This window comes from Numida meleagris, chromosome 4 (genome assembly GCF_002078875.1).
Source record: "Numida meleagris isolate 19003 breed g44 Domestic line chromosome 4, NumMel1.0, whole genome shotgun sequence".
NCBI classification, from domain to species: Eukaryota; Metazoa; Chordata; class Aves; order Galliformes; family Numididae; genus Numida; species Numida meleagris.
In genome coordinates, this window is record NC_034412.1 from 76,831,481 (window position 1) to 76,903,569 (window position 72,089).

Genomic DNA, 72,089 nt, shown 5'->3' on the forward strand with positions numbered 1-72,089 from the left:
GAACCTTAACTAGAACTGATGAAGTTTTCTGACACTTCTGTGCAAACGTGAGTTGATCCTTTAGCTTGGAGAAAAATTCTGGGAATCGGTGCTCCCTATTTTTTTATGTTTGCGTCACTTAATTTTTTTCTCATTGCTGAGCCTTGCAACAAAGGGGCCAATTACTACTGATTCTGCTGAGTTTTCTGAGATACAAATGCATATGCCAGTTCTTAGAGAAAGGGATTAATACCACATCATCCTGTGTAGCTCACAGAATAACCTAGCATGTGGAGAAAGCCTGGGATGCTACTGACTGGTAAGGTAGTAAGAATATTCACACAAAAAATGCACTAGGTGACCAGTTATTCTCTGCCCTCTTTTCGGCAAGTAAGTATAAATAAGCTTTTTTCACCATCATGGTTTTCTGCGGTTGCATGACAACTGTGATTTCGTTACTTCAGAAAGGGGAAAAACATGTTTGTTTCCCACAAGTGTGCATATCAACCTACTTACTTGAAGTTTTTTTCCATTACAGCAGAAGTCTGTGGAATTTATACGCAGGGCTTTGTAACAGACCCATTTTCTAAAGCTATTTTTTACTACTAGCTGTACTCATTATTGCCTGTTTTTTACAGTGTATATAAAACAACCTATTTTTCATCAAGTCATTGTCACTTCTAAAGCACCCAATGTAGTAAAGCATAACTGCTATATTTCTTTTGGACTTAGAGTTTCATCAGTTCTACCTCTGGTACAAGCCAAATTGCATTTAAAGGACTTGTTTCCTGGGATATGGTTTAAAAAGAGTGGATCATTCTTTTGAAAGGCTTTGATCACTGCAGTCATATTGTTGCACCTTTTATCTTGCTGGTACATTGATTTTAGCCAAAGATTGCCTTTCATGAAACTCTGAACTTTAAAAGCACCTCAGTTTCAAGAAAAAAAATATTCTGTGAAACATCTGAAGGCTCTGTTTTGATCTTTTTATGTGCATATTACTTCTGACTTATTTTCAGTGGAACAGTTTTACAATGTGTGTACTTCTAAATTGTGAATTACCAACAGCATGGAAAAAAATTGAGAATTCTATTTAAGTGTATGAAAACATTCACATAATTCTGCCTTTCAGCTGCATTCCTCATTTATTGGACAAAAAACTGCCTTGCTGACATTATATATGTTGAAACATAGGATAGAAGATATTCATATAGATCACATGATTTTAAATTTTTTCATGTTTACGGGGCTTTGGTATTTTCTAGAAGTCTTTTCACTGGACTGCATAAAACACCGTACATCTTAAAACGTGCTGGAAGAGATGCAAGGAAACCTGTCTTCCCTGGAAAGCAGGGCAAAGATTTGAAGAGTGTGCTGCAGCCATCATTACTGCATTACACTGCATTACTTCTGTTATACCTGGAGTATTTACTAAATAGACTGTCAGGGTTTTATGATTTTTGGTTATTGGTATTCACATCATAACATCATGTAGTGCACTGGGAGTTAAAGAGTTAATCCCTATCATACTTGGATAAGATGCTATAAAAATGTGTGACTCCATGTGTAGTTGAATCAATGATTTTTTTCACCACTACCTGTCAACATTACTTGGGACTGAACTCCGAGTAGCAGTTGAGGCAAGTCTTCTCCCTTTTAACTGGGAAATAATTTTTGAAGTGAGGGAAAACTTGCTAAAGAAGTACTTGCTCCTCTCATGTCTTCTTTGCCTCTGAGTATTTTTGTTTGCCTGCTATATTTAAGATCAGGCTCAGCTGGTTTTTGTTAGATATTCCAGATTTTGCTATTGTTTTCCTGGGGCTTGCAGATTTTTCTACATTCTTTATTCATTTTATATTCATATTTACAGGTTTGTTTTCTGTTATTAATATTTGTAATGAATGTTCTTATTTCTGAAAAACTGAAGTGTAGATTACATTGTAAGATTATTAGTTAGGAATTAGCTGTTTAATAAATTAAAGCCTTTTACGCCCTCTGAAAGTTCTTGAACACAATCTCTGAGAAGCTCATGTTAAACAACTTTATGATTTTGCCTGATAATTGTAACATCTTACATTTTCTCTTAGTTGAGATGCATTGTTTTTTTCCTATAGAAAACTGCCCTTAAGCAAGTTGAACTTAGCCTAAGGATTAAGCCGATGTTCCAAGCCAGTCTTGTAAGCACTTTAAGTCATATAGACAATAGAGATATACAAATTTCTACCAGAAAATGCTTGTACCATATTTCTTAGAACCCTATTTTAAGATGTGTGAAACAGCATTCCTGAAGATGCTTTAAAGCAATTGCAGGTGAATTTCTTCAGAACAGCAACAGCTATGCTTGCATTTGGTTTGTGTGCTCTTACCCACTTTCAGTTTGAAGAGTTAAGTTCTTCATTTCCAGAGAATTTTATGAAACAAGTGTTTCTGTTAGAGTTGTTTATTATTATACTATTTGTTATAGGAAGTAGTTAATATGCAATGGTAACTATCAGAATGAAATGTCACACAATTAATTTTTCCTCCCAGTAATTCAAAAAGTCACTGTGCAGATCAGCAAGAGTATTAAAAGATGTTTTAAAGTATTTTAAATAAGAGGTTAAATAATGAAATTCTGTGCTGTAGACGTTCTTGGACTGAACCTTCATTCAAAGTGCTGATGCCAGACTTGGAGAATGATGTGAGTCGTACAGGTTTAATGAAGAACAGGTGAAATTTTCATACCTATATGTTGTTAATGCCCATAGTTACTAGTAGTGAAATGTAATGACTCATTCTAATCAGTTCTTCACTAGTTCCTTGAGTAGTACATCTGAATATGTTAAATTTTGTTGTTTGCAGATGTCTCAGTATTTCTAGTTACTAGACACAAAATGATAAGGCAGGGAGGAACTAAAAAGACTAAAGCGCATTTATAGCATTGCTCAGTGTAATGCGTGTGACTAAGATAATGCTGAAGTGCTGTGCAGTCTGACTGCCATCAGCCTCACAGCCTGATTCACCCAGACAGTGGCATTTTCACCTTGATAAAATATTTGTAAGTCTTCTTATAGCGTACTGAAGATTTATAGGCCAGATATTTCCAGCAAGAAATCTTCTAAGTCAGACCACAGAAACCACTTTCAGAGATTAAGCTTCCCATACTCTTAACACACCTATTAGATTCTGTCCTGCTGCTGCTAAAAGCCTGAAGGAACCTGAACCTGATGGACAGCTGAGTGATGCCAAGATCCCCAGCTGCTGAGAATAACTATTGTGATTGTTAGGGCTGCCCCCTTATGCAGCTGATCTAGTGATGAACTTCCCTGAGTAGTTGGACAGGGTGGGTAGAAGCACTGTGTCATGGAGCTTACCTGTTCTTCTGCCCTGTCTGCCCATCCACTCGACACTAACCTGCAGATAGTTCCTTAATCTTTCTACTTTTAGAACACAGAGGGTCCTTCAAAGGACTCATTTGCAGCTGCAAGGGAAAACATGAGGATTAGGATGTGGATTCTTAAAGAGCTTTCTGAGATTTTATTGATAGCGCATTCCTGGAATATCTTTGAAAATACAGTTACTGCATTCTCTTCATGCATAACTACATAATCAGTTTCTAAAATAAGGGTAATTTGGGAAGGAGGGGGATCCTCAGAGGTTTTCCCCGAATTTCCTGGAAGTGTTAAGGATTTTATTAAAAAAAATAATCTTTAACAGTTGCTAAAACACTATGTTGTTCATATTTAGGCTTTTTGAAGACATTAACGTTCTTCGATGCAAAGGCTGTCTTTTAATTGAATGTGTGCACAGTATTTACTGGAAGAAATTCTTTGCGCACAAAGGAACTGCATGTTTCAGCATTTCTTGCTTGAGCAAGCCAGCACTGTTTGGCTGTTGAGACAGTCACACTACTTTATTTGAACTCAGGTGCTGAATAAATGAAACATCTGTTGTGTTTCTAGGCAAGTCTTAAACCCAATGAAGTAAACAAGGCTGAAGCCCAGTAAGAAAATTTCCTAAGTGGGAGAAGTCCCACTACACTGAAATGTTAACAGCCTGAAGAGTTAAAATAGGGAATTTATTTGATATTTACAATAAATGGGTGCCAGTAAAAACAAGACAAAAAGCAGTACTTTGACTGACTGAAGCAGACCTCTGTCAGATTTTGTCAGACTGAAAAAATGACAAGATGTCACTGTGATCATAAATAGGCTCATAGATACTGAGATCAGCACCTGCTGTTTTGAAATACTCAGATTACGAAAATGAATGAATTAGCTTGGTTATATGGAGATATATAATCAGCTGCTTTGCTGACAGATCAGTATAATAATGTGAAACTGCTAGAGTAAATTCATGTGAATGTCACTGAAGTTCCTCAGAAGGTTACACATTCTAGTCTGAAGACTGTAGCTGGTAGAACAAGTCCAAGTTTGTGCATGGTATACATCTAAGTGACAGTTTCAGCTCTGTTCACAAGTAGCGAGGAGGGGATCAACCCTCACTGTGCATACAACTGAGAGGTGTACTGGGACTAGAATAGACAGCTGATCCATACGAGCCATATAAAGATTTAGTAAGGACCTCTTTGCTTGAGTAGAAAAGAGGAAAAAATGTTTGGAAGGTTACAGGAACTTAGTTATATTTTCCATCTTTTAATATTGCTGTTATTTGTCAGTAAACAGACTGTTCAAAGTGAATGTCATCTTATTTTGAGAGAATTTCTTAACACAATAGTGGGGTGGTAAATGTGTAGTTTTTAGCAGGATATGAAGGCTTTTAAAAGCTTCTGGAGAAAATCCGAAGTGCTGAAAGTTATGAAATGCAAGTTAGTGTAGGTGGCCTTTAAGAACACAGTATGACTTTAAGGCAAAAATATTTAAAACATCAGTGGCATTTTTATTCTGAAAACTTTGTCTGCTACTTTATGCTTATGCAGGCATATTTACTTACAAAAAAACTCCCAACAGACTTGAGCAACTACCTCCTTATGCTACTGGAAAAAAAGAAGGGAGGTGTAAGAACAAGCTAAATAAAAATAATAATAATAGAAGTTTAAGAACTGTGGTTGTTAGGATCCTTACTGAATTTTTGCTGCGTAGTATAGGGCCTTCCAAATCAATTTCAGCTTTCTATCAAGCCTTCTTGAAAAATAATATGGTATCTAAAATAAACAGCTATAGTCTGACTCCCCAGTCTATTTTGCTGCATTAAAATTAGAAATAATAATAAAAAAAAAAGAACGAAGAACCCCTGAATTCATTGTTTCTTTTTCCACATACCAGAGTTGTAAAAACTTCTTAATAAAAGTATTAAAATGTATTCTGACATTTCTGAAAGCATAGTGTGGAATGTGTGGATATTTACTAGCTGGAAGTGAACTCTAGGAATACAAAATACTTAGGTAGTTCAAGTTCCCTACCAGAAGTAACATTTCTGAAAATGAATTGGAAGCTTATATTTCAAATTAAAACATCCACTTCTTTCCCATACAACAAGCTGCCTCACTAAACAGATGCCACCTCAGAACACTCAGCATTTATTTTTACAGAGCTACTTTGGTATTTCTTCTGTTTCTGTGTTCATTCAGGAGAACTGCCATGGAGATTATAAGAAATAAAATAAACATGCTCAGGTTATGGTTTTTAAAAGATCATGAATAGTCTGGTTCCTGCCTTGATTTATTCCATATTTATTGCATACTTAAAGATGCAAAAATTCATGCATTACCACCTCTCATTGTACAAAGGCAAACTAAAAGCAGCCAAGAAAAATCTGGAAAAACCTGGAATTGATTGATAAGAGCCAGCCTCACACTGAAACTACAAAACTACTTTTCATAAAAAGCTCTTCATATCTGTCTTGGAAAGGCAAAGGATATTAACATTTTAACTTGATCAAATCACTAACATTTGTTGTATTATATTATGTCATTACAAATGGCATATAAAGCTTGTGTGTTACTTAACCTTTTCTTGAGGATTGGCGTGTTGCTAGAAACTTCAATACTACTTTTAGCTCAAGATCAACCTACTAAACTGGAATGGACAATGTCCAGGGAATGATGTGGGATGGTAATGTAGATGTGGGATGATGTAGAATGTTGGCCCTTCTTTCCCTAATATCATCACACATTAGGTGAGAAAAGGATGGAGAAACTGAGACCCCATTGACATGTGTTTGTTGGCTTAGATGAATAGAAACTTGATCTGCCATGAGAGGATATTTTAGTAAAATGGGTGTTCAAGAAAGCAGAGTTGGATTTTTTTTCAGTCAAAGGGTTGATAAAAATTCTAAATAAGTAAGAAAAATTAAATTATTTACAGAACGCAAGGTGTTAAGTGGTAGTAAATTAACAGAGATAAGATGTGTTTTAAAATACTGAAAAGTAGGGAACGTTTCCTTGAAACAATTAAATGTCACATAAAATGACGTCTTAACTGAAGTTTTAGAACTTTTTAAATATTGATTTTTCTCTTTATTATTTAGATGCAGTATTTACTGGATTCTATATATTGAGCTATTAATGTTCTAAGAAAAATTGATTTTTTTTCCCCTTTTACCCTTGTCCTGTGTTATTGAAGATCTGAGTGTAGTGAGACTTGATAAGCGTTTGGAAATCCCTTGAGTATTCAAGAGTTTAGTAAATTATGCTGATGTAGGATTTCATTTAGAGTGTTGTCATTTGGAGGTCTCAAAAGGCTGGCACGTGTCTGAGATTTTACCCAGCTGTGCATGCAGATAGTACTACATATGTAGTTTTGTGTGGGAGAGAAGGTCAATGGAAGAGGCTTGTTTCTCTGTAAATGACCAGTAAACAAATTATATCTGAACTGAGAAACAGTAAATGGAAAAAATATTTGAAAGAACAGGTACACTAGAGGTGAGGAGAGAACATGAGGATTAGAGAAAGAGATATAAGTATACGAATGTTTAAAAATGTTAAAAAAACAAACAAACATGTTCAAATACTTTCATGGGGAAAACCAAAACATTTACTCACTTCCTGTTTTTCTTTCTGAAAACTTTTTCTCTGGTTATTGATGATTGCATAGAATAGCACTTTTTTTCCCCTAGTTACAACAGTTAAGGTAATGGAAAGGGTTAAAAAAAATTATCAATATCTCAATTCATTTAAAAGCTAAATTTTTTTTCCAGTGAATAATGCAACAGATATATCATTTGAATAACTTGTTTTTCAGTGAAACTTCAGATTCTGGAGATCAATGTAACCCCTTTTATCTTCAATAATAATAATCGTCATCATCCTGAAACATTTAATACATAAGCTGTAAAACTGATTTTCAGAACTGTTGAGTTTTTTCAGCTTCAATTGAGTTTCTCTAGTGCTTATCACAAAATTTGATAGCATACGGGTGGAAAAGGAGTAATGACAAAGAGAAATACCTTAGAAATCCTAGAGATAGATCCCAAAACAGAATAATAATGTTATTTTGTGGGTTTTTTTAATATTATTCTACTGCAACTCTCAAGTCAATTTCTTTCAGTTTTTCATTGCTATTCAGAATCTACAAGGAGGGAGAAGGAATGTTTCGGATATATTTTAGCATGGAATTCAAAATGAGAGGAGAAGGGGAGATAAATTTTTATTTGATACTGCTGGTTTCATGAAAAAAAAAAGTAAGTCTGAAATGAAGTGTAATTTTATGAGTGACAACTACCTGGTGCTGTCCTGTCTGACAAGGCAAAAGTTGTAGAGAAAGAGGTGTGAACAGAGAAGACTGAAACATAAGGACATGTAAATGCCACAGAGAATATGTATCATGCTTTCCATTGAGGGAAATTAAAAGGTTAACAACAATCCCTCTTTACCAAAGCAATATACTTTCAAATTTTTAAGTGTTTTCTCAGTAAAGGGAATACAATGTCTGGGGAAACATGGGGGGAAAAATAAAAACCTCTGACATCTGTTACTTTTTTTCGCTCATGAAGTAAGCCCAGAAAGATGAAAAGGGTTTGACAATGATTGCTGGATGTGCTATGCTGTGGCTCAACCTCAGGGGCACAATAAACTTAGAACAAGCGCTTAGAAACAGATCAAAGATCCAATGAATTATTTTGCATTTTTAACCTTTGACCAAAACACCATATCCTGAATATTGTTGCTGTTAATTGGAGAGCTTAAAAGATAAGTAGCATACAGGGACAACCATTGCCATAGGAAAATAAAACTGTGTGATTAATTATGGCATATTCCCTTGTCTATTCAATATGTTTATGTAAAACTTTTTTATTCTTTCAGCAATAATATTAGAACTTTTCCCCTAATGAGTAATATTTAAATTCATACATATGCAAATAAAAGGTGAGAATGTGCATAAATGTCAATGTGAGGTATATTATCCACCTAAAAAGAAATTAAACAAAGCTCCTCCCTTAGCTTGCAATGGGGGTTGTTCAGTTATATTTCTCACAGCATAGTGACAAAAGAAAAATTTATTTCTAATTCTGGTTCCATTGTTGAAGTGATCAACACTTACACAACTCCATTTTCAATTCAGACATTGGTCTATGACACAATGATACTGTTCTAAAGTTCATGGAGAAGTCGAGTTATTCTTTTCGGTCTATCTTGGATAGTAAGATGGCTCTGGATTGAGTTGGGAATCTGTTAAATCTTGACAAGCAACTGATGACCTGCAGTAAATTGTTCATGGAAGATTATCATTTGTAAACAAAGGCTAGTTCCTGCAATTACACTGAATGCACAATGTACTTGTATGAATAAACACAAACTATTTGAATTCTGTTTATTCAGTTGATGACTGTTTTGTTGTTTGGTAGTGTTTTGATGACCAGTTAAAAAATCACATAAAGTTAACTCTAGTGGTATAACGAAGTTATTAAATCAGGTAGAAAAACGTGATGGAATTGCAGATCCGTCAACTGAAACCAAAATTTGTATCAGTTTAATGTATTCCAGCTACTGAGCACTACTGGATAGTGGGTGCGTATATTTGCACGCAAATTCTTTTCCCCTAAACAATAATTGTAAGCCACGTTCATAAGAACGTAAGAGAAAGTAAAGCGTAGTTATGATGGACAGTCGGCTGAATATGAGCCAGCAGTGTGCCCAGGTGGCCAAGAAGGCCAGTGGCATCCTGGCTTATATCAGGAATGGTGTGGTGAGCAGGATTAGGCAAGTAATCCTGCCCCTGTACTCGGCTCTGGTGAGGCCCCACCTCGAGTACTGCGTTCAGTTTTGGGCGCCTCAGTACAGAAAGGACGTGGAGGTGCTGGAGCAGGTCCAAAGAAGGGCAACAAGGCTGGTGAAGAGCTTGGAGAATATGCCCTACGAGGAGCGACTGAAGGAACTGGGCCTGTTTAGTCTGGGGAAGAGGAGGCTGAGAGGAGACCTCATTGCTCTCTTCAAATACCTGAAAGGTGATTGCAGTGAGAGCGGGGTTGGTCTCTTCTCCCTGGTGGCAGGCGACAGGACAAGGGGAAAAGGCCTCAGGTTGCACCAGGGGAGGTTTAGGTTGGATATCAGGAAAAACTTCTTTACAGAAAGGGCTGTTAAGCACTGGAACAGGCTCCCCAGAGAGATGGTTGAGTCACCATCCCTGAATGTGTTTAAAAACCGTTTGGATGTGGTGCTCAGGGACATGATTGAGCGGTGGGTTGTTAGAGTTAGGGTAGTACGGTTAGGTTGCGCTTGGACTTTCATGATCTTGAGGGTCTTTTACAACCTGTGCAATTCTATGACTCTATCTACAGAAATTTTCAAATTACTCTAATTTTTGCTTCAAAGTGAAATATACAGAGGTACAAGAAGTTTCCTTTTAAATTTAGTTGCGTTTTCTTTCCTATTTTTCATACAAAAAACCACTTGTCTCACCTTGCTATATGCTCCATGGTTTTAGATACAGAAGAAATTCTAGTCAGATCCTTTTAAACATCAGAATACTTTTATCTGTATGTTTTTCTTTGCCCAACATTTTCATCTTCACTTTAGAGGATGATGAACATTTACACCTGCTAGTTTAATCCGTAAGTTCAATTATAAAAAATTTAGAACTTATAGTCATGACTTGGAACTTGGAAATTGTACTGTGTAACAAAAGAAGACCAATACTCAGAGTGACCTTTATTCATTGTCTGTTGTTTGTCACTTGAGCCCTACGTTATTTTGGTCTTGTTTTTAATAAAAATGTCTTGCTTACCACATTTAGTAGCAATTACAAGAATTACATGGAGTATATTCCTTTTTGTAAAATGAAGTCAAAGAAAGGTGGCAATTTCATTAAAATGTAAATATGTCAAATGAAACATAGATAACAGAGTGTTAATGATTTAACTAACAGGATGAAAACTTCTTAGAAGCAAAGATCATATGTGAGAAGGTCCAGTAATAATAATCTGAGTACTAGTAACAACTTATTTCAGTGGAGAAATACTGTCCTCGGTGAAAAATTCTTTTCATCCAGTCATGAACCTGAATAATAAATAGTTTCAGATTAGTGGATGCATTCAGGGGAAAATAAAAGGCTGAATAAAATTGAAAGAAAGCTATCAACTGTATCACAATTTCAGGTTAGGCAATTAAGATTTACTTCAACAGTTTTTCTAAATAAAGCTTTGATATGTTTCATGAAAGAGAACTGCAATTTACTATGGCGTTTGTCTATTTAAATGTTTTTGAGAGGGATAACTATTCTCAGTAAAAAAAGTAGGCACTTGTACTTTGTATAGCTCTTATATTTGTCATATAATCTTTAATGGTATCTAGGAAATGCATTTTTTTTTCTGTTATTCCAATAGGATTACTGTTTATCTCAGAGTTGAATTTAGCTCTATGCTTCAAGTAATGGCTAAATCTACAAAAGGTATTAGGCCTCAAACAACAGTTTAAGGCATATTGATTTAAAATGTAGGTCCTCTAAACATTTGTGCATCTGCCTTTTAATTCTAGAGTCACCTACAATACACACAGGAAAAGATTTTAAATTTTTCACTGTAAAGTTAAATCGTCTGTCCCTGGACATCTTTCAAACTGCTTTGTCATTCACAGTGCATAACGGTCTGGTTCTGCAACAGCAGTTATCCATGGTTGTTGCTGCTATCTGTAAACGCTTCTACTCCACTTCAGTTTTAGACACACGAAACAGCTTTTAACAAATGTTTTCTCATTATTTTTTTCAGTGTTGAGATCGACTGACTTGGGTGATGCTAGGATGGATAAGAAGGAGCTCATGTGCACCAGCTGAATCAGTTTTATTCAGTGTGGCTGAACTAAAGCAGAAAGCTATAGTTATAACTTTCCTTAAAGCTTGTTTGCAGCCAGAAAATTGCATATCTAAAGCTTTTGTATTATTTGCCACTACAGCTCCAGTGAACAGAAACAAGCAGGGCATTTCATTAGCGTTTAAGAGAAACTCACATCTCAGGTTTCCAAAACATTACAGTTGCCTAGAAAGTAACATTTATGCAGATTTGAGTTTCTTTTAGAAACTCTGAGTCACTATTTTGTACAACTGAAGAGGAGCAGTCTTCCTAGCGTCATGACACTGGCTTATCTATTGTGCTATACCACCATTTTCTGTAGCCAAAGCTGATCCACAAATGAATCCATCTCAGTTGTAGGTTTGATTTACAAGAAGAGCAGACTTGACATATTATCTTAGAGGAAATACAGTTGTGTTGGTCCTGCCTTGGGCAGGAAGATGGATTAGAAACGTCTTCTTGAGTTCCCTTCCTTCTCATTATTGCATGTGCTTGTATTCTGGGTACTGTAACGGTGTTGGACTGGACCTTAGGAAAGCCATAGGTGAAGGAGGAGTATTTTTTTCCATAGAAATTAAATTGATGATATATGGGAGTTTCAGTTCCTGTGCTTGAAGAACCTGTGTCTTTCCTCTTACTCTAAAGGACCATATGCTAAACATTATCTATCATGCATTCTGAACATTTAATTTTATCTTGATGGATTGCTTTTAAAAAGCAGAACAGTCTAGATAGAGGGTGGATTAAATCTGCAGGTTCCTTCTTCATTTTTCAGAATCCATTAATAATATCAGATCATGTATATATCATAGAGAATTCTTCCTGCTTGAGAAACGAATGGATTTCTGGTGGTTCTGAGTAAACCTGTGGATCAACACATTTCATTAAAAGTAAATGGATATATTGGGCATGTCGGCCTAAGGTTTGACATCCACTAACTAGCAGTTTGAAGCAGACTGAACCTGTGTATATGTGGTATGTGACAGCAGGCTTTCTGTAGTGTCTCTTCAGCTACTTTAGCAATACTAATATCTTGAAGCCTACTATATCTGGATGAGACAGAATTCCTACTGTACAGGAAAAGCACATAATTTGTGCATTAGATGTACATTTCCCTTTTTGCGCTTGTGAGGAATGATCATTACTAGTGCAATGGCAAGTAAAAATTCTTTTTACTGTGCCAGTGGTGAAAGCCATTCCTAGTAAATCTAACTCTCAAGATTTAAATTCAATCAAATTTCATGAAAATATAATTGAGCCTAACCAACGTTCAAACTGTCGTGTCCCACACATAAGGGGAGGGAAGAAGTGACTAGATTCTTGAATATTTTACTCAAAATACTTTATTTGGCTTTGGAGTATCATAGTTACACAGCATACACAAACATGAGCAGACACTGAGATTATTGAAGAAATAATAATTTGCAGTTATACAAGTATTCTTAAACTATATCAATTGCCACACACCAAGATTAGATTAAAATAAGAATATGTCCTCTGATATTATATAGCTACCACATACCTTGATTGTTGGCTCATGGTTATTATTAGATTTTAGTAGTAACTGCTGGTAGATGTTGGTTCTTCTAGTGATGATGGCTTAACAGTAGTCATAACACTTATTAAAGAAAACTTAAAAAAAATTATGTCAGACCTGAATAGAAAGAAATAGTTTTTAATTAACATTAATGCTTTACTACACTTATATTAGTTCACCAAAACTGTCATAGTCTTGGGGTTTTTAAAGACTGATCATTTCTAACACGATTGTATTTTATAAGAGTGTTATTCCAATTCTTCGTCTCTCAGTGTGTGGAGATTATTTAATAAATTTCAGTCAAATCATGGAAAGAGCAAAACTTTCTGACACTTCTGAAATATTTCTTTTCTCCAATCTCTTGATTATAACAATTTCTCCAAGGTAATTGCTCTCAAATTCATTTTCTAATCCTGCAGTTTTCAGTTGTTGGCTAAAGACTGAATTAGGAACAAGAGCCTAGATCCTCAGAGGATTCTCTGAGGGCCTGGACTTAACGCTCCGGCATTGCATAAGCAACTGCACCAGGCATGTTTTTGACCTTAGATTAATTGCAAAAGGTGGTTTGTCATAAGAACTCTGTATGAAATGTAAGTTAATGTCAACCGGCATATTAACAGGTTAATTTATTCATTAGAATAATCATTGCAAAACAAACACAGCACTCATTAGTAAAATCCAAGTATGTGTCAGACTGGAAGCGCACTGCCTCTGTGTCCCTTCAGTATATATAGACATGCAATGCTACAAGTCTGCCAGAAGAAAAAAGGAGCAAATGGGGAAAAAAAGATGAAACAAACCAGCTGAATGTCACTATGCTATTAGTAAAAATGTTCCCACTGATCAGTCTGGGGAACCATTTCATTCAGTATTTTTAGGCAGACACAGAGATACGGAGTTCTACTTAAATTTCTGGCTAGTAAACTTGGAGAATGGAGTAGATAAAAGGGTCAAAATATGCATAGTAGGCAGAAATAAATGATCTTGAGAGGAGCAGTAGCTGAGAGGGATGTGGTTTACTAGTAAAAAGCACAAACCGTGTGCTTGGGGAGCAGACGAATGTTTCCTAACCTTTGGGCAAAATGATTTAGTTTAAGTTAAACAACAATTCTTTGTTAGCAGCTCATGTAGACTGAGATGGATTACAGCAGAACAGTTTTGACAGAATATATTATGTAGAAGTTACCAATGGGGAAAGATAGCAACTAGCAGCTGGAGACTGTCAGAGGGGCCCAAAACTGTTCACTAGTACAGAGACACCCAGAAGAAGATGCATGTCCTTAGCCTTGGGACTATGAGATAAAGGTATCACTGGTAGCTTAGGCGATGTGGAGTTCCCAAACATAAGAATGGCTGATGCCTGAGTGCACCCTTGCACTGGTGTTGAATATGCCCCAACTATACTTTTTGTAAGAGGAATTACAGTATAAACTTTAATAGAAGAAAACTTTTTGGTCAGTTAATTTGATCCATAGAATTCACTTCAGAAATCCTTTCTTTCACCCCCAGCTTTGATTGAAACTGCAAAATAGAAATTCCAGTTTATAAAAGACACTCTGATGCTTTTCTTTCTATAAATATTTCACTGTTCTTCACTACTGAGTTGAAGATAAATGTGAAAATAGTTCTAACTTCTGGATAAACAAACTGAATTTCTGTCAGCTATAACATTATTATGTCGAGTGAGAGCTAGGCAGATTTTTGTTTTACTGGGAAAGAATACACTTGAATAAAATAGAAAGGAAGATGATGCTGTCCTATGCTTTTAAGAAATGAAACTAAGAGGTGTGGTAAAACATAGTTAGGTTATTTCTGATAAATAAGTTCAGACAAAAAATGCCACTGCTGAAAAATTTTGGAAGGAATTAATAAGGCAATTCTGTAGAATGGGAATTCTGTAGCATGCTCACTGTCCGAAAATCAAAGATTCCTCTTTTGCCTGTGTGAAATAGAACTGGTCAAGGCTGATCTAGCATCCAAGACAGTTCCTCGCTTTGCCTCCCTATAGATATTTCATCAAAAAAGAATCAAGGGTAAGAATTTGCTGAATTCCAAGCTTCATCATCTGACTTTATAAAGCTTTACATGAGTTTTATTTAAAAGATTATATTATAGTTACTCAAATGAAGATCAGAAACATAACAGATATGTTTAAACTGGTTAATATTGCCGTAGATATGTTGGACAGATACTTAATTCTTGATCATGAAAAGTGATAACACAGGTTTTGGTGAAATCACTATTCCATATTGTCCATGGAAATCACTAACGCTTGTATCCAAAATCTTCCAACCACAATGAATATTGCAAAGTTGTGAATAAAGCCATTTTTAAAGTTTTTTAAACAGTGTCTGTCACGTATATTGAGTGCTGCATAAAAATCTACTAAATAACAGTATTGCTGAGCCCTTTTTTTTTTTTTTGTTTTACAGATCTTTCCACGGTCAATTATTAATGTTTCATGACTGAGGAAAGATCCAGTGACGAAACTTAATTTTAAGTAGTTTCTAATCATGTAAAGAGTTCCATAATCTATTCAGATTCATTTTCCAGGGTGTTGCTTCTCAGTGTATCTATTGCTCCATAAGCCTGTTTAAAACACTGATATGCTTAATACCTATTTGCAGTACCTAAGAAGTAATCTAGTGCATTCAAACTCAATGCATGCTAATTTCCTCAAGACTCTTGAACACTTTATAGTGCTAATTATGTCTATTACTGTCATTTACTTTGAAATGATATGTATGCTTCCTTCTGAAAAAGAAATCCCCAATTTTGCTTAGTAATGAAGAAAGTTCTATTTCAGTAAGCCTTTCTGATCTAATGACTCTGATTTCATTTAGAAATAATAGGTTTACTTGTACAAAGAATGGTGACACATATGTTTAATGCAGATAACAGGCTGCTTATCACATTTTTTTCTAACTAGACATTTTTGCATTATAGGATTAATGTAGAGAATGTTGGGACACTGTACAAGAAATGAGTATTTCACAAGTAAGATGATTTAATAAAAGCAAGTTTACATTTTTTTATAACATTTCTTCAATGCTAGTAATTTTAACAAAGCATTAAGAATAACACTAAAAGGTAGTCATCCCCACTGTAACAATTGTGGGAAATCTTTGACTCTAGTAATGATTTCACCTGATACATTGCACGTTTACTTATCCTTGTATGTGCCACTAGGATTTTTTCTCATTCTTTTCATGAACATGAATCCCAATTCATTTATCAAATCCCAAACATTTATCAAAAAGCAGTGACTCACTTATTGTGTGGCACGGTCCCCATTGTGAAACGACTTCAGAAAAACTGAATTACTAGCAAAACAATTCTACCCTTCCTTTGTCTGGAAACCAGGCAAAATGACTATGGGGCTGCGTAGGTTGCTCTGAAAGTAATACCACCTTTTTATTTTAAAACTACAAAAGATACAAATTGCAAAATAACACTATCTGATAGAGCAAATTCTCAGCTACAAAACTATTTTTTCAACATTTTCACCGTCATTGGCTATGAACATCTACCAGCAATGAAGAAGCGCCTGCACAATGTGCTAATCAAAATCTGCACCAGACACAATTGCTGTAATCACTGCTGAAGTGCACCATCCACCACATCACTGTGTGAGCACACAGTTTGGTCTCCATAAATGTTCAGTAAATGTTGGTGAATGTGCAATTTTTTTCCACATGGAGGAATTCAGTTACACACATTTTCTTCATAGACGCTTCCATGTCAGACATTAGAGATTCCTTCTGCTGCTATCTGTCCCTCCGCAAGAAAATGTAACAGAATTTTGGCAGGGAGGTTCAGCCTCTTCTGCTATACCACCAACATCTGCTTCTGACATTGTGGACTAACATGATAAAACAGGAAGCATTACTTTTGGAGCAGTCCTCATATATACGTGAAGTTTTTTTGTGCACTGAATATAAAGCATACTTTTTTTACAGTTCTGTCCTTCTACTGATATCATGGCTAAAGATGTCTCTACTACTAACCAGGATGAAACATTTAAAGCTTGAGGAGAAATCAGTTAAAAAAAGTTCAAAAGGCCAAGTGATAAGACAAGGCTTTAAACTAAAAGACGGGAGATTTAGGTTAGATACAAGGAAGAAATTCTTAAGGGATGGTGAGACCCTGGAACAGCTTGCTCAGAGAAGCTGTGAATGCCATGTCTGAAAATGTTCAAGGCCAGACTGGATCGGGCCCTGGGCAACCTTCTCTAGTGAGAAATGTCCATGCTCATGACAAAGGAGTTGGAACTGGATGATCTTTAAAGGTTCCTTTCAACCCAAACCATTTTATGATTCAATGATTGATATAATCCTAATAATTTTCTAGGCCCAAATTATTGTAGAGTAGGAAAGATGGAGGGAAGACTTGATCTTTCCAGAATGTTAACAATTGCATGAATGAGACAGGGGTAAATTGCTTCTCATGTAAGTTTTGGATAAGATTAGAAAGGTTTATAAGGAGTACAGGAATTTTAACAGAAAAAAATATTAACTGCTTGACTGTGAGACACTGAAGAGAAACCAAGTTTAGCAGGATAAGCATAATCCTAAAAGTTGCATCACAGTAAAACAGAGATTTAAGAAAGTATGGTGGAGGGGTTTGGAATATATTTTCTTCTTTGGTTTGTTTTGTTTCAGTTTTTTCAGACTTTCTTAAGGGGCTTTTAAAAAGTTATAGATACTAGTGCATGTTCATATTTTAAAGGAAAAAAAAATCTAAGGAATATGATACTGAGTAAGAGAAAGAGCAATACAAAGAAATCTGGGGGGTAAACCAGGAAAAAAAATAAAAGGAGGAGGAAGTTTTATTTACGGCAAAATGGAAAAAATAATGAGAAATCTAATCAGTTTATCTGAGAATGCAAGAAACAACTATATCCTAGAAGAGGAAAAGTTTAGAGAAATCAAAGAAAGCAAGTAGTGATGTATACAACTTATCAAGACTCAATAAGACTTGAAGCTATGGCTGGGTATTTGATGTACCCTGGCGTTCATTTGTTACAATATAATAACAAGAAAACTGTCTTCCTGCCCTATGTTATCTGATAACATTCACAGTCTGAACCATTTGCCTACAGACTGCTACCTACACATGTATCTCAAAATAGCCTGATCTCTAGCTCAGTGACAGATGATATTATGATGTTATAAACATAGGGTACTATAATATAATATTATTATATTATAAGCATAAAAGGATTCCAAACCTAAAGAAATTTTGAATTATTGAAGGTGTTTTATAAACAAGGAGAAGCATAATCTGATAATTAATTGAACTCATCTTGTTTTAATAAGGTACTATGGCTCCTGTTAGTTGCCATAGTTAGTTAGTTGCACTCAAATTGATAAAGAACTAGCAGTCTGTCAAAATGTAATCTAAGTTTATATGGATAGATTCTGAAGAATTGCCTTGAATAACACCAGATTAGAATAATGAATTGTTTCTATGTTTCAGCTGTATTAGATATAACATGATTATAAATGGCGGTCTAATTCACATCGTAATGGTTTTGTTGAGCTGTTTTGTGGACTGGCAAAGAAAATAGTTGCTGTTTTGGCTCCAGTACAGAATGCCAAATCCAGTATTACTGCTAAATTGTGATGTACTTAAGCCTACTTAGCTTATACCATAGTATACTATGGTATATGCTATACTATACTATACATACTATAGCCTTAGTGAAGTCAAGGTGAGTCTTCATGAGATAAAGTATTTCTCACGATGAATAAGGTCATCACAGTTAACTGCTTATCTACATACCACTAAAAAAATAATTCACTTATTTTTAGAAGGTAAGAAGATCACATCAACCTTGACGAATGTGACATTTGCACTGAAGAAAATGACAATAATTGGACATCCTCTTCTGCTGCAAAGATGTTCCTTTTAGTATTATTTACTTTTTATGCACAGACAAAACAATTTGAAACAGCTGATTTTACTGAGAGCAACTGAAACAGAAATAGAAAAAAAATACCTTAGCATAACATAATTCTTCGGTCCAATAATCATCAGAAAAAGAGAAGAGAGTCCAAAGTGCTAAATAAATCAATAAACGAAATATACAGGAAAGGAACCATATAAAAGAAAATAACTTTTCAACAGAGAGGGATTAAATGCTTTAATTAAAAAATACTGGAGTTATTATTTCCAACAGCCTACATTTTACCTACCAATTGGAAACCCAGCAGGATGTGAAAAAATAGTTTTCTGTCTATTAAAAGCAGTCTGTGGAAGCATCAGGAAAAAATGCAGAGAATGCACATTTTTGGATCAGCATAATGACATCCACCGCATCCCTGTAGGGGCACTAGAAAGAGATGTTTAAGTTGTGTACCAATTTCATTTTGCTGATAACACTTTTCATCAGAAAAGATGAAACAAATGTGACTTTCAAAATATAATCATGAGGGACAAGGACACTGGAAAACAGTAACCACTTTAAATGTCTCAGGAACTTGCACTGTAAATGTGAGCGTTATCAACTTGAAGGCAGACCGGCATACTTCAAGGCAAACTGCCCAGATTATTTTAGCTCTTGAAGTAGGAAGGACACATAGTACTTTAAATGTATTATACAGGTTACAAAAGAGAAGCATATTCTCAGCATCACATAAATATGAAATAGCCTGAGGTGAAAAAAAGCTGCAGCCAAAGGCCTTTAACTGGATGTTAAGTAACTCTCTAATAAGGAAGGCATCATAGCAAATATGCAGCATTTCACTAAAGGTATAATGTTGTATTTGTAGTGTGCCTAGAAGAAGAATTTAATAGACAGAATAATGTTATGAGAGTAACCAATACTGGACACAAGAAATTACATCTAACTACTTGCTAAATTACAGGCTACAGCTTTACAATTGAAAGATGCAAGTGGATTTGCCAGAATGCTGGCTGAAGTCAGAGACTAATTATGAAGGTCTTACTCATAAAACCTAAAAATATTCAGTAAGTCAGAAAACCTGAATGTTAAAAATTGACACTGAAACAAAGGCTAACAATAACCTTTTAATATCTTGCTGAAGTATCAACATAATACATCAATTTATAAGAAGGTCTAAAAAAAGAAGTGTTTTATCTTCTGGATATGTAGCTAAATGGAAAAAAAAAGACAACTGATTATTCAATTGGGAATAAATGCTTTTATTGAAGCAATTACATTAGTAGTTGGATTACATTCAGCAAAATAAATCAGAGTAAATCCTGGTCAAATGTGTGTCTACATCTACCTCTTCACCAAAGTCTTCACCCGTTTTTTGACAAAACCAGTTTTAATATTTGGTTTGTAGTTAATTCATAATTAGACATTGTTAATTCTTTCTGCTTTGCTACATCAATATGCTGGTCAGGATATAAAATATTCTAGAAGATAAGTTTGACAGATTCAACTCTTTTCCTCTCCCTCCAACTATGCAACTGTGCAACTATGCTTCTTGTAAGAAACCATCCATGACATTTCTGAAATAATGCTGTAAACTTGACAGGTTCAGATAAAACTTACTGATTACTTTTTTAGAACTTAACCATCTTTGCCTTCATACTCACTGCTACTGAAAATATTTAATACATCAAGCAAAGTCATCATGCTATTGAAAATTAAATGTTGAAACAATGGACAGAGTATATAAACAGCACTAAATGACTTAGATGGATACGTCTTACTGTTTTTCAATGTGAAAGTACTAATCTCATTATATACTTTTGACTCTATAGGAATATCTGACTATGGTCTTATTGAAAATTCTCAGAAATCTTATGAAGATAGTAAATTTAGTCACTGTAATGCATAACTACCAGCTATTTTCCTTCAGCAGATCAAGCTTTTATTGGGAACATTGCATTATTTTTATTTCCCAGAGCAACGTAAGTATAAAGGTTTATTAAAAAGTTGCCATTGAACAGAGATTCTCTCCTTGATCTTCTATCTCTGACAGAAGCCAGCAACAGGTATTTAGGAGAATAGCAGACAAGGCAAGTAGAGAGAGAGAAATATTTTACGTAATATATCTTCTTGGCTTCTAGAAATCAGCAGTGTGTCCAGATTATCATTATGTATTTTGCAAAGAAATCCCATTTTAAAACTCCTACTCTGTAATTTCAGTGAGTGCTCCCCAAGCACACTGTAAAAACTAGTAAATACTTGTTTTGCCCACTTCAGCTGTTCATGAGTCTGTTCTTAAAACTGCTAGTCAATAAGACTTTCTAATATGAGAATTTTCACACACAAACCATTTCAAAGCTTTGCCTTTCTTCTTAACAGCATTTTTAATTCTACCACTTTCTGTTTGAAATACACTGAATGAAATTTCATGGAGTTAAAGGTGCAATGCATCAGAGCATGAGGATGTTTTCAACATTAATTTCTAAATGATTCCTAGCACTTTTTAAATAATTTGGGAGACTGATTTAATTTTCAAGAAATTATTGTCTCATTTTCTTCAAGTTAAATATTCTTGTTTCAAATGGAAATCTTTTAAAATAGTGTTTGTAAAAATGCATAGTTATGTTTTATCTTAACTCCAGCTTATCAGGACTTTATACTTTCCTTTAAGACTTTTAATTATGACAATACTATTTCACTAGCAAATGCTAGGAGGTGAATAAGAAAAGTAGTTAGAACTTAATTTTTAATGCAGTCTCCAGAATTCTAGTAATTTTTTTAGCTCTGAATTTTATTATTTTCCACTATTTTCTATCAATTCCTGCTTCTCTTCTGTAGTTAAAAAATCTAAATCAGTTTTACCATATACTTGTGGTATCCTTTCATAATTATTGATGAGAGAGAGTAAAGAAGATGAAGCTTGAATTTTCTTGGTTGTTCCTCATGGCACTGCAAGAGGCAATAGGAGCTAAATGGAAGACGGGACATTGTCTCTGTAAATAAGAAAACACTACTTCACTGTGAGGTTGGTTGAATACCAGAACAGATTATACAGAGAAGCTGTAGAAGTCTCCGTTCTTGAAGATATTCAGAACATAACTGGACATGGTCTTGCACAACCTGTTCAAGCTGAATCTGCTTTAAGCAGAGGGTTTTACCAAATGACCCCCAGAAGTAACTTCCAACCTCAGCAGATTTGCTGCTCTGTGATTCACTTACTCAAGGGTCAGAAGAATTATGATAGCCACAAAAAAATGCTGGATTATAGAATTGCAAATAACTGTACTAAAGAAAGCAAAGCTTATGCTACCTTTTGGATCTATGCCCAGGAGTGATGGAAGTCTAACCTGCACCCCTAAATATGCTTCTCAGGCAGAAATGTATCTGCTAGGATATCGGTGGCATTAGCAAGGAGAAAGTGGTTTTTAAAATATGGAAATATGTTTGAAGTTGCTATGTAATGATGCCACACCAAAATAATTATTTCAGTACTGTTATTTGAGTTAAATGGAAGAAGAGCAATGCTGAGCCTGAGTAGAATACCTGATGTTTCCACTCTTCCTGTTGTGTTGAAGATCTTCATAATAACACTTAGATTCTCAAATGTTTATTTTGAGAATATTTGTGGGAGTTACATTTAACAGGAATCTGGAACAAATATAAATTCCTTGATGTCATTGCAAAACACACTATAAACACCTAAATATATCTTTAGTTGCCCCTTAAAAAAAAAAAAAAAAAACTGAACAAAAAAACCAACCCAGTAAACAATTATTGATTATACAAATGTTTAGAAGAAGTTTTATTCTGGAATGACAATATCTATTTTTGCTTATTATTTCCTGTAAAGATCATCTCTTATTTTATATTATAATCCCAAGTTATGCTAGATAGGACAAAAGGCAGGCCTTTTATTTTTTATCCTATACCTTGCAGTCAGACATATTTTGTTTCTATTTTAAAGAGGAATTAAGTGGTTTGCCTATAAGGGACTTTTATTATCGTGCACAAATTGGATTCAGATTTCCTGAACCTTTTTTCTTCTCTTGATACATTTTTGTTTCTCTCTGAACTTCTTCTCAGGACACCTACTGAAGCAATTAATACCTGTAGTAAAATAAAATAAAGATGAAAAATAAATAATTATCAGTTTTCTGATAGAGCATCGTAAAACCATTAGTACAATAAGACTTCAGAAAATTGTTACGTTATGAAAAAATGCATTCTTAATACAGTAGGTACTGTAATGATCTATAATTTGATTTTTTAACTTTTTATAGAATGATACAAAAAAGCTGAAGCTCGATATATTTGATCTTATTCACAGGTCAACAATGAAAATTGGAACAACAAGTAAAAATAAAATTTGAGAGTTTGACTGAAATATGTTGTCAACTGAAAACAGAATAATGATGAATAAAGTCTCTAGAAACTATGTGTTGCAACTGTAAGATTCTCAGAATTATCTTAGAACGATAAATTTGTTCTGCTACATAAAATAAAAATGAAAAGGAAATGCATTCAGCTAACAGAGTGATCCCATATTGAATTCTTTTTCCTTTTAAAAAACAGTTGAAAATAAGGACAGCCATCCCTTTGGGCAGTTTTAAAACACTGGCATCTGAAATAAGCTAGTGAACATCACTAGAGAAATGATAGGAAATAAAAAAGTGCAGATTTTTCATAATAAAACGATACAGTGGGTTGCTATCAAAATCAAACATCAGTCAATGTAATAGTCTTGTCAGCATTATGACTGGAATTGGACAAGGACTACTGAAGATAACAGCAGACTTGCATGAAAGGTGAAAAAATGCAGATCTCAGGACTTTGTCTATGCAATCAATTTAAAACAATTCAGTAATGGAAGTATTACATTAGAGGATACTGAAAAAAACCAACATTTATCCTCTTTGTCCTTGAAAGCAACAAAAATGATTGGAGTAGGATATAAAAAGTAAGTAGGCATGTTGAAAATGTTGGAATTGGTACTAGAAGTTATGGTATTACCAGTTCACCTAAGTAATTACCTAGTTTTTAATTGTTAAATAGCACACATGAAGGTATAGGACAAAGGAAAGAAAACTAACACAATATCCAGACAGAGATTTGCATTATGAGAAAAGGTATCTGGTGATTTGATTTAATGGGAAACTTACTCTGTTAGGAAAGCAACGATTTTAAGGGTAAAATCAGAAAGTTTGATTGCGATGGGGGTAAATTTAGAGTAATTTCACTAGCATGAGTATTTTCTGCTTCTGTCCTTGCATATTTTCTTGTACTCAGCTGCATCCAGAAATGAGGCAGGCATTCTGTATTCCATATGCTGGCTAGGTCAGGAAGTAAAAATCTTTCTCTGAGTTTGTATTTCACAAAGTTGTTTTGCAAGTTAAAATTGAGTATTTGTTCCATAATGCAGAATTTGTATTGTATGGTTTTAGTACTGACCATTATTTAACAATTGCAAAGGTATTAAGGGTGATTCCACTTGCCAGATTTCTTTGTTAAGGGATTATTGAAACACTACTGATCTTGGGCTGTTCAGAAGAGAATTTGGCTTTTCAATAGAACAGGTGTGACGCTTGCAGTTTCAGTTAATTTGTTGTCCTGTGTGAACTGCAACCTTTATAGTGACACAGTGCTACCTGAAAAAGTGTATATGCCCTTGACAGAAGCTCATCACAAAATCTCCTAGAAGTCCAAAACAAAATAACAGCTTGTCTAGCCTTCTGATGACAGCAGTTTAATGGAATGGTAAAAACAGGTATCTTTGGTGAATGTCAATATAGTGTATACTGTTGTGTATTACTGTGTTACCCACATATGTCCCTAACTGATGTCGAATGGTGTCTATTTTTGATTATGAATATTTCATAAGATCCTATAGAGTGTAAGTGCTACAACCTCTTTCTGCCTTAAATGGAATTCATCCTGGTTTTGTCTCCATCTATTTCCAGCCCGGTTACCCTGTTTTCATCAATTACGTTCTCGTGCAATACTCTTCCCTATGTTGTTTGAGTTTACAAGGTATTGGGCAAAGCTATATCACCTCACCATCAATTTGATATTTCTATTGTTTCGAAGTGGTTGCTAGTGAGGTAATTGATTCTGCTGTAGCTCTGAAACAGGGTCAGATTGCGCACCAAGTCTAACATATTCTGTATGCATCAGATATGCATAATATGTGCAGCTCCATTGGGAATATGCATCACCTAAAGCAGCTCCTTCTTGGAGGCGAGTGACTGCTGTACTTCTTTTTTGTGTGATTCTTGGAAAGTCCTTTACATCAAAATCACCTCTTACACTAAAGGTAACTATGATATGATCCTAAACATCTGTATCCTACTTTTGTCTTTTTTGTGCTAGATGATCAAGCAGCAGCCCACCTATTTTTTTGACAGGCAGCTACTGTCAAACAACCTGAAAAAGCAGAGAAGTTCATTAAAAAAGAACACATTTTTCACAAGGATTTCTTTACCCCCCAGTGCAAGCACAAAGCAAAGACGGTAGAATAGAAGGACATATGAAAAGAAAATGTTGAGGAATAGGCTCAGACAAGTGAGAAACATAGAGGAGAAGTATAACAAAAGGAGTTCATCCGGTAAACATATCAAAAACAGCTAGTAAAATTAGTCAAGACAGTTCTTCAAGCACAAATGAGATGTCGAAGTTAATGAGGAAAAACAAAAACAACAAAAAAAGCACTAAAAGCAGCTCTCATTTTCTCATGTATTTTGCCCAACACGTGTCAATAAAATAGAAATTACTAGAAAATTGCTTTCAGTATCCATTTATTTTAAGAATATAAACCAGATTTCACTTCAAAAGCAATTTCATAATAATGATTTTTCACATCAAAAGCAAATTTAAAGCAAAGTAAAGCAAAATTAGTCAGGAGATGTAATACTGAAAATATTTTTTGTTCTGTTTCAGGACGTTTCTCTACTTCCTGAATGTCTTTTTTTTTTTTTTCTTTTTTTCTTTTCTTTTGTTGCTCTGCAGCAGATCTTTACCCTTTTTGGCTCATATTTTAAGACCAAAGTTACTGTATCTTTTGTTCTATGGCTGATGTTTGCAAGCCAGCAGGTGCTAATGTTGCAGAAAGGAGTATATGAGCTTGAGTGATCATTGCTCAATCATAGAATGGAGTCATAGATAATATGGATATATACACCCTAATTTACTGAAACAGACTTTGAACTGTCATAGTTTTGGATATCAGTTGGTCAAATATTTCATTTCAAGGAAATTATTTTGTGTGCATGTGTGTGCCAAAAGAAAATATGTTGTTAATCCAGTGAGACTTAGGCCCCACACTGCTTCAAAAAAGATTAAAGGGATTGCCTACTAGGGTGAAGTTCTATTACATTTATAAATATTCATTGGTATATTGAAAAGTTTAAAGCAGACTGAATTTCAGTTAATTGCTCACAGAAAGTAATCTTCTTATTTAAAAGAATACTGTTAATTAGATTTTCAAGGAAAAAGACTGGCAACCCAGTATTTTTGTACAAAGGGAGAGCTTCCGGCAGCTGAGTTTTATGGAACACAGAAGTCATCAGATCAATTATGAGGGTTAAATTAGTTGCTAGTTTGGCATGAAGATATTTTTCAGTTACAATATAATATCAGTATGTTTTCAAGGGATTTGTTGTGGATGAATGATCTCAACCAAGAATATTGGTTTAAAAGCTACAGAATGCCTGGTTACATCAGAAAAAAAAGTAAATTAGCTTCAAGACAGAGCTACATCATGCAAAAACACAGATTAGAGGTGTTAGAGTAGCAGTATTTGAGGAGGTACCAAAAACAAGCAAACAAAAACACAGCAAAAGGTCCCAAGATAAAGACTTTCTCTGCAGTAGACAGTAGAAGCCATGCCAGTATTGTAATGAAGAGAGTAGCCACAATGTGTTGTCACAATGCAATCACTTGTTAACAAATGTGTAAGGAATGATAACAAAGAAGCATTTTTCTTACAATACCTTGCAACATGGACTGCTGTATCAGTATTTCAGGAGCAGTGTTAACAAAACATAATGTTGGAATTCACTAGGACAGTGGTGCTGAGTGCTATTGAGAAATACCAATCCTCTGCCAAGGTTTCTTTGCCAACAATTGCGTATGTTCAGGGTGCTCAAGGTTAGATGCTACTATTTGTCTAATTTTCCATTTATCATAGGCTGAAGTAATCTAAGAGTTGTCCATACATAAAAGAAATTAAAAAAAAAAAAAAAAAAAAGCTGTTTGACTTAGGGCTTATCTGTGTGGGGAAATAAATGTGGAATGAGAATATGAAATGATTGGCCACTAACTCCTCTCATTAACTCTCCAAAAGAGCACTCCTAATCTGCCATCGGTGTGTGCTTCTGTGAAATGGATTTTAATATACTTTGGAACTGTATTAAAATGCTATACATTAACATTTTCTCTAGTGGGACATTTTATTTGTCAAATACGAGGTTACACAGAGAGCCACTTTGAGACAGGCAACAGTAAAATAATTAAATTCCTTCTCCTCATTAACTTCGACATATAAACAGTCTCACAATAACATGCAGTTAAAATCTGTCTTCCAGGCTACATCTTCCAAGTAGAAAAAGAATCCACTTTATTTACACTAAAGGTTAATAACCTTTTACTAAAAATAAATGTGCTTCTTTTCACATTTAGAATCTGTGAAAACCTTGGCTTTCAGTCTTCAGTTCTTTTTTTCTTTCTAAGTATTCAAGTTGTCTAGCAGGAAAATACTTATACACTGAACTGAATGAAAAGAGTCATTAAAGTCAGTGGAGAAAACTCTCATTAACTTCAGAGAATTCAAAACTGATTCAAAAAATCCTAAGAAGATCTGTTACTTTTATTTATTCCTTCGTGAAATTTGTTTTCCAATCTGCTGAATAATATATCTACTGTATTCAGCATTGCAGGAAAATGAACAAAACTGATCAGCTCTTGGGGTCAATATATAACCTCTGTATCATTGATGCTTGTAAGTTCTAAATTGTTAAAATCATTAAATATGGGAAATCAGTCATGCAGAAGAGCTGCTCATTCACCTCCTGGGCTGTTCTTTTCTAGGTTGTTATTAAAGTAGGAGTGAGCCCAGGAGATGAATCTGTAATTACATGGGTTCAGTTTTTTGATACTCCTCACAGCTAGTACAGTTCTGGATCATAAGTGGGACAGATGCCTGCCTTGATATCAAGTAAAGCCAAATCTTTGCATCTAAGACTCTTCTGATTAGGTATATATTATATTGGAAATTAACTTGGAAAATAAAGATGAGGTGATTGGTGGCAACTAACATGGCTTCACCAAGGGCAAGTCATGCCTGACAAACTTGGTGGCCTTTTATGATGGAGTTATAGTGTCAGTGGATCAAGGAAGAGCAACTGGCACCATCTACCTGGACTTGTGCAAAGTGTTTGACACTGTCCCACATGACATCCTTGCTGCCAAATTGGAGAAAAATGGTTCTGATGGATGGACTACTTGCTGGATAAGGAACTGTCTGGATGGTCGCATTCAGAGAGTTGTGGTCAATGGTTCAATGTCCAAGTGGAGAACAGTAATCAGTGGCATTCCTCAGGGATTGGTGTTGGGAGCAGTGTTATTTAACATCTTTGTAGGTGACAAGGACAGTGGGAACGAGTTTGTCGGCGCTTGGTCCCGTTACAGAATTCCCTCAGTCAGTGTGGCATCAGAATAGCAAGTTCTCTTTATTGTGTTTTACACACACCTTATATATCCTTCACTCGTAAGCAGTAACTCCACTCACGGTTAATTATCCTTAAGTTCTTCACAACAATGTAGATAACAAACAAAGGGTTCCTTAACTGTCCCAGATGTGACCACATTAGCTGTGCATACTAAAGAGTATTCTGTTTACACCTTAGCCCTGTCTCCAGACGAGGCCTCATAGCGATAAGATCTACCAGAGTCTGTTGGGCTCTTTGTTGTTAAATCTCCCCCCACAGAGTTCACCATCAGCAAGTTTGCAGATGACACCAAGTTGAGCGGTGCAGTTGACACACTAGAGGGAAGGGATGCTATCCAGAGGGACCTGGACAGGCTTGAGAGGTGGGCCCATGCCAACCTCATGAAGTTCAACAAAGCCATGTGCAATGTCCTGCACCTGGGTCAGGGTCATCTGAAGCACAGATACCGGTTGGGCAAAGAATGGCTGAGAGCAGCCCTGAGGAGGATTTGGGAGTGTCGGTTGATGAAAAATTCAACATGAGCCAGCAATTTGCTCTTCCAGCCCAGAAGGCCAACCATATCCTGGGTTGCATCAAGAGAAGTGTGACCAGCAGGTCGAGGGAGGTGATTCTGCCCCTCCACTCTGCTCTTGTGAGACCCCACCTGACATGCTACATATGACAAGATGAGAGAAAATGGCTTTCAACTGGAAAAGGGTAGATTTAGACTAGATATTAGGAAGAAATTCTTTACTGTGAGGGTAGTGAGACACTGGAACAGGTTGCCCAGGGAGGTTGTGGATGCTCCTCTCCCTGGAAGCATTCAAGGCCAGCCTGGATGGGGCTTTGAACAACCTGGTCTAGAGGGAGACGTCCCCACCTATAACAGTGGGATTGGAACTAGATGATTTTAAAGTTCCGTTCCAACCCAAACTGTTCTATGATTCTATGATATTCCTGAAAGTAAAGCAGTTTTCTTAATTAAGTTCTCTGTGAAAATGACTTTGGAGGAAATGGAAACAAGAAAGGTTAACACCAATCCTCAAAAAACGTAGTATGAAAACATCATATCATTTCAGTCATGAATACTCTCTAATGGTTACATAACTGTCTAAATTGCAATGAGATATGTCCCTGTTCTTTGAAAATTTGTTTGCATGAGCTTCAGTAAGTCAGTATTAGTTTAAAAAGTTTCTTAGCTAAAAAAACTCATTCTAAACCAAAAAGATGAAAGAAAAGATTCCATAATTTCTTTGTTGTGATAGCTATGCTTGTAACAACAGTCATTAACTCCAGATACAAATTGCTGACTTTTCTTTCTAAAATGCAAAAAGCCATTTTCTTTCCACTATTATAAAATGAATGGGAAAAAAATCCCCTAACATACTTCAGTCTTCCTGTCTTTTCAGTCTTCTCTATGTCTAAGGAACAAAGAAATTTGATGATTCTGTTGTCCTAAAAAAATTACAAGCTATTATATGATTGACAAAGGCAACTCTTATGGCTTAAGATATACCATATATAATATTTTTTAAAAATTGAATTGATGATCATAAATTAGATAAAATCGTCTATATAATGGTTTGCAGGAAATTGTGATGTGAGCCTGGCAGTAATACAACTCTGTGCAAGGTATCCATGCAAATACATTCCATATTTCCATGACAAGAAAAAAGACATTTCTGTTTGTATCTGTGTATTTCTTTTTTTCTTGGGAATCTAGGTGTAATTATTTACAAACATTACTGCAAAGTAAAACAAATGGAAGACTTAAATCTAAAAATTTCAATTTCTTCCTCTGAAAGGGAAGTTGCTATGGATTATGCAAATCTTGAAGCCTCCAAGCAAACTTCAAGTGTTTTACTTTTTTTTGCTGACACATAATCCTGCAATCTTCAAAGCCTGTTGGCTAGTATATCTATGAAATGTGATATTAGTAAACACTGATCAAAATAAAACTTGGCAGACTTTTAAAATAAATGGTTAATTTAAAAAATGAGAATTTTAATTTACACTTATCAGTTTATTCATTTATATTCCCCATAACCCTTGAATTGCATTTCATAAGAAGCCCTTTCTTCATTTCTTTTTTGGATACACAATTCCTTAACAAACGGCCAGTCATCAGAAAAAAATCCTTTGAACAATTTGAATTTCTTACTTAGACTGTATAATCTATTTAGTACTCTGCCTTAGTTTAAATATCACACTGATATGGTTCTTAAAAGCTAATGTGGAATGACAAAGTAAGATTCTCTTTTCGCAGAGCATAATCTAGGATTTCAAACCTCACTGCAATCCAGACTAACAACTCATGCCGTTGTAATCATAAAACTTCTTTGCCATAATCTTCTCACATCTAGAAGCCAACTTTTACAAAACTTGTCTATTTTTGTGGTAATATGGTAATACATGACACAAAACTCAAACTCCTTTTACTTAATCTGTGTAGTGATAATTACATATCAGTGTAATTATTAGCACTGAAATATTAAGAAAAAGTAGTTTGCAACTTATAATCAACTTGAAGTTTATTGTACCTGACCGAAATACAGAGGACTTCTGTGTCCAAAGATTTTCTACTTATTTTTTCTTCTCCATGTGATATTTAACTCATAATAGTTCTCTTTCATGGTAAGCCTTTTAAAAATGAAATTACTTGCTCATAAATCAACACAGATAGTCTTTAAATCTAGCTTTGATAATAAAGAACTTTCTCTATGAGGGAACCATTGCACTGTCCAGTTACTACCGACGTGTGAAGAACCTTTAAGTGCATGGATGCATGGAATTTTCTATAAGCTATAAAAATTGCACATAAGTGCTGTCAGGTGTTGTGAAACTTAAAAATCATTGTTTAGGAGCACTGAGCCTATTAGTGTTTAAGCATATATAGCAGTCCTTGATATCCTTCATGACCTTTCAGCAAATTTTTCACAAGATGACAAATGTGCCCTTTCATCTTTTACAATGAAATATTGCAGAATTATCTCTGAAGCATTTGTATTACAGTTATTTACTCCTGATTCCTTGCTTATTTTAGCTTGTGTGACATTTCTGCCTCATAAATAAAATGGAGAAAACTGGCAAACTAATCTTGAAATTGTATATGTTCCAATCACTAATCTTAGATTTGGAAGCAAATGATTTGCGGGCTCTTTTGAATTAACGCAACAGTTTGTATTCAAAGTGGATTACTATTCCCTTGGCAGAAAGAAAAAAACACATACCTGAATAGATACTGGAAAAGCAATAGAATATAATTGGGGCCAAACTTCGAACAATAATTTCCTTCAGACATTAACAATGAGAAATAATTTGCATACCACAATGGAGCTAAATGTAGTGCCAAATTCTTTTTACTTAAAGGTTGTAACAACAGAATATAATTTTCTCTGGAAAAAGAAATTGGGTACAATTACTGTAGGCTGCAGAGAAAAGTGACATCTGAAGTAAGAGTTAACTGCAACACACTCACTCTGGGCTTTTTAGTTATGGACATTGCATAAGAGGAAAAACACCATCTGTTTTCAGCCAGCATCATTTTCTGAAACTGGGTGTCAAGAAAAACTAGTAAAGTAGCAGAACATGTCCCTGAGGAGTATATTGCATCCATAAGGAGTAACAAAGTAGGAAGCATGGTGACATACTAAGTACTGAGAACTTCATTTGAAGTCATTGGGAGTTGGGGCTCTCAGAGTCCCTGAAAATCAGACTGACCACAGAATTAATTAAAATTATGCTAGATTAACATACATAAACCACACTCTCATTTTATCCTGACACTTTTGTGTATTACTTGGCAGCGGTCAATGAGCCACTTTGTACTCAAATCATTATTTAGAATTGTTATTAGTACATTGGCAAGGGACCATATTAACAATCTGTAAAAGTTGATAGAAGAAAGTCTGGACTACAAGATAAACACTGAAATATTGTTTATTATGGAAAGACAGGCACTGACCTAACATCCTCATTTTAAAAGGCAGGGAAAAATCTGTCTTAAAGTGAACTTTTAAAGGAAAAAAATGAGGAGGGTCATTTAATTCCTGCTATGTAGGTCTTTTATTATTTGATTTCCTTTAGCTTTCAAAATGGGTAAATATGCGCAACAGTGTTGAGCATGATCAAAGAAATGCAGAACTGTCATAAAAAGTATTTAAATTGAGATAAAGTATGAAACAAAACATTCATTGACCATCTAATGCCTTTGTAAAATAATTTTACTATGTTACTGTTATTTCTCTGTATTTATTATTGAAAAAGTTAAGGAATGGATAGTATAGTTTAATAAAATTCTAAAACTTCCTCCAGCAAGGTTTTGAATTTGACGTGATTTTATTTTTCTTGGGAAATGAAGAAATTGAGTTGCATTTTTGATTAAAAAAATAAAATAGAATTACACAGAACTAATTTTTCATGCCCTCAGTATGACAACATGCAAAGAATGTTTTTTTAAAAAAAAAAAAAACAAAACAGAGGAAATGAGAACAAAATCTGTAGTTACAGAAGCTGTTAGTTTAAGATACCCAACAAGTAAAAGCAGCAAGATTTCTTTGGAATTGAGCTGTAATTGATACATTTTGTAAAATAACCAGTATCAGCCAAACACCATATTTCTGAGTAGTTCTAATTTAAGGCATCTGGAAGGCTTTGTTTCTGTATAAAGAAATTTAATGTATAACTAAAACTCGGGTCAAACAACAATGTCGCATCAGAATAAAACAGGAAATAAATATTTTATAGAGGAGGACCAGCATTTATCAAAATAAAATGACATATTTAGCATTAATGTGTTATAGTAGTAGAGGGGCAGGATCACCTCCCTCACTCTGCTGGCTATGCTTCTTTTGATGCAGCCCAGGATACGGTTGGCTTTCTAGGCTGCAAGGGCACATTGCTGGCTCATGTCCAGTTTGCCATCCCCAGTACCACCAAGTCCTTTTCAGCAGGGCTGTGCTCAATCCTTTCATTCACCAGCTTTTTTTGATAGAGGAGTTGCTGAGGCCGAGGTGTCAGACTTTGCAGCTGGCTTTGTTGAACCTCATGACGTTCACCCAGGCCCACTGCTCAAGCCTGTCTAGGTCCCTCTAGATGGCATCCCATCCCTCTGGTGTGCCAGCCACACCACACAGCTTGGTGTCATCCACAAATTTGCTGAGGGCGCACTTGATCCCACTGTCAATGTCACTGACAAAGATATTAAAGAGCACTGGTCCCAGTACTGACGCCTGGGGGACACTATTCTTCACCAATCTCCATCTGTACATTGAGTTAGCGACCACTACTCTCTGGGTAAAATTTTGCAACCAGTTCCTCACCCATAAAATGGTCCAACCATTAAATCCATATCTTCCCAATAAGAACAGGAAAATCATTCAGAATTTACTGTCACAAAAACAATTACACACAAAAACAGGCTCAGCATAAGGGAGAATAATGTAAAGTATTGCCTACTGGTAACAACAACAAAAAAAAATGAAAAACCAGTGAGAGCTTAAAGAAAATTAAAATACCTTCCCCCCTATCCATTCTCTTCTACCTCCTCCTCCTGAGCAGTACAGAGGAATGTGGAATGGGGGCTGCTGCAGTCAATCCATTATACTTCATCTCTGCTGCTCCTTCAAAGTCAGTCTGTACCCCTGCTCCAGCATGGGGTCCCTTCCATGCGATGCAGTCCTTCCCAAAGTGATCCTGTGTGGGCTTCCCACAGGTTGCAGCTCTTCAAGCTCCTCTCCAACATGAGTCTGTACCATGGGGACCCACCCTTCAGTAGCAGACTGCTCCAGCTCGGGTCTCCACAGGCAGCAGCTTCCCCAGCCCTCCTGCCCCTCCTCTTCACGGGCTGCAGCTCCAACTCAAAGCTGTTCCTGTGGGTGCTCTCCACGGGCTGCAGCCTTCAGGACACATCCTCCTCAGATCACTGCCGCTGTTTTGTTTTTAGGTGCCCCATCTCTCTCCCTACCTTTTCCCCTTTTCCCCCTTCCCCCTCTCCTGGGGCGTGGGTCTATGGGACCTCCCTGCCCCATTAGTTGTGGAACCGGGCTGAACTGGCCCAGAAACCATTGACAGCTAATCAGTCAAGAAAGCTTTTGTGAAACAAAAAAGAACAAGAAAGCAGTTTTTAGGCCTACCTTTGCTAAGCCTGACAGTAAAAATGAGTCCTTATGTGCTGGGAAGGCTAGATATTCTTATTGAATGAACATAAAATCTGTGGTCCACTGCTATAACAGTGCTATGTGTCAAAAGATTATAGCCTTTACACCTGCTTAATACCGCCTAACATGGGCGGTATGAAAGTTTTGAATAACTGCAGATAATGCAGACCAGCAAAAATCTGTTCCATGTTATTAATGTACCAAAATTCACTCTGGGAAAAAGTCATTCTTATTTAGCTTTTATGGCTTGATATATTCTATTAAGTTAATGTAAAGGTACTATCATTAGATGGATAGATAGTTAAATATTGTGGGTATGGGGAATGTTCTTTCTCTAGGCTTTCCATACTGCAGTAAATTTCCTGCAACATTTCCAGTTTCACATCCACTAATATCATATATACCATTAAATCAACAAAAAGAAAAGAAAAGCAATATATGTTTCTGTTTTAATTGCTTAAATTACTGGAATGGAGTTATTTTCATTTTCAAGATTTTACAGTGGAACTCAGGGAGCCTGAAAGAGCTTGGAAGGATGTTAAATCAATAGCTCTTACCTACTTTCTGATTCTATGTATTTTAATACTTTAATGGAAGCTTGTGTGACAAATGCATACATGTGCTGCAGTATAACATTTTAAAAGATAAGGCATTGCTTTATCGTTTAATCATATTGACTAAATTGCTCTTTAGAAGTTTGTAGTAATTCTTGTTAATTTTGAAAAATACTCAAGGAATACTCAGTGATTCAAGTTAACTGTGTGTGTGTAATTAAGCTACTATGAATGGTCTTGTAACATAAGTAATCATGAAATTATTCCAAGATACATACACAGTTACAAAGCTGTATCTGTCAATTAATTATTTCATCATTTCCGTTATTCCATTATTTTTCCCCTTCTTTTTCTGCCCGTCTCTACACTGTGTGCTCCCTAGCTGTCTTGCCTTCAGCATTAGAGTATCTGAAAGCTATGAATATTCAGTTATCCTTGTTTACATGACACGGGGATCTGGACTTAAGAAAGTAATGTATGTTTATATGCCATTTTCTGGATTTCGATGTTCTCTGAAGGACTTTCACTATTTAAAAGTCTTTTGAGTATTCTTGTGCTAAATTCAGCACTAGCATCAAAAGGTCAGAAAGCAGGTGCTTCAGTAAAATTACATGCTCCCTCAAGTTGGCATTTATGGTTGTACAAAGTAAATAATGGTTGGGGTGGAAAAAAATGTACGTCAGGGAAAGATTAAGCAGATTTTCCAACTGTGTTTTTCCTCTGTTCTCTTTCAGATGCTTTCATTTTATGTCCTTTAAATAGCTGCTAAAAAAGAGATTGAAGTCAAACAAAACAATATTTATCATTTAAAAAAATAAAATCCACTTTGGAGATAGTGATATCAATACTGTGTTACCATAAATGTTCCCTATTTATGTTAGATTACGATTGGGGAATTTTAAGTATTTCTTATATTTCACCAACCATGTTTAACTTTAATAGACAATATTTATTCTTGCATAACATTTCTTGGTAGTAGGTAATACAACTAACTATAATTTCTCTACAAAGAACCTATTTCTCATGTAAAAAATTATCATCTACAGTTAGAATTCTAGCAGCACTTAAAGCAAAACTTCTTAAAGGATAATCACAGAAAACCTACTTTACCCATTATTGTTATTCTGTAGTCTAACATCACAAGCTGCTTTCAGTGAACCTCTCTCCAACAACCAATTTTTATGGTGAGTAAACGATATTTTAAATGGATGTGCTGCTGATTTTTCATTAAACAGAAATATGTTATTCTGTGGCCAAAGACTTCTCTCTTCATGAAGTGTACATAGGCAGAAAATAACTAACCAACCATCCAATAACTTTTCGTCCTTTTGGGAATTCTCTTTACGTGTAAAATTTGTTTAATGCAAGCTGTAACACAAAAGTCATGTTTTCTTTTTTGATTTTAGAAAACCTGGAGTCTTAACTAGATTACTCTGAAAACTTCCCTAGTCTATTGCCTTGACTCTGTTATTTCAGTGCAGTGAAAGACAGTACTCAACTAGGATGGAAATGGTACAATTATTAGCCTATTAAGATATTAATTAAATATGCCAAGTTTTAAAATATTTTCCTTCTTTCTAAGAACAAAATAAGAGATACTTCACACTCAAATTCAAGGATGAGGACAAGAATAGACCTGAAGACTTCTTTTTTTTTGTGCTTTGTATCAGGCTAAACCTTCCTTTAGATAAAGGTGTTCTGCAGTCTGTACATTCCACTACATTTAGCTCGGAATAAAGCAGGTAGATATAAAAACTGAAAGTTCTCCAAGTAGAATTAGAGAAGAAGAATTTCAACCTGGAGAACCTAAAAGAGTATAACGTTTTTAGTTTTTTCAGCAGTACATAGTACTTCTATACTAGATAGATTGTGTGGTCCGATTTAACAAAACTGACTTATGGAGTAGTTTCATGGACAAGGAAGGACAACGTAAAAAAAGTTATTTATTACCATTACATCAACTTTGTGATTAAAAAAAGAAAGAAGAAAAATTCAGACCCCTAATAAAAAAATAGTATTTTAAATATATATAAAATAATACATAAAGTAGTGTTTGTAAGACATCAAACAATCATTTGTAGAAAAAAATTAATAATTCTTTTGAGCATGCAGAATGTAAAATATAAAAGGAAAAATCTATCAGTTGAGCATTTTGTAAACACCAAATTGTCAATAAATCTTTTTCTTTTGTCCTGTAGCAAAATCTGCAGCATCAAAGATTAATTAAAAATAAAATGTGTATACTTTTTTAGTATATATACATAAATATATAATTTTTTTTTCTTTTGCCCTTAACTAGATACATGAATAATCTTCACCAGGGATAAGTGAGGCAGAGGTGGAAAGAGAATAAAGAACTAAAGTAAAACTAGATAGATTTTATTTTAAAACAAAATAGATGCCATGCCATGAAGCATCTATTATCAATATTGTGCACCACAGCACACAGCACATTTAAGAATAATAAGATTTTAGAGAATTATTTTTTCTTTTATTGCTTTTTTTATCAGTGTTGAAAAGAATATAGCTTCTAGATCTCTGGGGACAGTTTGCATACTGAGCTGGGAACATTCGATGTCCTTTTGAAGAAAAGCATATTGTCTACAAGCTGGGGATATGGAAGAATTTAGGAACCATTTGTAGCAGAAATGCTAAGACACAGCTTGAAACACTGATTGAGCACCTGGTGGGAAGGCAGGGCCTACCCAGGGGAGCTCAGGGAGAGACCAGGAGGGGTGTAGTCAGGACCCACCCCTTTGCAGGCCTCATTTAAGGGTTGGCAGTGGAGGTAAGGGTATCTTGTTGGAGATCTCTGTGTACCTGAGGCCTTCTGAGGGTAAACAGCTTTTTTTCCTTCTTTTTTTCTGTCCATAGCTGTGCATTTGGGCTTATCTTCATTTGCTGCAGCTTAGGACTTTGCTACCCTGCTATTATTGCTGTACTTTCCATTGCATTATAGCGTTATACCATTTCATTTACTTTTTGGTATAGCTTACTACAGCTCTTTAGTGTTTGAAATCTGTTTTCTATTCTTGCTCAGGAATATGAAGATAACTTGCTATAGATAGGTAAGAGAGGATTTTTAAGGTCCATAATAAAATATAGACCACAATAAGTGTATGAAGATTATATGCAAATAAGAAATGTCTGAAGTTAGAAGTAAAATTCCTTATTGGCATATAATGCTAATAACTGATTTCAGAGACTTCATAGTTATTGCTGAGTTATACATTATGACTTGATGTGAAATTCCACACGTGTTGGTTAGGAAGATAAAGAACACAAAAATCCTAAAACCAAAGAAGCCTGCAAACATTTTTGCAGAAGCTCTTCCTCACTCAAATTTTGTTGGTTTCTTTCTAAATTTGCTTCTTGTTCCTTTTTTTTTTTTTTGATAGCTTACAAAAGCTGGCATATGTCCCACGTGTTTTTCAGTATGAAAATTGGTCTTGATCAGTTTAATAACGTATTTATTTGTTTTTATCTTGTTTTTTATCTAGTTGTGTAATACTTCACTACAGAGATGAAGTGAAGTACAGAGAAATCATTGATAACGTATAATGTTTTTATGCAGGGTAAACTGCAGGACAATACTCATGAGTATATGTAGTAATAGCTTTGTTACAAGGAATATACGGCACAATCTAGGGGAATTGAGTCACAGACTTCTTGTGAGCATTCCCGGTTTCATCTGCAGTAGCACAAATGATGCCCATATGTAAGTCTTGTGTGACTGTGCTGCTTTTAATCGCAGTCTGAAAATGTTAGCTGAGCTTGAAAGCATTCACAGCAAACAAAGAGAAGGAAAAGCAAAGCAGTGTAGTGGAAGACTTTATGCTAAACAGGTCTGTTACATGACAAAGGATTATCAATACGTACATAATCAGAATTTCAGTTCCTTTTCATCCCTAATGCATATAATGTATTCCTGCATTAACTACAGAAGTTGTATATATAAAAAAAAAATCAAATGAATGGGAATGTTGGATTGGTTGTTTAAGGAATTTTAGTTACCTTTACTTATTTTTTTTTTTTCTTGTAAACTGGTTTCCTTCTGTTTGGCAGGAAAGGAGATAAAAGATCAGATTGAGTATCTTGATTGACATAATGAAAGCACAATACCTACAAGTGATTAAAAGAAGTCTTATTTCATAAGAGTAACAAAGGATTAGAAAACTGATTTATCTCTCATAAAAGGTTAAGTTCAAGGTTATTTTTCTTCAAAAGGTATTCTGCTCTATTCACTCTTTATATGTGTATCTATGCTACACATAATTGTAGTCTTGAAGTTACTATAACCTTCAACATCTTACTGTAGTTGTGTCTTCATAAGTGTAGGTCAAATTTTCAGTGTATATACTGGTGTCATTTCAGGAAAGTAATGTTGAAATCACTGAAACTACTTTGTAGATCAGGCTTTTAGAATCATAGAATAAAATCATAGAATCATATAGGTTGGAAAAAAACCCCTAAGATCATCAAATCCAACCATGAGCAAACCCTAGAAGTCCACCACAGAGCATGAGAATAATTAGAGTTACATGTTATTGCTCATAGCCAAGACTTTATTTCATAATGCTTTATGTGTTTACATCTGCTTTGATTTACTATCAAAATTAATTTTGTTATAGTATTTCATCTCAGGCCTCAAAATATTTCTTTTTATAACTTAGTCTTCACTGTAGAATATGGTAGGAGCTTGTGTCTTCCTTGAGGGTCAAACATTTTTACAAATGACAGAGCAAAACCAGTTTATTCTTTCCTCTGTCCAAAAGTCGAAGAAGATGATGCATTTTTCTGTATTAGATCGAATCAGGTTGATAAGGCTTGAAGGGGTTTGCATATTAAATTTTCACATTTATCTTAAATCTTCTGCTGTGGTTTGTACAAGATGCTACTGCCAATAAAGCCTATCACAACGTTGTCCTTGCAAGACTTCACTGCCTCTCTGACAGAACTATGTGTAATCAAGGAAACTGAAGCCCAAGTAGAACTTCAATAATTGCAATTGCAGCAACTGTAAACATACCTGAATTATGTCTGCATCTTTTGATTTAATATTACAATGAAATTCAGAGCAGTATATATGATTATTCTATACACAGAAAATCTGTGACATGCTGATCACAGAGGAAAAATCATAAGATATAAACTTGATGACAGAGAACATGGTGGGTAAAATACTTAGTTTTAAAAAGTATAATTTCAGAGACTGAAGCAATCCATTTTAACATTAATTAACAAAATGATTATTTCAATATTGCCCGTTTCTCTTTTTCTTACTTCTCACTCTTTTCTTTACTTTTCTACTCCTTCATAAGTACCAGCTTTAGCTTATGCTTTATAAAGATACTTTAAGATATTTACTGTAATTGAATTTACCAAAGGAAGCTTCTTGTAGCTTTCTTCCAAAAACTGTATGTAATATCTTTATTTTCATCCTGAAATGAAAAAAAATTATACCGCTAAATTGTGGGTTTTCTTTCATACTATCAGTGCTTTTCTTTTCATGCTCCTGAAAAGTCACTCCAGAGAACCAGCTAATTCTTATTTTACTCTTCACCACACTCAAAGGTCTCCAAAGATGACACTTGTTCCTGGATGCATCTGTTCCTCCCAGTCTCTTATTTTATCCAGCAAACTTACTTTCTATGAAATCGCACATATAATAGAAAAAGAATATACAATAAAACTGCTTTTTCAACTTGCACTTCAGTTAGTTGTGTTGGCTCTGGTGACTGAAGTAATGGTTTGATAATAGCAACCTTTAATGTACTTAAAACTACTCTAAACTGAAACATTTCTGTTGGAACTTTTAGCTAGAATACTCAGTCATAATTTCCTACACATAAAATGATTCTTGTCTATCAGAGTTAGGGTGGTGAAAGGTGGATAGTGTCCCCAAGATGTTCCTGAATCACTGCAGAAGTACACATTTCAAGCTGCCCATCATGCCAAAACTTCAGTTTGTGTGGTCAGCATGCTAGAAAATTTTCAGGCAACAGAAGGGAGTGACTTTGCTTGCCAGCTACTCTAGGAAACATACAAAAAGACCTCCTGGAAAATGACTGAGGTGCACTCCTATGACCACGGGAGCAAGCCTTGCTGCCTGACTACTAAGCAGCTAGGGATGCCAAAAGGAAAAGGAGTTTCTGGATTTGTTATAAACATATGTAATATGTTTGAAATATTTCCTATTACTACTCCAAATGCTTTCAGCCTGACAGGAGAAGTAGCCGTACACATGGTGACAGAAGTTCCTGGGACATCTCAGATTACTAGATATCTCTGGTAGGCAGACTGTCTCCTCAGATCACAGCCGTTAGGTGAACCTACTTCCTGCTCCACAAGCATGCTCTCCTTTGTGCCAAGATGTACACGACCCAAGCTTGGCTTTCTGCTCCTCCTTAAATTTGTGAACAGCAGTTCCGGTGCATAGGTGTTATTCTTCAATTTCCACCAATTTTCTTAGCAAGACAAACATTCTTTCTCTCCCTTTTTCATTCTGACATACAGATACAAGACCGTATTTAATTATGTCATGGTCCAGATGTGTAATGCTTTTTTTTTTTTGATAATTTAGGTGGTCATTTCTTGGCTGTTTTGCAACTTCACTTGTTGAATTTGAAGGCCCAGCAAAATTGACTTCTGCGGATGTTAATTCAGAGGTAGAAATCCAAGTATACTCAGTAGATGCCTCCCCTCAGCAAATATTAAATTTTAATAGTATTTCAGTTTTATAGGTTAGTCTAAATATGATGCTGCTCACTTTGCTTCTCCTTAAAAAAGAAGTAAAATATCCATTTAACTTCCTTCTGTTTTATGCTATCAACTGTCGTTTAACAGAACATTTTTCAAAGTAGTTTTACCCGACCAAGTCACCATTTCAAAATTCTTTGCATTAAAATAAAATGTTCCTTTTATTCACAACAAAATACCTTGCCTGAACAGGTTAATATAGTCTTTTTTTGTTAACACATTTTTTTATTTTTCCCCCTACTGGGAATAAATCTAATTTTTTTGTAAGTGAAGTGAGACCTTAATGAATTTATAAAAATTAGTAGAGTATTAACGTGTAACTGTATTTGCTTGACATTATTTCATAATAAGAAGTTTAATCTAGGCCTGCAATTTAATATGTCAGATAAACTTAACTAGTATGTGTAATACTTAAATAAAACTGAACTGTGTTACACTGAACATGTATGATCAGTCTAATACTTACTCTGTACTCTTTTCCAGAAAGTTAAGACTAAATAAATGATACTTAGAGTTCATTCCTATGGCATTTGAGTACCTGCTAAAGAAACACTGTTTACAACAACAACGACAAAATTAGAAATCATTTTATGGAATCTGATATCCACTTTTTTTTCCCCCTAGCCAGTATCTCCAATAAACTCTGAAGTTAAACTAGTTTCTTTGCTGACATTTCTGTGTATTTAGGACTAGAGGGAATGGCCTCAGGATGCACCAGGGGAGATTCAGATTGGATGTTAGGAAAAATTTCTACTCCGAAAGAGTGGTTAGGCACTGGAATGAGCTGCCCGGGGAGGTGGTGGACTCATTGTCCCTGGAGATGTTCAAGAAATGTTTAGATGTTGTACTGAGGGTTTAGTGGGGGGAAATGGTGGTGGTAAGGGGACAGATAGACTGGATGATCTTGGAGGTCTCTTCCAACCTTAGTGATTCTATGTTTGGTAGCAGCTTTCAAATATACCAGTTCCTCTGTAGTTTTCAGAAATTCATTGAGAACTTTGGGTTTGTAATTGTAAAGTCTGGTCTACATGCTAATTTCAGTATCTGATAAATTTTGCTTTAAAGACTTCTTCATCCTTTACTAGATGTAGTCAATGAGCGTAAAACTCACTGCTGACTTTGTTATAGATCTCCCTCTGTCCCTACCTGTTATGAAGCCGACTTGGACAATTTTTCATTTTCAGAGTATATGTTTCCCCAGCTCTGGAGATATCTTAGGTGTTTTGCTTAAAAAGTTCATCAGCTCAAGGTATTTACCTATCCCATTTATATAATAATTGCAAAACTTTGATGTGAGAAATACTCTGCCTTATAGTGCAATGGGAAATTAGAATTTGAGAAATATACTACAAATATAGGCAGACACAAGCAATTTTTCTTTGCTTACAGTTTTCTGGTGAGGCAGAACGTGTTATCTTGGGATCAGCGCTACTTTGGGTCTGAGAAAGAATGCCTTCTAGAAGAAAATCTGTTAATCACACACTGTTATTTAACTATCAGTTAATGCTTGAAACTTTGAATCTTATAAATCTGGTTAGTTATAGCCATCCAGAATTAATTTGCAACTAGCATACTGTTACAAACTATATTAAAGTCTGCTAAAACAGTAAGCTTGGGCAAGTTACTTGTTCACTTAAAATACAGTCCTTCCCTCATGCATACTAATTGAATTATGATTTGTTTTAAGTACAGACAACTTGTACTCTACGTACCCCGAGGGTGCATTTTATCATCATGTGATGTATGGAATATTACTTTGCTTCAGGAGGTAAAACCAGTTTCATCTGATCCCCTCTGGAAACTAGTGCATCAGCTTACCTAGTCTGGTAGTCTTGCATTCTGCATGTGTAGCATCTGCAATGGCATCTTTCAATGAGCATTCTTCAGTATTATTAATTTGTATGAGACTTTTACCAATTAGATGTTTCTGGGGGAAGATGCTTCTTCTATTTCTTCCAAAGTTAAAAAAGACTAAACTGTAGCTGTTTTGAATGTACCTTACCTCACTGGGTTTAAAGCAGTAACATCTTGTTGTGGATTAGCTCTGGGTAGCAGCCAGACTCACACAGCCACTCGCTCAGTGGGGCTGGGAAAAAAATAGGGAAAAATGGAAGGTTGAGATAAAGATACAGGGATCACTTACTAATTACCAGCATAGGCATGACAGTCTTGACTTGGGAAAAATTATCTTAATTGAGTGCTAATTAAAATGAAATTGTTATTACTAATTTGTGTAGTGAGAAAGAAAAAGAAAAATTGAAACAACACTAACTTTCCTCAGGGCTCATTCAGTGCTGTTCTTAACAGTTCATCTCTGTTACTCTCCCTCTGTCCCTGCATAAGTTCTCCACAGTATAAAACAAAACAAAAACAAACAAACAAAAAAAACCCACCACCTCCCTCTCCTCAGCTTGGTTCTTTCTACACTGGCTTATTTCCTGCCCTTTCTCAAATACATCTCTCCATGGCACCACCATCTTGGCCAAGGGGCCCAACTGTGCCAGGCAAGGGGCTATTGAAGCTGACTGGAATCACATGTATCCAAGAGGGACAGTGTGACATCTCCTCAGAGTCCCCCACAGCTCCCACTGCCAGCACCTAGGCATGCACACCCCAATTTGAAAATAGCTGGTAGCAGTAAAATTTACAGAAAAATATGGATATATTTCACTAATCAGCTCTCCAGACTGTGGACTTTTCTGGATATCTGGTATGTTCCATAAAAAGTCCTTTAGACATAAATAAATAAATAAATCTCATCTGTTCTCCTGAATTTTCATCAGTTTTGCAGTCCACGCGGGCCTTAACCAATCATACCTTGTTGCCTAATAGTTTTAATGGTAATTCATTTCTTCTTCTAATTAAACACAGATGTAAAGCTAAAATTTAAGAAAATAAGAAAAGCTTTATTCCCTTGCCAAGCTCATAATTTCCTTTTTCTACCACACTGCAGGGTCATTGACAGTACCCCAGAGTCTACCACAGATGCACATTAATTACCTGTTCTCTAATTACTAGGGTACCAGTATAACTGTTAAACTATTCATTAAGCTTCCTTCTCAACTTTGCAAAACCCCAGAGACATGCAAGAAGCACGCAACTTGGCAATGTTAATTGAACCCTATTAACTCATAAGTTGTACAAAAAGTGTAACTATTGATAAAAAATCCTTTTTCATTTTGTCTATTAAGCCCACAACATACAAACGATCATTTTTGGTGCAGTCTGCTTGGATATTCAACACCACAGCTGTTCACAGATTGTTAAATATTGGGCACACATCAACAGGATTAGGGAAAAGTCCTGGCTATTAAATTACCAGTTTATAATATAATTCCTTCATTCAAGACCTGCATAGAGATGGTTAGCTGTGCAAACTAAGCAAATCTAAGAACAATGATTAACAAGAAAGTTAGAATATTAACAAGAGATTTATTAGATAATTACAAATATCAAGAATCAGGAAAAAATATCTTCAATTCCTTTGTAGTCATTTATTTCCAAGATTTAGAGACATTCAATTTTTATGTTTTTATGTTGCTTTTACCAACATCATTCACTGCTTGATAAGACTGAAGGTAGTGTTATGACATAAATGAATCAGTCACAAAGAGTGAAGTCTTGCTTTTAAATGTCTGTATTTTTCCTGCATCTGTTGAACCTTTGATTTTTAAAGTTCATTTGTTGTAAAGATGCCACATTTTATCATCTACTGTTTTTCACAAATTTGTGAGATACTGTTGTGATTCTCACTTGCTCTGGTTTTGGTTTCACATACTCTGCACTAGCATCTTCAAGCATATCTTATCTGAATAGGAACCATTATTACTTCCTAATACAGCCACTATTTCTTAATAAATATACGTCAATTTATTGATACTAATTTGTAATCTATGTGTTTTTTTTCCACTAGTCAGAATCCACTGGTGGATTCCCAGCATTTCTAAGTGTATTCCTTTTCTTATTCTATGTAATAACATTTATTTTCAAAGCCCTTCTCGGTATAGTCAACAGGATTAAATATGTTCCTAAGTAACATTTTGGAACCTGGTAGATTATATGTATATCCAAAGTCCATTAAAATGAAGTTACTTCTTTCCATTTGCTGATTAGCTATGTCAGAGTAAAGTTAGTAACTATTTTCTTGTATTAAGTTGACCTCTTAGTATATTTTCAGCTTTGTAGACTTCAAAGAGGGAAAATTTAGACTCAAAATCATTTTGCAGAAAAACTTCAACAATTAAGTTGAATGGTGAGTAGTTAGAAATACATGTACAAATACTCTGTCTTTATTACAAAATTAACTGTTGAATAATTGTGATTATATCACATCTTTGCCAAACTAGCGTAAGTGGTTTTTTAGAATTTTTGTAAGTAAAGTAGTAATGATACACTCTTTACAGTAGGCACACTCTTTACAGTAGGTACTGATGTAAATTTGATGTAAATGAATGATTTTTGCAGTCTATAGCAATTAGCTCAATAAAGAAACCTTAAAAAATGTATGAGTTACCATTCAAAAGAAGTATAGGGGAAAAAGCAAGTCCTCCTTGGAAAGTATTTCTGGAGACTAGATCATCGAGTTGTATCAAACGAGATTTAGTAGAACACGTTAATATATTAACTCACTTTATAAAGTGATCTTGTTTAAGAACATTACTCTTTCTGCAATTAATCAGGAAAAAAATTACTTGAGAAGACAGTGTTTGTTGGTTGATCTTGTATAAATTCATCCAGAACTTCAGCTATCTTTTGCATTGTGAAACTGTCAGATACATACCGGTAAATTGTTTGTTCTTGTCTCTGCTTTGGTATGTTTACTCTTTCTTGCTTCAGTGTTTTCTTTTTCCCTGATCAGTTAGATGTGGATTGTACTTGGTTACAAATTACACGTGAGGGTAGTCGTACTGTCTTTAATAGGATTTTGCCTGATTTGACTAGAAGAGCACTAAGATTATTACAGGTAATTTACGTCAGGATGAATTTCCAATGCCCTTCATAGTGGAAAAAATCTATCCAAGAATTAATTGCAAGTATTTAATGCCTTAAGTTAGATGTTGGAACATGGATAAAATAAAATTAAAAAAGCCCCAGTAACGGTCAAAATGCTGAGGTAACAAGACATAACAAATAAAATTCCACATAGCATCAGGCATGATTACAAAAATGATACAGCAGAATATTAGCTGTCCAAACTCTGGGCAATACTCACCTTACCATTGGAGGATGACTCTTTAGCCACCTTAGGTGCAGAATAGCTTTAGGGGAGCTAAACTAACTCTGAACTTAATCCACTGAAGACGTAAGCCCTAGGTAGTGCTGAGCTGCTGAGTCCCAACAGAATCTCCCACCTGAAGCTGGGCAGCAAGGGGCCTTCAGGGCCTGGGCTGTGTCCTTATCCCCATAGGGGTTTGGCTGCTGAGCCTGGCCTGGCAGAGGGTGTCTCTGTGGGGAAGTGCAGGTCTTGTCTGTGAGGCCTGAACCTGCCTGCATCCATGTCCAGCCTCACCAGTCCTGTCCTGTGGGACCTGCTGGCCCTGCTGCGCCCTGACTGAAACTAGAAGGTAAGTACTTTTCTGTTTTATAGGAAATGCCATAGGGATGATTCTAAGTTCCACTTCCTCAAAATAGGCCTCTGGTAATTTTGTACCATGTACTCTTTCTAATTTGGCATCCTTCATGCATAGTGCTTTTAAAATATGGAGCTTTATGACTTTGTAAAGGCTTGATAGCTGACACATACAGAAGATTTGACTTGTTAGTCATTATTTTGCACAGTGAATGTTGTATTTATCTTGGGGACAATGTATGTATCTGTTTGGCAGTGAACTTTGTTAAGTGGGGTTAATATCACTGACCTATGCAGAAATATTTACATGCATGTAAGAATGAATGTAATTTACATGCATGCAAGAATTCTGGGAGGAAAATATGAAATTTATCTGTCTGTAGGAGACAAGGTAAAATGAATATTAGTTAGTCCACTTGTAATTAGAAATGAGGCGTTAAAATAAGGTTTATAACCTGCCATCCAGTATTCCATTTCTTTGTGCAGTCTACCAATGTGATGGGCTGTATTTTAGTTCTGTTTTATTAGCATTGCCAATGAGCGCAGCAAATTTAGGAGATTGTTTGAACCTACAATTAGGAGGGAGTAGAAAGATAGCAAAAGGGAAAGAAGGACTTACTCAATATCTAATATTTCTGTTTAATGATGCAACAGTCTGTTCTGTGCCATTATGGATTCGTTGATGTGAAGGTCAGCATTTAAAGAGTTGTATTTTAACTGGATATTTAGATGAGCTATATTCTTTATTATTCTTATTAAATTATAGCTGTATATATCACTTTACTGCATTAACATCTTGTACAAGGACTTCATTTGCATTTAATTAGTTTCTCTGCAAAATGATTTCTGGTTTTGAAATTATGCATTTGTACATTACAGAACCATCAAATTATCAGGCTCACTGCCAAAGATCAATTCAGAACTCTGAGAAGTGTGATGAGGTAGGTTTTCTATCATTAAAATTGCCTACAAATTCTTCAGCACTGTCAAAATGTCATGCACTGTTATTTAATTTGTTTATGACTAGCAGGAGTTAATGGGATTGTGTGGTAAGATGGAATTTTCAGAAAAGTTAATCTTTCTGCAAGTGGAATCTTTTGCTGGACATCTAAGAAATAACTGAAATAAATGTGTCATTTTTTTACAAGTCTTTGTCTTCTAACAATGCTTGGTCTTAAGAATAAAAATGTTATATGGGTTTTTATTGATGGGAGAGCAAAACCTAGGCTCAGTTTTGTGTCCTGATTCTTTATTCTTTTAAGGGCAATTGTAATTATGGGAAATGGAGAATGAGATATTAAAATAACTAAGAGCTTTCTTATCCTTTAAGAAAGGAACACAAAGGTAAAACAGCTCTGTGAAATTGTGTAATGACTGATTTGTACAGACATATTTCTGTCTGAAGTGCTAAGAAGTAGTTTTTAACTATTAAAAATGCTACTATCCTATCCCCTACTGGGGAGGCAGAACTAGGAGGCAAGGGGAATTTTCCTTTCTGTCTGATTTCAGGAGAAGCTACAATATTGTGATTTTCAAAAAACTTCCGTGTAAGCAAGCAGTATTAGAAATCTGTTATCAGCATAGTTCTATACCATCGTGCATGTCTTCCCTTTCAAGGGAAGAGTTAGAAAATGTTCCTTTCATAGAATCATTAGGGTTGGAAAAGACCTCTAAGGTCATCTAGTCCAATCATCCACCTGTCATAAATATTGCCCACTAAGCCATATCCCTAAGTATCACGTCTGCACATTTCTTGAACGTCTCCAAGGACGGTGACTCCACCACATCCCTGGGCAGCCTTTTCTAGTGCCTGACCACTCAGATTATGCTTTGTATATTCTGAACTTCTGTAATCTAAAATATCTGACAGTAATCATCATGATCACCTGTTTTAGAATTGTACATGGGCTATTAATATTGTAACTAACACATTTATACTAATTATAAAATTAAGTGTGAATTTCACATTTCTTTGGAAAAAAAAAGAAATAGAAAAAAAAAATAACAAAGTAGTAGAGACTGGGAATATTTACAGTGCATGCTTCTACTTGCAGAGAAGAATTCCAATACAGACAGTAAGCCTGACTGCCATTACAAAGAAAATATTATCCATCAAAAACCTCTTGAAAACGGCTCCTTCAGAATTATCGTTTTTTAAATATCCCTCCTTCCACTCGTCCTTGATATTCCTACTAGATGATGATGATAATCGTTCATTTCCGTGCAGGAAGAGTATTCTTATGGCCATTTACCAACTGGTTTCTTATGGCCACTTCTATCTACTATTAAAAATTATGCCTTATTTATAGCTGGAAATTTATCTAATTTCAGCTTGCAGTCACTGGATATTGTTATGGCTTTGTTTAGTAGATTAAAGAATCTTGTCTTTGAAAAGTTAAATAAAGAGAGCTTTTTAAATCTCAAACTCCAGACCCTGAATCAGTCTTATGAAGCTTGTCAGAACTTTTTCCAATTTTTTGAAATTTTTTTTGAAGATTTAGGCAGTCTAATAGTCTCTCCAGTTTTGTATTCAGAGGAGATACTATCGTTATATTTCTTCTTATATGCATGCATACTGCAAATTACAACTTCTAATGGGATTTATTTGAGTTTTTAACTCTTGAAGTGACTAATGCTGCTTAGCCTCTGCTATCAAGTCTCAAGATTATGATACAAGCTACTTCAACAATTCCCAGAATTTGAATTACAGCAAACACGGGAACTAATAAGAAAATAGAGATTAATTTGGGCAACCCAAACTAATTCTGGTTAATGAAATATCTACAAACCAGTTAGATCTAATGCTTTCCTTTTCCAAGTCAGAATCACTGTAATGACTGTGAGCACAGAAATTTGAGTTTTACCTGACTCATGTATATTTTTGTTTCTAGTAATTGTGGGTGTTTTAGAATATACTTCCATCAGTAACAGTACAGTAATCATATCAATTGGCTACAGTCCTCTGGAAGAAAAAAAATAGTGTGCATGGGAAATATTTTTCTGATAGTTCATCTGACCAATTAAGTGAACAAAGAACAATCTATTTGCAGAGAGAAGGTAACCTTCTCTCCCTGAATTTTAACCAACAGAGGGAAATAGCTCTCCTTTGTAACAAAGCATTGAGTGAAACAGACAGTTGTCTCTGTGTGCTTGCTATTTCTCCTCTGAAACTTCTACTAGCAGAATAGGCATCCTTCTGTGCCAGTGGCCCAACCTGTGTCAGCCAAATCAGATATGTTCTCATTCTTACAACTGTTGTACTACTTTTTTTTTCAGAGTTGTATGTAATCAAGTCTTCAGCTACATTCAATGATTTATATTTTTTTAAAGAACAGAACCTTGTATGCTCTAGTATTCTAAAAAAAAAAAAAAAAAAAAAAAAAAAAAAAAAAAAAAAGATAAATGTATCCATACCAGCCAAATAACTCCTTAACATGGTACAGCCAATTCCAAAGTAAAGTGAATTGAAGCTGCAGCATGTACTTCTGGGAGCTGGGAATTAGCATAGAAGAGGGAGATGCCAGCAGATGGCCAGCTGGTTTACTGGCTGGGAGAGTGCTGCACAGTTCCAACAGGGAGTTTCTGCATAGAGGAGATAGGATCCAGCACATGGAGTATGAGGTCTCCCTGAATGTTCATTTTAATTTAAAAGAAGATCATTCAACCTGAGGTTGCATGGGTTTGCATTGCCTTTTTGCAGTTTCACTGCTGGGTGGGGAAGAGTAAGCAATTACAAAATTGAATGTGACTTCTGTGATATTTTGTCAGTGAAATTTTAGTACTTTTGAGAAAGAAAATGAGAAAAAAAGATGTGTCGCAATGTCACTGTTCATCTGCTGCAAGCAAATGGACGTTGATTAACCCACTCCTCATGTTCATATCTTTTATCCTTTGTGTTCTTTTTTTTTTTTAATGAAGAAATATATGTTCACAAAGAGGAGATTATATTTCCAAACCACATATGACTTTTGTAACTATTACTGTAGCAAAGGCAAAAAGCCTGTGAATGGAGATACTGCATTTACTAACTCTGTGGTTTAAATTATTTTGTTCTGGTTTTACATCAAAAATCTTCAGTGAATCAAATGGTCATGTTTTGGAAGGCTCACCTTCCAGTTCCCATTTTCCCTTAGGAGTCTTTTTTTCCACAAGCTCAGAGTTCTCTCACCAAACAGTAAGAAATAATAAAACAATGTGCCTGTAATAGTACTTCTCACCACCTGCCTGCTTCTTTTAATGTAAGCAAAAATGACCAGTTATGTTAAGGGAAACTGATCTCATTGGAGCAAGGAGAAAGACTTTATTTGACCACAGAGTGTCAAGCAACACAGTTGTGTAAAATAAAGCAAGTGAGAATTGTGGTAACTGCATTTCTCCATAGAACTTGTGCAATAGAAATAGTGGGGAAAAAAATGCTACAAAATCACTAAGTAAGTGGAGGTAATCCATACAAAAAGTATCAACTAAATGTATTCCATATTGTTAGATGGTAGTGAATTTTTATTGTAAAATGTGATGTCATGCAGCTATGAACAATTTTGCTATGAGAAATCTGAAATTTAATATCAAGTTGTTTGGGTGATAATAAGAAGTAGTGGATGCAGTGACCAAAAGGAGGGTTGCTGGTTTGTTCAGTAAATTCTAGGATTCTGTATATCTTTATCCTGTATCTTGTTTTCAAAAGCTGAAAGTTGTTTTGAGGTTATTTATCACCTGTTTTATCTTGAGGGACACCTGGTGAAATTGCAGCCTCATTCAGTGCAGTATTTAGCCATAACAGCAGACAGAACTTCTGGCTTTAATGTGGAGCTTGCTAAATTGCATTTTGTTCATGCAGGCTCATGATACTGATCTGTATGGTTTTAAGTTCTGAGAATAGCATTCCTTTGTGCTAGGCCGTTCATTTTTCATGTTGTACTTATGTTCACTTATGGTTCTATGGTTTTATAGACAATAAAACAGTATTGTTTTAACAATTTCAGTTATTTCAGGAAGATTTTGAATGGAAGAAAGTGTTTTTTAACCTGCATTCAAAGTGGTACTGAGGATACTGAAAAAAGCAAGGAGAAAAACTTTGTGCAGAAGTGTCATACTTCTTAGCTGCCCAAGTGATCGCAAACTGATGTGTATACAAGCAAAATAACCTTGGAGGATCTTTGGTACTTAAACTTTGAGTACAGGCTGAGTGCTGTGTAAGATACTTCATGCTGCAGCAGCACTATATAAACAGAAAAATAGAATTACCTATTTGATTTGAAGAGTGTTCAAGAGAATGAAATTCTCTCTTTACATTGTAGGACATGATTTCCTAATGGCATTATATCTACGCTATGCCAATAAATGTAGTTATTTAATGGTGACTTAGATCAACAGGAAGTAGGAATTACAGGTGCATTTAGACTCATCTTTTCCATGTGGGGAATATGTGGGCTCTGAGGTGCAAGTGATCATGTGTTATGAGAGCCATAACTTCTCTGCCCTTTCTAACGGCAGCAAAAATAAAGTATAAGTCTACTAACAGCTAAATTCATTTCTGTGTATGTGACAATCAGTTTGTGGCCCACATGACAAAAAAGCAGATGGCGAATGTCCCATGAGTCCTTAGGATGGTAAGGGCTTTTGTACTTTATTTTTTATGGTACAACATCCTGTTCTGGGTAGAATATGTACTGGGAATAGGTAATGGCTTAGCAGCTGCTTTTCTGTTCTTTCAAAATGACAGAGGGAAAAATCCCAGAGCACCAGTGATCTTACTGTAACACTCATACTATTTGAAAAAAATTCAGTATACGTATCTGAATTTCAGAAATACAGCTAATTGTATGTGGAGGACCTGTACCTTGTTAGAAGAGGCAAGCATCATTCACTGTTACAGTCAGCAAGGTTTTGACATAAGTTATGGGTTTACTTAGAATGCAAATACTAGTGGAATAACTCTGAAACGTTGAGCCTAAGATGGTAGATGCTAGCTTGCTGTCAGATATCTTTATATTTTGAAATTCAGAATATTACTGATACTAGTAGTTCTGCAATGAAGGCAGTCCTTTAATAGATATTTTAACAGCATTTGTTGGGTAGTTAGGAGATAATCTGTTTCAACTTTCAGTAGAAGACATATCAGAACCAAAAGTGTAGCTGATGTCAGTTTGCTGTCAGCTTCCAGTAAGCTTGCTCAGACAGTGAAAATTAATCAGATATATAAAAGCTGATGGTTCAAGTGGGCTAGAGATAAGTCCAAACACTTTTTGTTTTTAAATTCTCAGGACAAACAACCTTTTGTATTTTTTTTTAAAGTATTCATGTCATGTTTCTGTTCATGCAATTAATGATCTTTAGCTTGTTAGAAATTAAACCTTCAATGTTTTTTGGCACACAGTCCTTCCAAAGAGATTACCTTTATCAGTTAGATTAGCAGCTGTCAATGGGCTGATGAAGATTTAACTTCTGCAAGTCCATCCCGAGAGAAAAGATTTCAATAATTGTCAAGACATCATACATCAACTCTTGTCTTATAAAACTGACTCAGTTTGAGGGTGGCAAGCTGGGTCTGAAGCCATGCAGTTGTGTGGTAGAAACACACACTGTCTTTTAGTATATCTGGGAAAACACAGATTAGCTCTCAGAAGTTCGCACTCTGATGTGGTGGGACAGGAATGGCATGGTAGTGCACAAGTTCTTGCAGATGCACTCAACATTGCAGAGCAGCCATTTAAGATAATTTTAGTCAGCTTAGTGAGAACAACCTAAGAAAATACACTAGTAAAATTGAAGGACCATTTTAGGCTGTTTTCGTGTGTTGCCAACCACACTATTGCTCGTCGGAAAAACTGCCAAGGTAGATAGAGCTCTAAGCCTCTTGAACTGGAAAGGAAATGTGCATGTTATCATAGAACAAGAAGAAGCAAAATCTTAATGTGGTTATAGAGACTGACATGAGCAATGTTTGTTTATACAGGGACAGTTCAGAGGGAAATCATAGAATTGACAGTATCTGTTTTGAAGTGGGGGAAGAATAACATTTTAGTGAGATGTTTAATAGCCCTATAAAATGACATATGTTACTTCAAATAACTGCATTCTATATGAGTTAGTTTGTAAGAACTGACTTCAAAGGTAAAGTATGTGGTAAAAAGCTTCTGGCCAAAGCCAAGATCCCAGGGAGAAATAACAAACTCTTAATATTGTATCTCTTGGAGAGGGCCTGGCCTCAGGTCTGGTGAGCCAAGTATGTTACATCTTTGCTCAAATAGTTACATGTGAGATAAAACATTTCTAGGAATAGAGAAGAATACAGGTGTATACACAATATACATATGTTCATGTGTCATATATATATGCACACTATTAAAATATGATCTATGTCTTAGTTCTATGCCTGCCCTTTAACTAAGTCAGTAGGAAAATAATTTTGCTTTTTGTTGTTGAAAGTATAATATTATTTAGCAAATCATTTAAAGAAACAAAGCAAATATGGAGTATGCAATTTGTAGATCTATTCTAGAGATAAAATTAACAGAAACAAGAAAAAATGGAATATGTATTGTCTGGTCATGTTTAATCTAACAATTTTTCCTAGTTTCTGTAAATGCAGAAGTGAAGAAGTCCAGACTTTCTGAAAATATGAATGTAAATACTCTGAACTCTAAAAACTTTAACAAATAGATGTAGCACTTAAATTTCAGGCTCAGAATTACAGTGTTATTGTTAAGTGGAGTAAAACAAGTGTAACAGGAAATGTTCTTATTAGACTGCTTGTTCTAACTAATGAAAAATGTCAGTTGATTTGATAGTCTAAACATGCCCAATGTTTGTACAAAGTTTTACGAGATGCTTTTTTCGGACAATAGCCTCTGTGCAACATGAAAAGACAGAGGCTTTATAATTACTTTCAATTTCAATTTTTTTTTTGTGATAAATTTATCTTAACACAACAAAGATATACATCAATTTTAAAATACACTTATAAGTGTGTCCAAAACTTACTTTTAACTACAGATAAAAACAAAAGATGTCTGTTCTTAGCCAGTGCTTTTCTTCCTTTATTCTGTAGGTTGTTTGTTTGTTTGTTTGTTTGTTTTACTTTTAGAAGTGTTTCACACCAGATTATTCCACTAAATAATGCCTGCAAAATCAGTGCTACTCGTTGGCTTTTTTTTTAATATGTAAATGTATCAAACCAACATGCTACACATGCCATACTGTAATGTAAGCTGTAACATGATACAGTGATTTATCAACAACAGCAAAAAAAGAGTAACCAGTTTCTTAGAATTTGATATGCAATGTAGTAAGATGCAAATACACATTCAGTACAGTTACAAGTTGGCTATTGATCCAATATATATTGATCTCTATTTTGCTGATATATCAGATTCTTTTTACACATTGATTATGATAATTTACTGTGCTGCCAGTGAGAACAATTTCAACCCATTTGTCTTCCAGTTTTTGAAGTAGTGCACAGGGATCCAACAGTATCTCTTTCACAGTCATATATGATGTCTTTGCATTCCTAGCAGTGCAAAAGTCTTCTATTCATAAACCAAGATTTGTCATGTTAGGCTCTGCATCAATAAAAAATAATAATCTCTATCTGAGCTACCTATTTCAAAAGGCTGTAGCATGTCACAATTATTTCTAACACTATCTAGGTTGATAAATTATTTTCTATATAAATAAACCAGTTAGCATGTTTAATAAAATGGTAAAGTACATTGCTAATAGTATTTTTGCATATGTTTGACAAGAAATTACATTATGAGTTTAGCTACTCAACTGAAGAAATGAGAAAATGCTTTTTTTTCCTGCTCTGTGTCTCATTCAGGAAAGACCATGAACATTTCCTTATTCCAAATAATTTGATTAATCATTTCAGTTACATGTTTCCACTTGGCAGCCTCAGGAATCAAAGGTTCTGTCTCAGCAATATGCCAAAAACAATGACACTGCAATGGCTTGACTAAGCCTTGACATGACATTAAATGAGGAACTTTATCTCATGAGACTACTGAGTGGATTAGATTAAATGAACTTTAAGAGGAACTTTACAGCTACAAGCGTAACCCACACAATCCATAAATATTGAATATATTTGCATTGTGCACTGTCTAACACTACTGCTTAATTCTGCATTTATATTAATTCTATTTAAGAAATGCACCATGTTTTATAAGCATGCATTAATTAAATCAAATACCATCTAAGTAAAACAGAGTCTTTTCTGAAGCATGAAAATATATAGTTTATTTAAAACTACTTGTTTTATAAAATCATTTGGTAATTTTGGAAATTAGTCCTACTAAAACCAGTTGGACTTATTATGCAGGTAAATACCATTGTACAGAGTTGATTCTTGGAAGATTTTGTTGAAATTATGGTCTTAGAAACTCCATGCAGTGTGTCTGGATCATCCATTCATCCATCCATGGGTTAATGTATGCCTGAGAATGTGTTGAATGTCAAGGAGGACTCACGCTTTCTCTTCTGATCTGCCTGAGGCTTCGAAGCACTGTAGATCTGAGGCACATTGGCTTGCAGTCCCACTGGAAACCTTTGTGATAGATCTAGGCTCTGCATTTGACTGCTGTTTGAAAGTATATAGTTATTTTCTGTTCTCTTGTCAAACAGCTTTTACCTTATATATTTTTTTCTTTATAAACTAGAATGCATATGTATAATTTGGGGCTGGAAAAGATGAGGCAGTCTATTCCATGACAATGCAACAAGCAGATGTGAATGCTGTGTAGGTGTGAGCCCTGTTAACAATGTCAGTCATGAACAGATGTGCATGTAGCTGTGTAGAGATTTGCCTACTATTCCCTTTTGTTTGTAAATCTGTACCTTCATAGATTAGCACTGAAACATAGTTTGCTATCTTTTTTGTATAGTTAATGTTTTGTGTATGACAGTATTTAGATCTTCCCCATGAGGAATAAATTACGCATTCGTTCACCTTGCCAACCTTCAGCTATGTAAATATCGTGCTTATATTGTAAGGCATTTATCTAGACTATCTTTAATGGAGAACTTAGAAAGGAAGATTTATCCTATTTATCTTCTTCTGTGTGTATGGGTGCACTGGCCACTATAGATATTTATCTGTCTTCATTAACTGCAGAGTAAGGCTAGAGGACTGGCTTAGACTACAGACCTGCTTTGAAAATGGATTAAGTTATGTGAGATGAATCAATTTTAGGTGCAAATTGAAGTCAACTAATTAATAGAGTTAGATCCTTAGCTTTAAATGTTAAAATCGTGTTCCTTCTGCATTTGTAGAGATTGAAAGGCAGAATTTTCAGATATCAACTTTTACAGATCCTGTGAATACACATATTTTCATGTAGGAAAGAGCAGGGACTGAAAGAGATCTAGAAAATAGATAACGTGGACTACATATAATTTTTAGAACTGTTCCTCAGCAGACCTATACCATTATCAAGAGTATATTAGACCTTTTTGTTTGTTGAAAGTCTTATGTGATGCTGTTATCATGTTACATATTTTACTGGCTAGGTATCTTCAAAATAAAAATATCAAAGTTTGGTTCTTCGTACAATGATGTTTTTAAATACACAGTGGGAGAAAAAATACTTTGTCAAGCTGTTCATTTCCAACAAAAGCAGTCTAAATTAATTCTGACTTTTAGTTGAATAGCTATATAGTACCATTTTTTGATATATATATATATATAGCTATATAGTACCATTTCTTGATATAACCACGCTGAGTTTTTACACTAAAACTGTTACTAATGAATTTCACTTTCAGATTACTTATCAACATTTCACCAATCTTAGGCATTTTACTAATCTCACACAAAATCTCTCTCCATGGCTGGTATCATTTCAGTACTGAATTTTGTGAAACTAAAAGCATGTGATGCATTATTGTCCAAGTACAATATTATGGGGGGGATCTAAGCAAAGAATTAGTAAATATGAAGTTGCAGGTGGATCTGTCACTTTTTTTTTAGGAGAATTGATTGATTACTAATCTAGAGAGGCTATTTTAACATATTTATAGATAGTTTGTAGATATTTTTATATAAATAGATTTATAATTTATGATGTAATTAAAACAATGGAAGCTCTGTCATTAGAATTATTTTTTCTTAAGATATTTGAAAGGTAAGGGAAAAAGAAATTGTCCTTCAGCAAGATAATTCCCTATGACTAAGAATATTTTAATGGGAGATCAATATTATCTCTAAAAAAAATATTTTTATGGTCCATGTTTCATTGGATATTTATATAGATGAAAAGCTGGTGACTGAGAAACAGAACTATAAACTTTGTCTTGAGGCACATTGTCAACTGAATTTTCTTCAGTGCTAAAACATACATGTTTTATTTGAAGTAAAAGGATAAATCTGTCTTTACTTTAGAATAGTGAACTAAAGGTCTGAAGGGGTAGCTGATAAACTTAATGGAACTACTCACAGGAAAAGATAAAATTTAATGAGTGTGAGAGTCCTGTCTTCCAACAGTTACAATCTTTCCAATATTCTGATTGACAAAGAGCTTATTTTAGTAATTCTTCAGAGATTCGGAAATGTCTGAGAAGTCTAGCTCATTTATGACTAATTTGTAATATGCCATGGATGGATGGAAAAAAACCTACACTAAACGCTTTGTAAAAGAAAAGCAGGAACATATTTATTAAGGAGCGTAGGTGTGGCTGGAACCAGTCCTAGTCCCAAACTTAGTCAATGGTTTATGTCTAAGGGATTAGATGTGTACAATCAATGTAAGATATGATCTTAGCATAGATAACAAGGCTTAAAACAAACTGTTAGTTACTTATCAAGGATCTATATTGGCAAGGGTTTTTGGTATCAAGGTGTAAGGGATCTTTGCACAGGCATAACCTTGACAAGCATCCTTGCTTGAGGAGAGATCCTGTCACACAGCCAAATGCCTTGCAGGAGAGCTCATAAGGGCTCTTGGGCTGCCCAGTATTTATGGGGTAAAATGACTGACTCATAGTCATGGTTTGCTTTTTAGGCACATGCTCACTTGGTCCTCAGCTGTTGAGCCAAGTGCCTGTTGTCAGTCCTTCCAGCCCCCCTCCCCCAGTTTGAAACAGATTTGTGGTCATTAATCTCTTTAGCAAGAGTGTTATCAATACTGTTGCTCATTGTCTTCCTGTGCAAGGCCTTGGAAGCTGGGAGAAAGGAAGGATGGGATCTGTTAGTGTAGCCAATTCCTTCTTTCTTTAATGGAAAAAATAAACGTGTCTTTATTTTTATAAGCCATTCAAAGGTCAGCACACTATTTCATATAACAAAGATAATAAATCTTTGGTATCTCATGCAATTATGGCCACTCTTCTGACATCTGATATGAGCAGCAACAGTTTTTTCCTATAAAGCAGTATACACTTAGCTCTGTTGATTTCATTCCTGAACAGAAGGCCAGAAAGGCAGAGTTTTAGGCATCTTTATTATCTTCATGACAGTTTTAAAATTTGCTTTTCCATTTGCTAATCTTTCTCTTGATATAGTCTAAAACAACTGTCAACCAAATTCAATTATAGAAGGATAATACAAAGAAAGTATTCATGTAAATATAACCTAGTCTTGCTTTCAGGGTAGTCTACGGAAATCCTCAACCACATCCAATTATAGAAGGATCATATGAAGAAAATATTTATTTTAATATAGCTGACAGGTTCACAGATAACAAGAAGCTGGTAGGTCATCTAATCTGACTGCTGCGATAGCACAGACTACAAGATTTCATCACTGAACACAGCAATCTGAAGAAAAATGCCTTCCAGAATGCAATCCAGCCTTGATTTATAGGAATCAAAAAATCTGCTGCTCTCTGGAGGCATTTTGGAAAAGAGTTTCATTTTCTCTGTAATTTGCCTGCATGATATTTTAATTTGGACACATTTATCAACTTTATATGTAACATATACCTTCTGGGATAATGTTTCTGTATTTTTTTCCTATAAATAAGACATTACAATTGGAACAAAATACTTCTATAGCTTATTAATACTGAGTGGGATATGCTCTGCGTGGTAAACAGCAGAACTCTTTCTTTGCATTCTAGTTTTCCAGGTATACAACGCATGCAAAATGTAACAGTTTTCTTGTAAGGTACAACCATATGTCCACTGTTTGAGATATTTGAGTAGGCATCTTTTCTGATTTGTCTGTTTTTTGGATTACAGCACACTAATGACATTATTTTGCAAGCTGTCTAATTTATTTATTTCTCTGGTAAAAAATTACTGATTCTTTGCATAGGCTTGTGAAAAATAAATTTTCATTGTTTACTGGAAGTTCAAAAGTCTAAGGGAAGTCATATGTTGGAAGAGCAGGGCAGGTTAAAGTGTTACAGAATTTAGGTTCTGGTTTGAGCACTCAGATTTTTGCATTAACTTTGTTTTTCTGTCTAAAATTAACACTTATTGCAGAATCGGGAAACTGAGAGATAGCAATAAGGCAGGGAACGTGAGCAAAGCTAATCTGTTGTCTGTCTACATGCCATCTTAGATTAAAACTTGGCAAAAATAAAGAGTTTGTAGGTTCATTTGATTTTATTTCTGTGATAGGAATGAAAAAGCAAACACTTTGTACATGGTCAAATGTGTATCACTAGAACACTGAAAAAGAATCATACCTGTGGAAATCTTAGGGAAGTGGGTCTTGTCTACTCTCCATACAAAATGTCAGGAGGTCACTTTAAATTATTGAACTGCTTTTTATTTATTTCTTGAAACACTGGAAACCTTGGAAAAGAGGAGAGGTCTCCGAGTTTCAGAATGTCACAAAACTGAACTGGAAACTATTTAAACTTCCTTGTTAATCTTTCCTATACCTATAAATTTTTTAATCGTAGAATCATAGAATCCTCATAGTTGGAAAAGACCTTTAAGTGTCATCTAGTTGAACTCCCCTGCAATGAACAGGGACATCCACAGCTCAGTCAGGTTGCTCAGAGCCTGGTCCAGCCTGGCCTTGAAAGTCTCCAGGGACAGGGCATCCACCACGTCTCTGGGCAACCTGCTCCAGTGCCTCACCACCCTCACTGTAAAAGACTATTTCTTATATCCAACGTAAATCTACCCTTTTTAAGTTTGAAATCATCTTCCCTTGTCCTGTCACCACAGACCCTGCTAAAGAGTCTGTCCCCTTCTTTCCTGTAGCTCCCCTTTAGATAGCGAAAGGCTGCTATTAGGTTACCTTGGAACCTTCTCTTCTCCAGGCTGCACAACCCCAACTCTTTCAGCCTGTCCTCATACGGGAGGTGTTCCATCCCTTGGATCATTTTTGTGGCCCTTCTCTGGATGTGCTCCAACAGGTCTGTGTCTCTCCTGTATTGAGGACTCCACATCTGGACACAGTACTCCAGGTGAGGCCTCACCAGCGCAGAGTAGATACATGCTTTTTGTAGTAAATTAATAGAGTACAAGTCTTATGTTTGACTTCATATTAGAACATCTGTGAGCAAAATACATGTCAGCTTGTAAAAGTATTCACATATGAAAATTTCTTTGTAAGAGACATCTATAGTATACAAACGAAATGCTTAGATCTACAGTGTTCATTCCAAAGACCGTAGGAAGCAAAGACTGAGCAAAACAAAACTGCCATAACACTTCATATTGATTGGCACAGGACTCAATGGATTTTAATTAGAAGCTAGGAATAAATAACATTTTTTTTTATTATGATTAAATCTTTAATTCAATATTCAGGAAGTTGTTTTACCCTCAGCTTTACTTTCTGCAACTCTAATGTTTGTCTTATGAGGTTTAAATAGGCAATTTTTGTATAACACCTTGAAAATACAAAGAGCAAAATAGAAATGTAAACACTTGTCACATACGTCTGGAAAAAAATATTGCATGCTAGAATCACTCGTCAACTTTATTACCTTTCTTTTCATACAGAGGTTGTAAATAATGAAACTACTACTGCTTCATGTTTTTTTCTCTCCTGTTTTGCTAAAGGGCCTCTAACCCCATTCTTTCAGTTCAGGGATAGATCTTAATAAATTGTGAAGTTACTACTATTGATCTAGCAAAATTTAGACACAAGTGAATTGTAGATATTATTGCTAAAGAGCTATCAGTCATTGACACATCATCATCAGTACTTTTCCAAGATCTTCAGAACCATAACATAACCTAACATAATAAAATGTACCATCCTAGAAATAGCTGCCTAGTTAAATAGTGTCTTAAGGGATGATAAAAATATATTTTATAGTATATTTTGCTCTCTCACCACATTCTTAGTTGAGTAACCTTTCCTCCACGCTAGTATCCAGCTAGTTAAATTGATTATGTGGAAATATTTAAAAAGCACTTCACTTTTTTTTTTATTTCCTTATTAAGTGACAAAATTTATCAGTAATGCTTCATTTTTGGTGAGGTACTTGGCTCTGAAGCAAATGCATTCTACATGGAAGTAGGGAATTGCCTCGGCTGGTTGAGGATGGTTGAGGAGTAGCCCTGTCAGAGAGCAGCTGCCGGGCGCCATTGTTCTCCACATGGCAGCAGCATTCTGACATCATGGGGGTGGAGCCAGCAGCAGCAGTGGGATCACCCCCTGTGTGTTAAAACCAGCTGCTAGGGAGCAGAGTGACCCAGGAGCAGCATGAACAGGACGGGCAAACAGGGCGTGGTGCAGCAGTTTGTGCAGGACAGGTGAGCAGAGAGGGCAAGGAGGGTAGAGTATATCTCTCCTCTCAGGAGACCAACTAACCTGTCACCTTCCTCCCAGACAACAAATCTAGCTATGGACTCTACTAGGCAGAAAGATCTGGCAAGAAAGAATGTGGTGACTCAGATGGAGTGTCCACCTAAAAATGTGGCCGTTGAAGTCTCTGGCTGCAGTGAGTGCCTGAGCCTGTTGCTGCTGGTGAAGGGTGGCAGGGATTCCACCTGTGTGAGGTGTGAGCGGGTATATGATCTACTCAGTATGGTGATGAAGATCAAGGAGGAGGTGGAGAGATTAAGGAGTATCAGAGAGAATACTGTCAGAGACAGTATCAGCGGTAGATAGACTGGTGGAGTAAATCTCTGCTCAACTTGCAAGAAAGACACTGGGGTGATACCCCCCCAAACAGTTGTGGACTCCTTCCCCTGCCATCATCGAGCAGAGAGAGGCAGTTTAAGGGAAGCAGAGAAGTGGAAACAGATCCCAGCTTGGTGTTGCAGGCAGTCCCCATCCTGACCTACCTTGGATTCTCAGGTGCCCCTATGTAATAGGTTTGAGGCTCTGGAACCTGAAGGGGAGGTCAGTGAGGATGTGGAGGAAGGTCCATCCTTGAGGTTGTCTAGGGTGAGGTGGCTGACTTCCCACATCAAGACTACCTCTGCCAAGAAGGACAGAAGGGTGATTGTTGTAGGCAACTCTCTTCTGAGAGGAACGGAGGGCCTGACCCTACCCACAGGGAAGTGTGCTGCCTCCCTGTGGCCCAAGTAAGGGATATTTCTAGGAAACTTCCTAGTCTTATTCACCCCTCTGACTATTATCCTTTATTGATAGTTCAGGCTGGTAGTGATGAAGTCACTGAGAGAAACCTGAGGATTATCAAAAAGGACTTCAAGGAACTGGGGTGGTTAGTGGATGGAGCAGACGTACAGGTTGTATTTTCCTCTACCCCTTCAGTGGCAGGGAAAGATATTGAAAGGAGCAGGAAAACCTATCTCATAAATACATGGCTTAGAGGCTGATGCAAATGTGAGAATTTGGCTTTTTTGACCGTGGGGCAGTTTACTCGGCACCTGGCATGATGGCTGTAGATGGGTCTCACTTGTCTCAAAGGAGGAAACGAATCCTAGCCCAGGAGCTGATAGGGCTTGTTGACAGGGCTTTAAACTAGATGTGAAGTAGGAAGGAGATAAAACTAGGCTCGCTAGAGCTGAGCCTAGGGGAATGCTGACGGGATTAGGGGTGAGGCAAGAGGCTCGAATATAGTACATCTACACCAATGCATGAAGCCTGGGCAACAGACAGAAGGAGCTGGAAACCACTGTGCAGCAGGCAAACTATGACTTAGTTGCCATTACAGAAACTTGGTCAGATTGCTCCTATGACTAGAGTGCAGCAATGGATAGCTATAAGCTCTTCAGAAGGGACAGGCAAGGAAGGAAGGGTGGTGGTGTGGTTCTCTGTGTTATCGAGAGCTTTGATGTTGTTGAGCTTGGGGCTGGGAATGATAAGGTTGAGTCTCTATAGGTAAGGATCAGGGGGAGGGACAACAAGGCGGACATTCTGGGTGGGGGTCTGTTATAGACTACCTAACCAGGATGAAGAGACAGATGAGGCATTCTACAAACAGCTGGCAGAAGAAGTGCGGTTGCCAGCCCTCGTTCTCTTGGGGGACTTCAACTTCCTGGATATATGTTGGAAATACAATGCAGCACAGAAGAAACAGTCTTGGAGGTTTCTAGAGTGTATGGAAATTAACTTCCTGATGCAGCTGGTAAGAGAGAGTACCAGGGGAGGTGTGCCATCCACAAATGGAAGGACTGGTGGGAGATGTGAAGGCTGGAAGCTATCTTGGACAGAGTGACCATGAAATGATACAATTCTCGATTCTTGATGAAGGAGGGGGGACAGCAAAACTGCTACCTTGGACTTCCAGACGGCAGACTTTGAACTGTTCAGGACACTGGTAGGGAGAGTACTGGTAGGATACTGGTAGGGAGTGGGATTCAGTCCTGAAGGGTAAAGGGGTCCAGGAAGGCTCAAGAAGTAAGTCTTAAAGGCACAGGAGCAGGCTATCCTCCACTGCCGCAAGATGAGCTGGTGGGGAAGAAGACCAGCGTGGATGAACAGGGAGCTTTCCCTGAGGCTCCATGAGAAAAAGAGAATCTTTCTCCTGTGGACAAAGTGATGGGCAACTCAAGGAAGGTACAAAGAAGTTTTTAGGCTGTGCAGGGAGAAAATTAGAAATGCAAAAGCCCAGCTTGAACTCAACTTGGCTGCTGAGGTAAAAGGAAACAAAAAACCTTTTTTACAAATATATTTACAGTAAGATGAGGGCTAAGGAGAATCTCCATCCTTTACTGGATGTGGCAGGGAATGTGACCACTGAGGAACTTCTCAATGCCTTCTTTACATCTGTCTTTAAAAGTAAGACCAATTATCCTTGGGGTACTCTACTCTCTGACCTGGAAGTCTTGGATGAGGAGCAGAATAACCCCCCCTATGATTCAGGTGGAAATTTTAGAGTCCTGCTACTCCACTTGACTGCCACAAGTCCATGGGGTCAGATGGGATCCACCCAAGGGTGCTGAGGGAGCTGCTGGAGGTGATAGCCAAGCCACTTTCCGCCATCTATCAGCATTCCTGGTCAACTGGAGAGGTTCCAGATGATTGGAGGCTTGCCAATGTGACTTCCATCTACAAGAAGGGTCATAAAGAGGATCCGGGGAACTACAGGCCTGTCAGCCTGACCTCGATGCCAGGAAAGGTTATGGAGTAGATCATCTTGAGGGAGATCAAGTGGCATGTGCAGGGCTACCAGGGGATCAGGCCTAGCCAGCATGGGTTCATGAAAAGCAGGTCCTGCCTGACCAACATGATCTCCTTCTACGATCAAGTGACCTGACTGGTGGATGAGGGAAAGGCTGTTGACATAGTCTACCCAGACTTCAGCAAATCCTTTGATGCTATCTCCCACAGTATTCTCCTGGAGAAGCTGGCAGCCCATGGCTTGGACAGATGCAGTCTTTGCTGGGTGAAGAACTGGCTGCATGGCTGGGCCCAAGGGTGGTGGTAAATGGAGTCACATCCAGCTGGCAACTGGTCATGTGTGGTGTTCCCCAGGAGTTGGTACTGGCGCCTGTCCTGTTCAGTGTCTTTGTTGATGACCTGGATGAGGGCATTGAGTGCACCCTCGGTAAGTTTGCAGATGACACCAAGTTGGGAAGAAGTGCTGATCTGCCTGGGGGTAGGAAGGCCCTACAGAGGGATCTAGACAGTCTGGATAGCTGGGCTGAAGCCAATGGGATGAGGTTCAACAAGACCAAGTGCCGGGTCCTGCACTTTGGCCACAGCAACCTCAGGCAATGCTACAGGCTTGGGGCAGAGTGGCTGGAGGACTGTGTAGAGGAAATGGACCTGGGGACACTGGTTGACGCACGGCTGAACATGAGCAAGCAGTGTGCCCAGGTGGCCAAGAAGGCCAACGGCATCCTGGCTTGCATCAGAAACAGTGTTGCCTGCAGGAGAAGGGAAGTGATAAACCCTCTGTACTCAGCACTGGTGAGGCCCCACCTTGAGTACTGTGTCCAGCTTTGGGTCCATTACTACAAGAAAGACATTGAGGCCTTGGAGCGTGTTCAGAGGAGGGCGACGAAGCTGGTGAGGGGTCTGGAGCACAGGCCTTATGAGGAGCGGCTGAGGGAGCTGGGATTGTTCAGTCTGGAGAAGAGGAGGCTCAGGAGTGACCTTATCACTGTCTACAACTACCTGAAGGGAAGTTGTGGTGAGGTGGGAGTTGGCCTCTTCTCCCACATAACTAGCGATAGGACTAGAGGGAATGGCCTCAAGTTGTCCCAGGGGAGATTCAGGTTGGACGTTAGGAAATACTTCTCCGAGGGAGTGGTCAGGCACTGGAATGGACTGCCCAGTGTGGTGGTGTAGTCACTGTCCCTGGAAATGTTCAAGAAATGTTTAGATGTTGTTGAGGGTAATGGTTTAGTGGGAAATATTGGTAATAAGTGGAGAGTTAGACTGGTTGATCTTAGAAGCCTTTTCCAACATTGGTGATTCTATGATTCTATGATTATCCTTTACCTATTAAATGACCATTGGTCATTGCATTGCAAATTAAATCTGCATTATTTGGAAAAAGGAGTTATTAATGTTCTTTTTTAAATAAATACTATGAGTAAAACAACCTTTTTCGAATGAATTCCAGAATCCTGGATCTGTAGGCTCTGATATGAAGTGTAAGCGTGAAAAAGTCTTTTCCCAGATCCACTCATGTGTATTCCAAACATGAAATAGAAAAAGTTAGTTAAGTAACTTCTTTCTTAAGTTTCTTCTTTTTATTTTTTATGTACTCCATAGTTCAACTTTAAAGAGATTGCCTTTCATTTTTCCTAGGTTTGTAGTTCTGTTACAGGGATGATGACTGTAGTATGTTTATGGATATATATTAAACCAGATAGATGAATAGAATTTGCATTTGACTCAATAATTAGAGGGAATTCCTTAATTTTACACAGAGTTCGCATCTTTATTCTTAGGACATGTACACTATAGTAACAGGAATAGACAGAAATAAAAGAACTAAATATTATGAAATAACTATTTTCGAGATTAATTTTTTAAATTATTCTTTGTTGCTTGCAGTGTTTTACCTGACTTCGTTTTTCAGAAATGATGTGTTTTTAAATGTGTAAAGGTATGTGGAAGGTAAAAGCAGTTGCTTCTTTAAAGCAGTCTGATAAAGAACCTTTTAATTTCAAAAAACACTAACAAGGAGAGGGAGAAGGCAGAAAGAACAGTCAGACAGGAACCTGGTAGGCAAGGGGTAAAAAAAAAAAAAAAAAAGTATGGTAAACAGCCAAAGTCTCTAGGGACAAATTGACTGACCATTATAAACTACAGGTACAGCATCAAGGAAGGAGGACTTCCTGGATTGTGTAACTGTTAAGAGAGGGGAAACCAGAGGAACACAAAAACGTGCATATTTTAAGGAGACCTGTGGAACTAGTAAAACCTTTAGGGAAAGGAGATTGAAGAGGAACAAAGAGGATAACAGGGAGACAAGAACAGGACCTGTCCTACAGCTGTCTGCCTGATCACCACTGCCTGCCCTATCTTTGTATCTTCAGCTGTCTCTCCATGATATCTTGCTGCCTTTCACATGCACGTGAATGCTGTAAGGTCTAAATGCAAAGTCCCGGGAGCCCATTGCAAGTGGATTCGGGGCCAGGCCCTGGAGTCTGACCAAGGATGTCTGTGCCCTTGGCCTGTGGTGCCAGCTAGTGGAGCAAGCTGGGGGGCCTAAGTGGCAGCTACTGCAGCATAGACCACCCCAGTGGGATCCTGGCCACTAGCTATGGGGGCTGTGTAGGGAAACTGTTATGTCAGGGCCTGAACTGATGATTGAGCACCTGGTGAAGGGGAGGGGTGACTGGCCCAGGAAGCGCAGGTGTAAGCAATTCACTTGTGCTTCCCACATGACCCACTCCTCCTTAGGCTCATTCAAGGGGGAGCTTCTCAGTAGCTTTCATCTGGGAGGTGGAGTATTCTGAGCCAGAGATGGTATCACTAGCTGGGTGAGTCAACTTTTTCCTATGAACGATTATTGATGTTCCTAGTGGCACTTTGCTAGATATTTGTCATGGTTTTGTGATTTTCGGTTATTGGTATTCCACATCATAACATCATGTAGTGGACATACCTAGTTCTCAGAAGAGGAGGACTACTACAGTCCCCACGGTACTTTGCTCCTCTGTTAAAATTTTCCAGCCGGAGGGAAAAGATAGAAGCTCGCAGTATAAAAACTTGCAGATCATGAGACCTCGTCCCTTTTTCCACCGTCTCTCGTCTTGGCAGCACCTCGCTCTCCAGCCGTCTTATCGTCGGTAGTAGAGTAAGGCCTACCTTGATTTTGGGACATTCTCTCTCTCTGTATTGGATTTATCAGCTTAAATTGTAATTATATTGTATTATAGTGTGTTGTTTTGCATTCCGATATTTTATTTAGTAAATTAGTTTGTTTCTCCTCAGATTGTTGCCGCTGTTCTTTGCTCTCAGGGCCATCTCCGTGGGCCCTTGGGTCCCCCATCCCCTTTGTCACGGAATCAGGCCTAACGCCCGTAAACCGTTGACAATATTGCAAAGAACTTATCAGAACTAATTTCACTGCTTCCAAGGATGAATGGGCAGGAACAGTGCATGTTCTGAAGAGCAACTACTTGGGAGGCTGGGTGGGACTGTTGTGAGGGGCTCTGTGATGCAGCTGGTGCAGTCACAGCCCATGTGACTGTTACTGGTAAGAACGAGTGTATCTTCCCTCACACTAGCATTGTTGACATGAAGATTTTCTCTTTTTTCGTGGTGTTTTTTTGTTGTTGTTTTGTTTTTGTTTTACTGAACAAGAGAATAATAGTGTGGGAACCTACCGTAGGAAATAAGCAGTGACAATGTTCAAGCATTCTTATGCTCCTTAGTTTAAAGGTCTTTCATGCTTATTTTGGTATTCAGAGTATGCTTGCATACATATGACTATATATGTGTGTGTATGTGTATGTATATACACGCACTTATTCACTATGTGGAAAAAAAATTACTTGTAGGAAAAGCAAATTCATGTTATATCAGATAGCAGATGATGCCAGGTAGTACTATGAAAGGCACTAGGTAATGTATGTTATAGAAAGTGGTATTATTTATTTGCACTAGATTTCATTCTTGACATACTGTGCTTTAGTTTTCACAATTGTCAGAGAGGTTTAGCTTTGCTTTCATATTACAGAAACACATTTATTCATTGTTCTTATTACCATTTGTGGTTCTGTAGTCAGTCATTTTCTGTGGATATCACAATTTATCTGGGCCTTGAGTAAGTAAATCACTGAATAACAGAGGTTGGAAGGTACCTCTGGATGTCATCTGGTCCAATCCCTTGCCCAGACACTGCCATCTCAGCAGGTTGCCCAGGGCCATATCCACTCAGGTTTTGAATGTCTCCAATGACAGAGACAGCCTCTCTGGGAAGCATTTCAATGCTTTATCACCATTAGAGTAGCAGAGTTGTTTTTCCTTATATTTACACTGAATTTACTGTATTCCAGTTTGTTCCCTGTCACTTCTTACTACTGGCTCCGTTTACTTTATACCCCTACTCTGGTTATTTATGCACATCGATAATATCTCTGCTGAGCCTTCTTTTCTCCAGGCTAAATAGCCCTAGCTTTCTCTACCTCTCCCTGTTATGTCAGTATTCCAAACCCTATTCTTCTTCATGACTTTTCAGTGAATTTGTGTATATCCATGCCTTACTTTTTCCTGATATATGATTCCTATAACAATTCCTTTTGACATCTTGTGCGTAGTGGTAAGCTAATATACAGAATGATATCCAAAATAGTGAGGCCCAAATCACTGATCCTGAATTTCTGGCAGTTATAAATGCAGCAAACATGCTAAAATCAAAATACCAAAAGTCCTTAAATTGCTAGTTCATCAAATAAATTAATACATAATGAGAATGTAATAACACGAAGGGAAATTCAATCAAATGTGATTTGGCATATAGGAAACTCAGGCTACCAGACCAGAGAAGCAAAGATCATAAAATGGTAACTTCTTTTAAGAAGCATCAACAGAAATTATGGAAACTAGCTGTCATACAGGGTCAGTTTTAACTGATGCTTCTATTTTAGATAATTAAGTCTGCCTTTATATAAGTAAATCAAGGAGAGTGAGAAATGAAGCATAGCTATCATATAAATAACTTAGGGCTCTTTCTTGTATTAGTGTCATGTACATTTATTGTACTTTGAAGTTAATACATACCGAGGTCATTCACTGGCAATTTAAAGAATGGGGGCCTTATTCCACATTAATCTATATTTACACTTTATTTTGTTTTAGCTTTAATATTAAAACACTTAAAGGAAGATCTAGTAACCATAACAACTAGAATTTGCCAGACTTCAACAGTTTTATTCCTGTACACAGTTCAGTAGCTTCTGCACATTTGATTTAATTCTCTCTTCACATTTATCTATGTAGTCAAAATAAAAACTAGTTTTGATCTGGTATGTCAAATACACAGTGTCGAACTCTACTGGAATGTCATCTGCTGACAATTGCTAGTAACATGCTTGAAAGGATGAAGAAACAAGTGTTGAAGAATATGAAAAAGTCATGAAACAAGAAGAGTAAGATCTGGTACAAAACATAATGGCTATCATGATCAGTGATATAGATTAATCCTTATTTAAAGAAAAAGGAACTTTCATTAATGTACCAGGAGTAACTTAAAAGTGTAGCTACACGGAATACTGTTTTAATGATGACAGTATGTTTGAAAAAACTTTTTTAGGAGTTAAAAATAGCTAAACTTATGAAATCAAACTACCTACGGATGAAGATAAGAATCTAGTTAGGACTAGATTAGGGAGCAAGGACAATTAAGGAACAAGGACAAAATACTCGCAAGTGCCACAATAACAGATTTACAGATATGAAATGATTTAAATTATAGAGATGTAATTACAAACAGCAATTGCAAACTGTGTAATTACGAACAGTAACTGTAATGTAAAAATATTTATGTATATAATATGCATACACACATTCATTTTTACATAAACATAATTTGCTATAGTAAATACTTAATTGCATAGACATTATACGTATAGTCTGAAATAAGTATGTATGATAAAAACCAAAATTGAGAAAAGTGAACATGATTAGCTTTAAAAAAAAAAAAAATAGTGGAAAATACTATTAAATGTGGTAATATAACTGGGGAAAAAAGTAAAATTGAAATGCTCTCAAGGCCTATGTAAAACCATGATAGAGTTTGGGAGACCAGAGTGTGATGTAAGAAAGACCATGTAAAATATATAAAAGCAGTATAAGCTCTTTAAGGATTATGAATTTTTTTGTGGTGCTTAAAAAATGGAATGTAGTTCTTGGCTGATCCTTGAACACTATGGCTATTAAAAATCAATGGTATAGATGTTGGATCTCTCAACAAACAATT